The 72,089-nt window shown below is 43.9% G+C and overlaps 2 long non-coding RNA genes, 1 other non-coding gene and 2 pseudogenes across 4 annotated transcripts in view; 2 read left to right on the top strand and 3 right to left on the bottom strand.

The window, feature by feature from the left end:
- Positions 1 to 10,358: 10,358 nt before the first annotated feature.
- LOC141582040 (uncharacterized) lies at positions 10,359 to 24,854 on the top strand. Its single transcript, XR_012514891.1, has 3 exons — positions 10,359 to 10,675; positions 20,790 to 20,969; positions 24,701 to 24,854. It is a non-coding gene; the product is annotated as an uncharacterized LOC141582040 (long non-coding RNA).
- Positions 24,855 to 45,538: 20,684 nt separating this feature from the next.
- LOC141581980 (uncharacterized) overlaps positions 45,539 to 72,089 on the bottom strand; it is a 1,111,619-nt gene continuing 1,085,068 nt past the window's right edge. Inside the window, exons 19-20 of one of the 2 annotated variants that reach the window (XR_012514811.1) lie at positions 48,946 to 49,216; positions 45,539 to 45,857 (exon numbers count right to left, since the gene is read on the bottom strand). This is a non-coding gene — a long non-coding RNA (uncharacterized LOC141581980). The remainder of the gene's footprint in view (positions 45,858 to 48,945; positions 49,217 to 72,089) is intronic. The other variant, XR_012514812.1, reaches the window with a different exon arrangement.
- Positions 54,341 to 57,401, top strand: LOC141582041 (Krueppel-like factor 4 pseudogene; annotated as a pseudogene).
- LOC141582062 (telomeric repeat-binding factor 1 pseudogene) lies at positions 60,431 to 65,473 on the bottom strand (annotated as a pseudogene).
- Positions 67,121 to 67,227, bottom strand: LOC141582089 (U6 spliceosomal RNA). The gene has a single exon (XR_012514920.1). It is a non-coding gene; the product is annotated as a U6 spliceosomal RNA (small nuclear RNA).

The raw sequence follows: 72,089 nt of genomic DNA on the forward strand, positions 1-72,089 counted from the left end.
GCTGGAGTGCAGTGGTGCAATCTCGGCTCACTGCAATCTCCACCTCCTGGGTTCAAGCGATTCTGTTGCCTCTGCCTCCTGAGTAGCTGGAATTACAGGCACCCACCACCACACCCAGCTAATTTTTGTATTTTCAGTACAGACGGGGTTTTGCCATATTGGCCAGGCTGGTCTTGAACTGACCTAGTGATCCACCCACCTCAGCCTCCCAAAGTGCTGGGATTCCAGGCTTGAGCCACCACGCCTTGTACCTAATTCCTATTCACTGGTCATGGATGGGAGCTATGGAACCTTTCCCCAGAATACATGCTGGCCCCATCAGAACTTCAGGGTTCGGTCTCCTAAGAGATGTTCCTCTGTGCTACACACCCAAATAATCCATCTCAGTCCACTGTCAGACAACTTCCTGGAATGACAGTGGCTGTAGTCTAGCTGGAAAAACACTGAAGTAGGAGTCAGCAGACCCCAGGACTCTCTTGACTCAGCCACTAACAACTTAATGTGGCCTTGGGGAAAAAAAAGCTGGAACAACCATGCCTGTAATCCCAGCACCTTGGGAGGTCGATGTGGGAGGATTGCTTGAGCCCAGGAGTTTGAGAGCAGCCTGGGCAACATAGCAAGACCCCATTTCTACAAGAAATTTCAACAAATTTTCCAGGTGTGGCAGTGTCTCCCTGTAGTCCCAGCTACTCGGGAGGCTAAAGTGGGAGGATCACTTGAGTCCCGGAGGTCAAGACTGCAGTGAGCCAAGGTCATGCCACTGCACTCAAGCTTGGGCTTCAAAGTGAGACACCGTCTCAGAAAAAAAAAGCTGGAGCTTTTGTTTCGCATTTGTAAAAGGTAAATGATATCTCCTTTATGGAGTTACTGCGAGGATGGAAATGCAATTATTTCTTTTCCCTCCCCTTTTAGAAATACAATGAGACGGCATAGTGGACAGGTGAGGTGGCTCATGCCTGTAATCCCAGCACTTTGTGAGGCTGAGGCGGGTGGATCACCTGAGGTCAGGCGTTCAAGACCAGCCTGGCCAACATAGTGAAACCTTGACTCCACTAAAACTACAAAAATTAGCCCAGCGTGGTGGCATGTGCCTACAATCTCAGCTACTCGGGAAGCTGAGGCAGGAGAATTGCTTCAACCCGGGAGGTGGAGGTTGTAGTGAGCCAAGATCATCCCACTGCACTCCAGCCTGGGAGACAGAGCAAGACTCCATCTCAAAAAGCAAACAAAAACCAAAACCCGGTGTGGTGGCTCATCCCTGTAATCTCAGCACTTTGGGAGGCCGAGTTGAATGGATCACCTGAGGTCAGGACTTCAAGACCAGCCTGACCAACATGCAGAAACCCCACCTCTACTAAAAAGACAAAATTAGGCAAGCATGGTGGCATGTGCCTGTAATTGCAGCTACTTGGGAGGCTGAGGCAGAAGAATTGCTTCAACCTGGGAAGCAGAGGTTGCAGTGAGCTGAGATTGCACTCCAGCATGGACAACGAGAAGGAAACTCTGTCTCAAAAAAACATAATAATTAGATAGGCATAGGCTCTGCGCGTCGGTGGGATTTGAACCCCTGCGCCTCTGGTGGGGGAGACACTTGGAGAGAAAAGCTGAGTCCCAGGCTTTGGGACCTCGGGAGACCGAAACCTGTCCCGCGGGTTATTGGGTCAGGTCGGGGAAGCAGCGCGCCGCGGAGGCCTCCCACCAGGGTCCTGGAAACAAAAGCCAAGTGTTTGCTCTGTGGCTGAAGGACAATGGCCCCGCGGATCTGTCACCACGGGGGGGCGGGGGGGGCGCTCCTCCTCAGTGCGTTTCCTGGTTCTCTGGCCAAGCCCTCTGAACTCCGAAGTAGACCCTCGTTAGGGGGAGCTAGGGGACAGCACGAGGTCCCTGTGGGGTGTCTGCCAGCCCTGGGCGCCATGTCCTGTGGGGTGTCTGCCAGCCCTGGGCGCCATGTCCTGTGGGGTGTCTGCCAGCCCTGGGTGCCATGTCCCGTGGGGTGTCTGCCAGCCCTGGGCGCCATGTCCTGAGCAGCTGTGCTGTCAGTTACTTAAACATGTGTGTGGCACTTTCTGGCAGCCAGGCCCTCAGCAGCATGCAGATAACCTAAACGGTTCCGTAAAGGGCCTGTGAGGGAGGGGCAGCCGCGCGGAGTCGCCTGCTGGAGGCCGCACAGCCAGGAGGTGCCGCCGGGGTGGGGTTGGGTGTGGCTGCTGCGTGCCAGGGGTGGCGGCCAGGCCAAGGGCACCTCCATTCCGGAAGCTGCGGCCCGTCACAGTGCAGTCCACAGGTTCCAGACGGGGCTGTGGGGGCAGTGTGAGGGCGGGAAGGCTCCCGGGGGTCAAAGGAATAGAAGGTGCCTCTTCCGGGGACCCCAGGGTGAGCTTTCCAGGCAGAGGGAAGCCTGGGGCCGGTTGTCATGGGGATGTCTGAGTCTCTAGCTGGAGTTACTGGGGCAGGAAGGACGGAAACGGAGGCCAACCGGTGTGAGCCTCCGCCTGCTGAGAGCCACGGGGAGAGGCTGCAGTCCTGTGACCCTGACCTTCCACCGCGGGGCAATTGCAGGAGCCTCCTCCCTGGTCTCTGCCGTCACTCACAGCGGCGCCAGCCGCCCCTGCGCCTCAGCAGAAGCTGGGCTCTTACAAGGCATCCCGCTCTGCCCCAGCGCTCGCCTCTCCAGGCACCGTCCCGGCTCTGGGCCCCTGCACTGCCCGTTCTGTTCTGCATTCCCTCCGCCTTTTCTGCCCTGTGAGGCAGACCTCTGCTGTCTTCACTGCTTTATTTCCCCAGACTCAGCCAGCATCGAAGGCGTGCCGTGTCCTAGGACCCTTGCAGCTGGCATGCAGGGAGGAGTGTGAGGCTCCCTGTCCCTCCTCAGACTCTCAGAATTCAGAAAAGCCACGCTTTTTTGTCCTTACCCTGCTGGGCCAAAGATGCCCTGCCTTCGTTATTCTCTGGGGTAGACACCCTGCGCTTTTGTTGTGCACCTGCCGTGTGGAACAGGGAGCTGCCCCGGGCCCTGCCCTCTGTAGCTGACTCCGGCTTCCCTGGCCACCCTCAGCTCAGCAGGGCCCCGGGAGCCCCAGTGCTGTGTGACACCTTCCGCAAGTGTGGAATTGACAAGAATGTGCTTTTCGTCCCTGAGTCACCATGTGGCTGGCATGTGCCCTGGCACGAGGGTTAGTGGCGGGCAGGGGCGAGCATGAAGGCACCTCCGCTGTGCCCCTGCTTTTGCCTTTTCCTGACTTCTCTGGCCAGCTCTTAGGTTGAAATAAGTCCTGCCTGTTTTAACAGATGTTTATTAAACATCTGCGCTGGCCAGGCTCTGAGCAGCCTCCAGGGTCTCTGTCCTGAATACAATAGGCCCCTCCTGGTGCTGGCGGGTGGAGGCGGGGAGATTAAGTCCAGTGTCCCACACGTGACTGCGTAATTCCACATGGGGCAATAGGGAGAAAGAGCAGACCTTCCCTCTTATTTTTATTTATTTATTTATTTTCTTTTAATAAATTGAGACAGAGTCTCGCCCTGTTGCCAGACTGGAGTGTAGTGGCACGATCTCGGCTCACTGCAACTTCCATTTTCCGGTTTCAAGCAATTTTTCTGCCTCAGCCTCCCAAGTAGCTGGATTACAGGCACACGCCACCACGCACGGCTAAACAGACCTTTCCTTTTGTGAGAGGGATGCCGGTGGGGACAGCCGGGAGGGGAGATGAAACTGAGCGGAAGTGAGAGTCACTTTGGTGCCCAGCACGTTGTCTCACACCTGTAATCTCAGCACTTTGGGAGGCTGAGGCTGGGGGGTCGCTCTAGCCTGGGAGTTTGTGACGGGCCTGGTCAGCATCAGACCGCAGTCTCTACTTTTAAAAGTAAAAATAAGATATTCTGGGCAGAGAGAGGTCCCTGTGCAAACTGTGCAAAGGCCCAGAGGTGAGTGTTTGCCCGTTTTTGTTTTTTTGTTTGTTTGTTTTTTGTTTTTTTGAGACGGAGTTTTGCTCTTGATACCCAGGCTGGAGTGCAATGGCAGGGTCTCCGCTCACTGTAACCTCCGCCTCCTGGGTTCAGGCAATTCTTCTGCCTCAGCCTGCTGAGTAGCTGGGATTGCAGGCACACACCACCATGCCCAGCTAATTTTTTTTTTAATTTTTAGTAGAGACGGGGTTTCACCATGTTGACCAGGATGGTCTCGATCTCTTGACCTCGTGATCCACCCGCCTCGGCCTCCCAAAGTGCTGGGATTACAGGCTTGAGCCACCGCGCCCGTCCTTGCCCGGTTTTTCAAGGAGCAGAGGGAGGGTGTGAGGGGGAGAGGGCCTGAGGAGTTCGTGCTCATCTGAGGGTGATGGGAAAGGAGTGTCTCTTGGGCCTCCCACGTGCTGTGAGAAAAGCTCTTCCTTGTTGGTGGGAGCAGGCCTCGAGGCCAAGGCGGGTGTGGGGGCCCCATGGCCCAGCTGGTTTGAGAACCTCACAGCTCCCAGGCCCTTCTCCCCCTCCAGCCTCCCTGTCCTTCGCTGTCCTGTCGCTGGTGAACACCCCATATAGCCGAGGATTTTACTGTTGGGAGGACTCCATCCGGTACCCCTATCGTCCAGACACCATCACCCTTGGGCTCATGGCTGGGGTCACCATCACAGCCACCGTCATTCTTGTAAGGCAGGAGGGGTTCAGAGGGACAGGGAGGGGGGCAGAATGGGGTACAGCCTAACCCTGGGTTCCTGATGGGGGTGGACTGGAGGTCTGTGAGGGGCTGGGGGACACAGCCTTGCCCCGAGTGGTAATTGTGGGTAATAGGAACCCGCTTTTGTGTTTTGAGATGGAGTTTTGCTCTTGTTGCCCAGGCTGGAGTGCAATGGCAGGATCTCTCTTCACTGTAACCTCCGCCTCCTGGGTTCAAGTGATTCTCTTGCCTCAGTCTCCCCAGTAGCTGGGACTACAGGCGTGCTAATTTTTGTATTTTTAGTAGAGACAGGTTTCACCATGTTGGTCAGGCTGGTCTTGAACGCCCGACCTCAGGTGATCCTCCCGCCTCAGCCTCCCACAGTGCTGGCCTGGCAGGCGTGAGCCACCGAGCCCAGCTAGGACACCTTTAGAGTCCCCAGCTCTGTAGCAGCCTTGGGGAGGCCCATGGGGAGGACTGAGGCCCACTAAGGGCCCATGGGCTCACCAGGACCCCCTCTGGTCACCGCAGCTGCCCCACACGCAGGTCTCAGCAGGAGAAGCCTACCTGGTGCCCACAGACCGGCTCTATTCCTGCTCTGACTTCAATAATTACGTGGCTGCCGTGTACAAGGTGCTGGGGACCTTCCTCTTCGGGGCGGCTGTGAGCCAGTCTCTGACGGACCTGGCCAAGTACACGATCGGCCACCTGCACCCCAACTTCCTGGCCATCTGTGACCCCGAGTGGAGCTGGGTCAACTGCTCCATCTACGTGCAGCTGCAGAGCGTGTGCAGGAGAAACGCGGCTGGCGTCACGGAGGCCAGGTGAGTGTGGACGAGCAGCCTTCACTCTGGGGGCAGTGGGAGCTGAAGAAGCCGCAGAAGCCAGATGATTAGGAGCCAGCAGGCGGGGGGTCAGGCAGGAGTGGGGCCTCAGGGCTCCAGGTGCCCCGCAGACAGCAGGAGGCTGCGGGGAACGTGCTGTCTCTGTTGAGTCTCAGCCCTGCCCTCTTCTGCGCTGTCGTCGTCTTCTTTTTTTTTTTTTTTAAAGATGGGTTTTCACCATGGTGGCCAGGCTGGTCTTGAATTCCTGACCACAGGTGTTCCACCCACCTTGGCCTCCCAAAGTGCTAGGATTACAGGCGTGAGCCACCATGCCCCGCCTTGCACTGTCTTCTTACCATTTCTACTGATAGGTCCTTAAACGTTTCAACTCATCGTTGTCCTTTTTAAAAAAAATCAAAATATTGACTGACAAGCCTAGGGTAATGTCAGACCAAAATCAATCAATCAATCAATCAATCAATCAAAATAAAATTTGTATAAGTCACTATTTCTTCCATTTTAACGTGTACAGTTCATTTTTAGTACATTCACAATGCTGTACAGCCATCTCCTCTACCTAATTCCAGAATCTTTTCATCTCATCAGAAGGAAACCCCACAACATAGGGAACATGGCAAAACCCCGTCTCTATGACAAATCAAAAAATTAGGCCGAGCTAGGTGGCTCATGCCTATAATCCCCGCACTTTGGGAGGCTGAGGCGGGCAGATTATCTGAGGTTGGGAGTTCGAGACCAGCCTGGCCAACATGGAGAAATCCTGTCTCTACTAAAAATACAAAATTAGCCAGGCATGGTGGCACACGCTTGTAATCCCAGCGAATACCACACCATGAGCAAGAGAACCCTGCAGTGCTCTAGTTGCCATCATGGGAGTGTTGCCAGGACGCTATGGGCAAGAGGGTCTTGCAGTGCCCCAGCGGCCAGCAGGGGGCGTGACCCCACTCCACCGAGAGTAAGAGTGCCCAGCAGCACAGGCACCACACTGTGAGCAAGAGGATGTAGCACTGCCCTGTTTGCCAGCAGCGGACATATTGCCACTACACTGAGCAAGAGGGCCCTGCAGTGCTCCAGCTGCCAGCAGGTGATGCCGGTCACCACACTGTAAGAGGGCCCTGCAGTGGACCTAGCCAGAAGGGGGCGTGGGCACAGCATCGTGAGCAAGAGGGCCCTGCAGTGAAGGCCCCCAGTAGGGGCCCCCACACCCACCTTTCAGATTCTTGAGGCTCTTCCACCGGTGTGCATCCTGTCACACCACCAGCATGCATTGAGTCACAGCGGTCTGCAGAGTTGCGTTCTCCTCCTTACAGAACTGGGGGGCATTGTGAGGGTGGAACTGCGTCCTCCTCAGCACACACCTTGGGGCGGGGTTCTTACTGCAAGAGGGGCTCGCGGTGGCCCCAGCTGCCATCAGGGGGGTGCAGACACAGGACCATGAGCAAGAGGGCCCCCACCGCCTGGCCACCAGCAGGGGGCGCCCGAGCGTGCCTTTTCAGTGGGCATCAGGGCGCCGGCGTGCATCGCGTCAGGGCAATCTGCGGAGCTGCGTTCTCCACGGCACAGACTTAGCGGGCACAGCCTCGGTTTGGGACAACTCTGGGCCGTGTCCAGGGTGAGTAAAATCCTTCCTGTTTGCATTCCTGACTGCTGAGGGTCAGAGACTAGTACGAAGGGCTCTGTGTGGGAAACTGGACACGAAAAGCCCCTCTGAACCCTGCGCACCTGGGTTCTCCTGCCCAAGGCCAGGCAGCTGCAGTGTGAGGTGCACCCAGCAGCCTCAGAAGACAAATGGAGCGTTCCTGAGGCAGAGATGGCCTCTGAAATACGGATACAATAAGCCCAGTGCTCAGGTAGGAAACACCTAATGCTAATGCAAGGCCTCAGTCCAAACATGTTACTATAAAATCCGCACTAGTCATGTGGCCCTGCCAGTACCGCAGTTTCAATACTGAACACGGACATATCAGTGCAAACGTAGAAACCAACGTATGGTTAGGGTTTAGGGTGAGGATTAGGGCTAGCGGATAGGGTTAGCGTTCGGGGTTACCAGTTAGGGGTTAGGATACAGGGGTTAGAAAAATTTTAGGCCAAATACATTTAAACAGTTTGAGCACCGGAATGATTCACGAATCATGCCTGAAGCAGGAGAATGGAAAAAAGGGCTTGGGGCTTCGAGCTTTTAGTGGAGGCAGCTGAGTGAGGTTTCTCGTTGTCTCCAGCTGGGCGACCGCCGGTTGTGGGGATGGTTCCCTCAGCGTCCCTAATCATACAGCCAGCTGGCAGCTGGGCTTTTTGTTATTGACTGGTTGGTTGGTTAATGTTTTAAGGTCAGTTTAAATGACTCCAAGTTTGGTTTCCATTTGCTTAGGCAAGACCTCAGGCTAACGGCTTCTTCCTTCTTTGCTTTAATGTATCAGAACCATAATTCATTTTCATTTTACTTTACTGACATTAACAAAAGTAAGTTTTTTGTTGTTGTTATTGAGAAAGTCGGTTTTATTGGCAACCTACTTCTGATGGTGCATAAAATAATGTTTGTTAATCATTAGCATCTTAGATTAGATGAAATGTGTTAACTCTATTAAGCTTTGTTATTAAACCATAACAGGAGTTCAGTTGCTTTTCTTTTCCTCCTAGGCTTTAACCATTTAAAACACAGTGATGCATCTCCTAACGATGTGGATACTTTCTGAGAAATGCGTCCTTAGTGATTTCATCTTTGTGCAAACACCATCGAGTGTCCTTCTAAAACCTGGATGGTGTAAGTGATATGGTATAGCTTCTTGCTTTCAGGCTACATACCATACCTGTATAGCTCATCTCTGTACTGAATGCCATAGTCAAATGTCACACCATGGTGCTTGTGGATTGTGATCCCTAAATATCTGAGTCAGGTCTCAGTCAAGTAGAAAGCTTATTTCGCCAAGGTTATGGACAAACCCATGACACAGCCTCAGGAGGTCCTGACGACATGGGCCCAAGGTGGTCAGGGTAGAGCTTGCTTTTATATATTTTAGAGAGACAGGAGACACCAATCAATATGTGCAAGATGTAAAGTCATTCGGTTCAGTGAGGTGGAACAACTGGAAGTAGGAAGGCGGGGTAGGGGGTGGTTCTAGGTCAGAAGTAGATAAAACAAAAGTTGCATTCTTTTGAATTTTTTGATCAGCCTTCTACTGAATACAATTTAGTCTGGTTCAGTGAATTTGCATTTTTACACATACAGTAGGGCAGAGGAATGGTGTGATCTTGGGGCAGCACACCCACCTCCTCCCTGGTTTAAGCGATTGTCTTGCCGTATCCTCCCCAGTAGCTGGGATAACAGGCATGCACCACCAAGCCTGGGTAATTTTTGCATTTTTAGTAGAGATGGGGTTTCTCCGTGTTTGTCAGGCAGTCTCGAGCTCCCGACCTCAGGTCATCCACCTGCTTTGGCCCCTCACAGTGTTGGGATTATAGGCATGAGCCATCGTGCCTGGTCAGGAAGCTTATTTTGATTCTGATATTGTCAACTGTATTTCAGGTATAACTTATTTTCCTTGGAGCGTTAAATACTGCGTTGGTATTGTATTACAGAAATAAAACACAGATCCCTTTTTATCACATTCATTGCTAGTGATATTGACAACTAAATTTAGACGCATTCCAGAGTCTGGGCTTCCAGTAATTCTTAGCGATCCTCTAAAGGTAAATTACTTTTTCTCAGGAGACACGGTGACATCTAATGTCGCATTGATTGTCCTGCCACTTTTGTTTCTCTAGTTCCATCAATTTCTTCAAAGCATCTTTGGGGGAATAACTTTGACTATCCCTTTAAACTTTTCAGTGTTAGAAAGCATCGTCATGAAACATTGAATAATTGTGGTCACAAATTCCCTTTACAGTCTTTCTTTGAATATTTTTTCCAGTGGCAAATATTTGCTTTTGTTGTATTATAGCTAAAAGGAATGCTGGGAAACAAAACAAAGACAAGCATTCATTATAAGAAGTGATTCAGTCACAATCAATTGCTATTTTAATTTTTTTTAAAAAAGTTATACCTTTGAAAATGTCCCGCTGTAAATTGAAATAGTCTCCAAAATCTGAATTCTCTCCTTGGTTCTAAGGTGACCAGATTTCCTATAGAGTGAACCACACCACAAGAGAAAGGATATGATAAATATGTTTACATGGATGTGTTATTTTAACGTAAATCTTGTAAAATAGGCATTTCATTGAAATTATATATGTTTGCATAAATTACTTTGCAGCATCATGAATGCCCTTGTTTTGAAAAGTAGCAGTAGTTAGTGTCAATTTCTACTTATTATTAGTACAAATGAGATATTTTTAAAAATTACAATTTTTAAATAAAGATTTTATTTTAAATTAGTTTTAGAATCACACTGAAATTGGGAGGAAAATGCAGATTTCCTGTGTAGTATTTTTAGTGGAGATGGGGTTTCACCATGTTGGCCAGGCTCATCTCAGATTATTTACCCGTCTAAACCTTCGAAAGTTGTGGGATGACAGGCATGAGCCACCATGTCCAGCCTACTATCCGTATATTTGCTTTGGTTAGGTATCTGTTCAGGTATTTACCCAGTTTTAAAATCACGTATGTGTTTTGTAAATATCTGCTCACATCTCTCTTGTCTTTTTGTTCTCTGAATACAGTTTTGCACAGTAGAATACTTAGTTTTATAAAGTCTGTGTTATCAATATTTTCATGAATTGGCATTTAATGTTTTGTGTTACAAGTCAATACCAAACTCAACGTCATATAGATTTTCTTTTAGATTTTTTATAGTTTTGCATTTAAAATTACAGTCTCTGGACTATTTTGAGTAGGTTTTTGTTTTTCTTAATTTGTGTATATATTCATTTGATTCTACATGGCTTCCAAAGTCTTCCATCGCCGTCTTTGGGAAGAAATGATTACAGTGGGCTTCATTTTGGTTTGAATTTCTACAATTACTACATCGAGTAAAGTCAATATTGAATTTTATAGGTATTTTAGGACAGCCAGGCGGGGTTGCACGTCCACCTAGGAACTGAGCAAGAGTGTCTGTGCTGAGCTCTGGCGTCACCAGAGGGTGCACGAACCCACCCCTGACCAACTTCTGTCTGAGATGCCAGAAGCCGCAAGGAGCTTTATCTTCCTCAGGGCAGCATGAAGGTCGTGTCAACTTGGTGTTGTTCATTGGTGAGTAACAAACTTCCCATCCAAAGCCCTGAGTGCAGAGGAGAGAGGGTACTTTAGAGAGTACTCAGCAGAGGAAGGATTTCAGTTAGAAAAAGGAAACCCTCACATCCACTGTTTTGACTACATTCTGATCTTTCCAGTGTCCAAGACACAGCGGCTGCTAATAAGTATTCTCATAGTGGTCTGTAATACAGTCATCACACCATGCCCTAACACCAATATAATATTCACACCATGTCCTAACACTAATATCCACATCATGCCATAACACTAATATATCCACGCAGTAGCTAATACTAGTAAATACAATAGTGTCTACTAAGTGGACTCTGTTGACATGGAGATTTTTATAAGGATTTCACAGCTTTGGTTGAACTATAGCCTCTATAATGGACTTTGATGAAGTCTTTGCTTTCCTGGCATGGTATTGATATGGTTGTTCTAAAAAGTAGTTTACTTTCCAGTAATGTCATACTTGTAAGAATCTTCCAATAGCAGTACAAAGTATAACCTGTTTCTTCTCTTAGATTTTGCAGCTGTTGTTGCTGTACCAGATTTACAATGTCCCAGAAAATACTTCAGTGTATTTTACCCAAAGTACACTCTCCCAGGTAACCACCACATAACCCCTAGATCAGGAAATCCTCACGGTTCCTACATGATAATTCAGTCTACAAACTCATTTCACTTTTACCTTCTGCACAAGCTGGGAGTATGATGTATTTTTTCATTGTTCTGATCCAGTTTTCTTTTCCTGGCACTGTTCCCCAGACTTTCCTGCATATTTGTCACCTTGACACATTTAAAGAGCATACAGGTTTTTGTTTGAACACCTGTCTTCAGTTCTTTGCGGTATATGCCGTGGAACAGAATCATTGAGTCAGATGGCAAATCTATTTGTAAGTGTTTGAAGAAACACTAAATGATTTTACACATAGGCTGGACCGTTTAATACTGTCAGAAGCAGTGTTTAAGGGTTCAAGTTTCTTCACATCTTTGTCAACTCTTTTTTTTTTTTAGTATAACTATTCTAGTGTGAAATTATTTGAATGTTTTTGAGACAGAGTCTTTCTCTGTCGCCCAGGCTGGAGTACAGTAGCACGACCATGGCTCAGTGCAAACTTCACCTCTCGGGTTAAAGTGATCATCCTACTTCAGCCAGCTGAGGAGCTGGGATTACAGGCACATGCCACTATGCCCGGCTAATTTTTGTATTTTCCGTAGAGACAGGTGTTCTTCATGTTGGTCAGGTTGGTCTCGAACTGCTGACGTGCTCTGCTCGCCTCAGCCTCCCAAATTGCTGGGATAACAGGCAGGAGCCACTGCACCCTGCCACTCTCAGGCATTTTCGTTTTCTTTCCTTTTTCCTTTTTCAGACGGGCTCTTGCTGTGTCAGCCAGGCTAGAGTGCAGTGGCTCGATAACGGCTTACTGCAGCCTCCACTTCCTGGGTTCAAGCAGTTCTCCTGCCTCAGCCTCCCAAGTAGCTGGATTTTAAGTGCATGCTAGCAAGCCCTGGTAATTTTCATATTTTTAGTAGAGACGGGGTTTTGCCATATTGGCCAAGCTGGTCTTGAACTCCAAATGTTAAATGATTTGTCCGTCTCAGCCTACCAAAGTGCTGGGATTACAGGTGTGTGTCACCATGAACTGGCTAATTTTGGTATTTTCAGTAGAGAGGTGGTTTTGCTATGTCGTCCTTGCTGGTCTTGAACTCCTGGAGTCACATGATGCACCTGCATCAGCTTCCCCTTGTGCTGGGATTACAGGCATAAACCACCATGGCCATGCTTTCTTTTTTGAGACAGGATCTTATGCTGGCACCCAAGCTGGAGTGCAGGGCTGTGATCCTGGCTTACTGTGACCTCCACATTGTGGGCTCAAGCAGTCCTCTCATTTTGGCCTCCCAAATAGCTGGGACTGAAGTTATGTGCCACCATGAACTGGCTAATTTTTGTATTTCCAGTAGAGAGGTGGTTTTGCTTTGTCATCCTTGCTGGTCTTGAACTCCTGGAGTCACACGATGCACCTGCCTCAGCTTCCCCTTGTGCTGGGATTACAGGCATCAACTGATGTGCCCAGCTAGTTTTTTTTCTTTTTGAGGAATTACCGAACTATGTTAAACACAGGATGCACCGTTTTTGTTCCCTGTACAGTATTTAAAGATTGTGGTTTCTCTCTCACCTTGCCAATGCTTGTTAATTAACATTTGTTGGATTATATCCTTTCTAGTGTGTGTGAGGGAGTATGTCATAGTTTCAGTTTAGATGGCCATAATCATGATAGTGATCATCTTTTTATGTGCTTGTTTTCCATTTACATGTATTTTTGGCAAAGCGTGTGTATGTCATTGTGTATGACATTGAGTATGTCATACAGTTAAGATGGCCGTAACGATAATGATATTATCCATCTCTTATGTGCCTGTTTTACATTTCAGTGTTTTATTGGCGGAGTGTGGGTTCAGCTGTTTCTCCATTTAGCAATTTGGTTGTTTTTGTTGTTGATTTATACAAATTACACATCGTGGCTAACAGACTGTTAGACATGTAATGCACAAATATTTTCTTCCTTTCTGTGGGTTGTGTTCCCCCTATCTTTTTTTTTTTGTTTGTTTTCATGAGATGGACAGACTCTAGCTCTGTTTCCCTGGCTGGAGTGCAGTAGTGTGATCTTGGCTTACGGCAACCTCTACCTTCTGGTTTCAGATGATTGTCCTGCCTCAGCCTGCCAAGTAGCTGACATTACATACTCCCAGTACCATACCCAGCCAATTTTCTGTATTTATTTATTGATTTTTGAGATGGTGTATTGCTGTTGCTGTGTCACCCAGGCAGGAGTGCATTAGTGCAATATCAGCTCACTGCAACTTCCACCTCCCGGGTTCATGCGATTCTTCTCCCTGAGCCTTCTGACTAGCTGGGATTACAGGCCTGTGCCACCACGCCCAGCAAATTTTTGTATTTTTTATAGAGATAGTGTTTCTCCACAATGGTCAGGCTGGTCTCAAACTCTCAACCTCAGTTGATTTGCTTGCCTCAGCTCCCCATAGTGCTGGGATTACAGGCGTGAGCCACTGCACCTGCCACTCCTAGGTATTTTGGTTTTCTTTCTTTTTTATTTTGAGATAGGTCTTGCTCTGTCGGCCGGGCTGGAGTGCAGTGGCCTGACAACTGCTCATTGGAACCTCTGCCTCCTGGGTTCAAGCAATTCTTGTGCCTCAGCCTCCCAAGTAGCTGAGATTACAGGGACCTGTTGCCATGCCTGACTAATTTTCATGTTTTTAGTAGAGATGGGGTTTCACCATGTTGGGCAAGCTGGTCTCGAACTCCTGACCTCAAGCGATCTTTCTGCTTCGGCCTCCCAAAATGCTGGGATTACAGGCATGAGCTGCCATGCCCGGCCTTTCTTTTTTGAGACAGGGTCTTGTGCCGTCTCGCAGGCTGGAGTGCAGTGGTGTGATCTCGGCTTGCTGCAACCTCCACATTCTGGGTTCAAGCAATTCTCCTGTGTCAGCCTCCCAAGTAGCTGTGACTACAGGTGTGTGCCACCATGCCTGGCTAATTTTTGTATTTTTAGTTGAGATGGGGTTTTGCTAAGTCGTCCTGGGTGACCTTGAACTGCTGGACTCAACGTGATTTACCTGTCTCGGCCTCCCAATGTGCTGTGGTTGCAGACATCAGCTATTGTGCCCAGACTATTTTTCACTTGTGAGTAAATACGAAACTATGTTAAAAATAGGCTGCACCATTTTATATTCACATATGGTATTTAAGGATGGTGATTTCTCTCTGACCTTGCTAACACTTGTTATTTTCTATTTATTTGGATTATAGCCTTTTGAGTGTGTGTTAAAGGAGTTTATCATTGTGATTTCCATGTAGATTGCCATAATGAGAGTTATATTGATCATCCTGTTATGTGCTTGTTTTCCATTTGCATGTCGTATTGTTGAAGTGTGTGTTCAGCTGTTTTTAGATTTTGTAATTTGGTTGCTTTTGTTGTTGAGTCAGACAAATTATACACTGTGGTTAACAGACTTGTTAGATATATAATGCACTGTGTGCTGTCTTTTCACTTTCTTTTTTTAATTTGAGATGGAGTCTTGCACTTTTACCCAGGCTAAAGTGCAGTGGTGCGATCTCAGCTCACTGCAACCTCCCACTCTTGGGTTCACATGACTCTTGTGTCTCACCTTTCGAGTAGCTGAGATTACAGGCTCCTGTTAACACGCCCAGCTAAGTTTTTGTATTTTTTTTTTCTTTTGGAGACGGAGTCTCGCTCTGACACCCAGGCCTGGAGTGTAGTAGCACAATCGGCTTACTGCAACTTCCACCTCCCAAGTTCAAGTGATTCCTCAGGTGAGCACCACCACGCCCAGTTAATTTTTGTATTTTCAGTAGAGACGAGGTTTCTCTATGTTGGTAAGGCTGGTCTCAAACTCCCAACCGGAGGTACGTGCTCGTCTCAGTCTGCCAAAGTGCTGGATTATAGGCGTGAGCCACTACACTCCTCCAGTCCTCCAGTCCCAGGCATTATGGTTTTCTTTTCTTTTCTTTTCTTTCTTTCTTTCTTTTTTTTTTTTTTTTTTTTGGTGCGATCTTGCCTCTATTGGCCAGGCTGGAGTGCAGTGGCCTGATATCAGCTCACTGGAACCTCAGTCTCTTGGGTTCAAGCAATTCTCCTGCCTCAGCCTCTGAAGTAGCTGGGATTACAGGTGCATACCACCACACACGGATAATTTTCATATTTTTAGTAGAGACTGGGTTTTGCCATGCTGGCCAAGGTGGTTTTTAACTTCTGACTTCAAGAGATCCTTCTGCCTCCACCCCTCAAAGTGCTGGGATTACAGGTGTGAGTCACCATGTTTGGCCTTTCCATTTTGAGATGAGGTCTTGTGCTGTCTCCTAGGCTGCAGTGCAGTGATGCAATCTCAGCTTACTGCAGCCTCCACATTCTGGGCTCACACAATCCTCCTGTCTCAGCCTCCCATGTAGCTGGGACTACAGGTGTGTGCCACCATGCCTGGCTAATTTTTGTATTTCTAGTAGAGGTTGGGTTTTGCTGTGTCATCCTGGCTAGCTTTTAACTCCCGGACTCATGTGATCCACCTGTCTCTGTCTCCCAGTGTGCTGTGATTATAGGCATTAGCTATCATGCCCGGCGTATTTTTAACTTTTTGAGGAAACAGCAAACTGTGTTAAAAATAGGCTGCAGTAGAGAAATGCAAATCAACACTACATTGAGATACCATCTCACGCCAGTTAGAATGGCCATCGTTAAAAAAATCTAGAGATGACAGATGCTGGAGAGGATGTGGAGAAATAGGAACACTTTTACACTGTTGGTGGGAGTGCAAATTAGTTCAACCATTGTGGAAGACAGTGTGGCGATTCCTCAAGGACCTAGAAATAGAAATTCCATTTGACCTAGCAATCCCATTACTGAGTATATATCCAAAGGATTATAAATGGTTCTATTATAAGGACACGTGCACACGAATGTTCATTGCAGCACGGTTTACAATAGCAAAGACTTGGAACCAACCCAAATGCCCAACGATGATAGACTGGACAGGGAAAATGTGGCACATATACATAGAAAACGATGAGTTCGTGTCCTTTGTACGGACACGGATGAACCTGGAAAGCATCAATCTCGGCAAACTGACAGAAGAACAGAAAATCAAACACTGCATGTTCTCACTCATAGGCGGGTGTTAAACAGTGAGAACACATGGACAAAGGGAGGTGAGCATCACACACTGGGGTCTGTGGAGGGCATGTAGTGGGAGTTGGGGAGGGATATCATGGGGACAAATGCCCGATATAGGTGATAGGGAGAAAGGCAGCAAACCACATTGCCAAGTATGTACCTATGCGACAATCTTGAATATTCTTCAAATGTACCCCAAAACCTAAATCGCAGTAACATACATATTTAAACAAAAAAGGCTGCACTATTTTATATTCCCCATACGGTATTTAAGGATGGTCATTTCTCTCAGACCTTGCTGATACTTGTTATTTTACATTTCTTTAGATTATAGCCTTTCTAGTGTGTGTCAAAGGTATATGCCATTGTGGTTTCGGTGTAGATGGTCGTAATGGTAATGATACTGATCATCTTGTTATGTGCCTGATGTCTGTTTGCATGTCTTATTAATGCAGTGTGTGTTTAACCGTGTCTCTATTTTCCTTTGCAGATGAAGTCTTGCACTGTTGTCCAGGTTCGAGTGTAGTGGGGTGATCTCAGTTCACTGTAACCTTCATTACCTGGGTTCAAACAAGTCCCCTGCCTCAGCCCCCTAAAGTAGTTGAGAGTACAGTCTCCTACTACCATGCCTAGCTAATTTTTTGTATTTTTCCTTTTTGAGACAGAGTGTAGCTCTGTTGCCAAAGGTGGAGAGCATTAGCACAGTCTGTGCTCATTGCAACCTGTACTTAACGTGGTTAGGCTCAGGGTTAGGGTTAGGGGTTAGGGATTAGGGGTTGGGGTTAGGGGCATGTGGTGCATTGTCCCAGCGCCGGCTTACGTGGTGTGGCATCCAGGCCCTGGCGTGCATCACGCGGCATCCTGCCGGTCTGCGGGGTTGCAGTCTTCTCAGTATACATCTGTGGGGAACCGTGAGTGTGGAGCTGCATGCTCCATGGCACAGGCCTAGCGGGCATAGCCTCGCTACAACTCTGGGCCACGTCTACAGTGAGTAAATTCCTTCCTGTTTGCAGCCCTTCATTGCTTAGGGTCAGAGACTGGTAAGATCTCGGTATGGAAAACTGGACACCGAAAGCTCCTCTGAATCCTTCGCACCTAGATTCTCCCCACCCAAGGCCAGGCGGCTGCAGTGCAAGTTTTAATAATCAACACTGACATATCAGTGCAAACGTAGAAACTAACGTATCGTTAGGGTTTATGGTGAGGATTAGGGCTAAGGGTTAGGGTTAAAAGTTAGAATTTAGGGGTTAGAAGAATTTTAGGCAAATTTGAAGGAAGGAATGATGAATCGTGCCTGAAGCACCAGAGTGAAAAATAGGGCTTGGGTCTTCCAGCTCTCAGCGGTGGCAGCTGAGTGAGGTTTCTCGTTGGCTCCAGCTGGGCAACCGCCGGTTGTGGGGATGGTTCCCTCAGTGTCAATAGTCATACAGCCAGCTGGCAGCTGGGTATTTTGTCATTGACTGGTTGGTTTGTTAACGTTTTTAAGTCAGTTTGCATGCCTCAAAGTTCGGTTTCGTTTGCTTAGGGAAGACCTCAGGCTAACGGCTTTCTCCTTTTTTTGCTTTAACATGTCAAAACCATGATTCATATTCATTTTACTTTCCTGGCATTAATAGAAGTAAGTTTACATTTTTGTTGTCATTCAGAAAGTTGGTTTAGTTGGCAGCCTATTTGTGATGTTGCATAAAATAATGTGTGTTAATTATTAGCATCTTAGATTAGATGAAATACATTAACTCTATTAAGCTTTGTTATTAAACCATAACAGTTCAGTTGCTTTTTTTTTTTCTCCTAGGCTTTAACCATTTAAAATACACTCAAGCATCTCCTAACAATGTGGATACTTTCTAAGAAATGTGTCTTTAGTGATTTCATCTTTGTGCACACACCATCAAGTGTCCTTGTAAAACCTGGATGGTGTAAGTGATATGGTATAGCTTCTTGCTTTCAGGCTACATACCATACCTGTATAGCTCATCTCTGTACTGAATGCTGTAGTCAAATGTCACACCATGGTGCTTGTGGATTGTGATCCCTAAATAACTGAGTCAGGTCTCAGTCAAGTAGAAAGTTTTTTTGCCAAGGTTATGGACATACCCATGACACAGCCTCAGGAGGTCCTGACAACATGGGTCCAAGGTGGTCAGGGTAGAGCTTGCTTTTATATATTTTAGAGAGACAGGAGACACCAATCAATATGTGCAAGATGTAAAGTCATTCGGTTCAGTGAGGTGGAACAACTGGAAGTAGGAAGGCGGGGTGGGGGGTGGTTCTAGGTCAGAAGTAGATAAAACAAAAGTTGCATTCTTTTGAATTTTTTGATCAGCCTTCTACTGAATACAATTTAGTCTGGTTCAGTGAATTTGCATTTTTACACATACAGTAGGGCAGAGGAATGGTGTGATCTTGGCCTAGCGTACCCCCCTCCTCCCTGGTTTAAGCGATTGTCTTGCCGTATCCTCCCCAGTAGCTGGGATTACAGGCATGCACCACCAAGCCTGGGTAATTTTTGCATTTTTAGTAGAGATGGGGTTTCTCCGTGTTTGTCAGGCGGGTCTCGAGCTCCCTACCTCAGATTATCCACCTGCTTTGGTCCCTCAAAGTGTTGGGATTATAGGCATGAGCCATCGTGCCTGGTCAGGAGGCTTATTTTGATTCTGATATTGTCAACTGTATTTCAGGTATAACTTATTTTCCTTGGAGCATTAAATACTGCATTGATATTGTATTACAGAAATAAAACACAGATCCCTTTTTATCACATTCATTGCTAGTGATATTGACAACTAAATTTAGATGTATTCCAGAGTCTGGGCTTCCAGTAATTCTTAGCGATCCTCTAAAGGTAAATTACTGTTTCTCATGAGACACAGTGACATCTAAAGTCGCATTGATTGTCCTGTCACTTTTGTTTCTCTAGTTTCATCGATTACTTCAAAGCATCTTTGGGGGGATAACTTTGACTAACCCTTTAAGCTTTTCAGTATTAGAAAGCATCGTCATGAAAAATTGAATAATTGTGGTCACAAATTCCCTTTACAGTCTTTCTTTGAATATTTTTTTCCAGTGGCAAATATTTGCTTTTGTTGTATTGTAGCTAAAAGGAATGCTGGGAAACAAAACAAAGACAAGCATTCATTATAATAAGTGATTCAGTCACAATCAATTGCTATTTTAATTTTTTTTTAAGTTATACTTTTGAAAACATTCTGCTGTAAATTGAAATAGTGTCCAGAATCTGAATTCTTTCCTTGGTTCTAAGGTGACCAGATTTCCTAGAGAGTGAACCACACCACCAGAAAAAAGATATGATAAATATGTTTACATGGATGTGTTATTTTAACGTAAATCTTGTAAAATAGGCATTTCATTGAAATTATATATGTTTGCATAAATTATTTTGTAGCATCATGAATGCCCTTGTTTTGAAAAGTAGGAGTAGTTAGTGTCAATTACTACTTATTATTAGTGCAAATAAGTAAGGAGATATTTTTAAAAATTACAATTTTTAAATAAAGGCTTTATTTTAAATTAGTTTTAGAATCACACCGAAATTGGGAGGAAAATGCAGATTTCCTGTGTAGACCCGAACTAGTTTCCCCTCGTATAAGCATATCAACATGTATGAGATATGTTGTTAACAATATATATATATATTTTTGAGATGGAGTCTTTCTTGCTCTGTAACCCAGGTTGGAGTGCAATGGCACGATACTGGCTCATTGCACCCTCTACCTCCCATGTTTAAGCGATTCTCCTGCTTCAGCCTCCCAAGCAGCTGGGATTACAGGTGCCCACCAGCACGCATGGCTAATTTTTTGTATTTTTAGTAGAGACGGGTTTCTCCATGTTGGCCAGGCTGGTCTGGAACTCTGACCTCAGAATATTTACCCGTCTAAGCCTTTGAAAGATGTGGGATGACAGGCATGAGCCACCATGTCCAGCCTACTATCAGTATATTTGCTTCGGTTAGGTATCTGTTCAGATATTTACCCAGTTTTAAAATCACGTGTGTGTTTTGTAATTATCTTCTCACATCTCTCTTTTCTTTTTGTTCTCTGCATACAGTTTTGCACAGTAGAATACTTAGTTTTATGAACTCCGTTATCAATATTTTCATGAATTGGCATTTAATGTTTTGTGTTACAAGTCAACACCAAACTCAACGTCATATAGATTTCCTTTTAGATTTTTTATAGTTTTGCATTTAAAATTACAGTCTCTGGACTATTTTGAGTATGTTTTTGTTTTTCTTAATTTGTGTATATATTCATTTGATTCTACATGGCTTCCAAAGTCTTCCATCACCGTCTTTGGGAAGGAATGGCTGCAGTGGGTTTCATTTTGGTTTGAGTTTCTAAAATTATTACATTGAGTAAACTCAATATTGAATTTTATAGGTATTTCAGGACAGCCAGGCGGGGGTGCACGTCTGCTGAGAAACTGAGCAAGAGTATCTGTGCTGAGCTCTGGTGCCACCAGAGGGCGCACGAACCCACCCCTGACCAACTTCCCTCTGAGGTGCCCGAAGACTTCCTCGGGGCAGCACGACGGTGGTGTCAACTAAGTCTTGTTCATTGGTGAGTAAAAAGCTTCCTTTCCATGGCCCTGAGTGCAGACAAGAGAGTCTTTAGAGTACTCAGCAAAGGAAGAAATTCATCTAGAAAAATGAAATCCCCAAATCCCATCATTACGACTACATCCTGATATCATTGTCAATATCCAGACACAGTGGCTGCTAAGATATGTTCTCACAGTGGCCTCTAACATAATAATCACACCGTGCCCTAACATTACTATGATATCCAGACCATACCCTAACACCAACATAATATCCACACCAATATAATATTCTAACGCTAATCTGATATCCACACTGTTGCTTCTAATGCTAATGTAATACTATCCATATGGTTCCCTGATGTTAATGTAATATCTGCACTGTTCTCCAACACCAATATAATATGTACACCATGCCCTAACATTAATATCCACACTGTGCAGTAAAACTAATGTGTCCACACAGCAGCCTCTAATACTAATAAGTATAATAATATCTACTAAGTGGAGTTGGTTGACATTGAGGCTTTTATAAGGGTTCACAGCTTTGGATGAAGAGTAGCCTCTATAGTGGATTTTGGTGATGTCTCTGCTTTTCTGGCATAGTATTGACATGGTTGTTTTAAAAAGTAATTTACTTTTTAATAATGTCATACTTCTAGGAAACTTCCAGTAGCAGTGCAAAATATAACCTGTTTCTTTTCTTAGAGTCCCCACCAGTTATTGCTGTACCAGATTTGCAACATCCCACAAAATACTCCGGTATATTTTATCCAAAGTGTGGAAACTCTCCTAGGTTACCACCGCATAACCCCTAGATCAAGAAATCAGCATGGTTCCTACATGATAATTCAGTTCACGAACTCATTTAACTTTTACCTCTTGTCCCGCTTGGGAGTATAATATGTTTTTTCATTCTGATCCAGTTTTCCTGACACTGTTTCCAAGACTTTCCTGCATATTTATGATCTTGACATATTTAAAGAGCATACAAGTTTTTGTTTGAACACCTGTTTTCAGGTCTTTGGGGCATATAGCTAGGAATGGAATCACTGAGTCATACGGTAAATCTACTTGCAACCGTTTGAAGAAACTTCAAATTAGTTCCCAGGGCTCATCCCTCACTTCTATCACATTCACGGAAAAGGCTTCCCTGATTACCTTATCCGCCGCCACCACCACCGCACCACTGCTCATGCTAGTGTGCATTACACCCACATCTGATTTTGCTTTCCTTTCCTTTCATTTTCTTTCTTCTTTCCTTTCCTTTCCTTTCTCCTTTCCTTTCCTTTCCTTTCTCCGGTGTTTTATTTTATAATAACACCTTATTTTATAAAATCACTAATCTCATCGGGCCAGGGCCCCACCCTATGACTTCATTTAACTTTACTTACTTCCTTAGAGACCCTATCTCTAAATACAGACACACTGCGGGGTTAGGACTTGGACATATGAATTTGTGGGAGATACCAACATTCTATCTGTAGCACATGAAAACTTTTCAGAAATGTTAAATCTTGGGATTTACCATGAAACTACTGTGTCAGAAACCCTAGGATTTGGTCTCAAATATCTCTTTCAATCAGGCTTTTCGGTGTGTCTGAGTTTGAGACCCAATAAGTGTCAATACAGGAAGTGGATGGAGGGAGATGAATGAAGTAGATTGTCAGCAGAACGTGGAGTACTTTGAGGCTCAAGAATGCAAAGGCTGCTCTTAGTCAGTGGGACACCTAGAAGGAGAGGAGCTAAATCATTTCTTTTGCCATCTGTTTGTGGAAGGAAGGGGAGGAAAGAAAGGAGGAGAGAAGGAAAAAAGGACGGAATTAAGAGAAAGGGAAGAAAGGAGAAAGAGAGGGAGGGAATAAGAAAGGGACAGAAGAAGGCCTTTTGGAAAACAGTTTCCCATTTCCGGTGTTTACATTCTAAATACAGTAATGGAGAAATGGATAAATACGATATATATTATGAAAATCTATAGCTCATTCCAGGGTCAAGCCAGCAAAGGAGAAAGGGGAATCAGGGTAACTTGTAGATCTGTGCAACCTCCCACTGACAAAAATGTGGACGCTCAGATAGGAAGCTGATGTGAGGCACACATTCAGTTTTATTTATTTGTGCTGATGTTAACAGGAGGACATCTAAGTGACTGTGTTTACTAAGATAGAGAGATAGTTAAGAGAGCAGTCAGTTCTGAAACTACCTTCAGAAGGTGATTACTGAATCTTGTGGATTCTCTGCAAGTTTGAGGAAGGGCACACAGTGAGAGAGGATAAATAAGGTCACAGAGAAAGCGACTGTTTCATGGAAAGCAAAGACCCAGAATGAGGGTGAAGATGAGGGCAGGGTAAATCGCAAGGACATTTAAAATTTTTTGCCAGTTAGCACCTCAAAAGGCATCCCGGTCTGAGCTCTGCAGAAGGGACATGTTTGCAACTCATTGTGAGTCCTCTGGGTGAATCACTGACTGTGCCTATGAACAGGACCAACTGGCCAAGACTGTGAATTGTGATGACCACCACTATTGTTAGGCTGAACCCTTGTTAAACAGGATAGTGGTTTTCAGTACCAGCTAAAAGAATTTTAAAATGTTGACCATTTATATTATTTAAGTAATGTGCTACCATTTATAGTCATTTATATGACATTAATATACCATTTATATCACATATGCCATTAAGTAAAATAAAGTCAACATTTATATTACTGAAGCAATGTGCTACAGAAACCCTAAAGGGGTTTCTGTAACATTAAATTGATGGCTCTCTAGTGCAGTCCAGAATCACCTGTAGGGCTTGTTGGGCCACAGATTGCTGGTTTCCACTCAGAGTTTCTTATTCAGTAGGTCTGGGTGGGGTCTGAGAATTTGCATTTATAATAAGTTCTCAGACACAACTGATGCTGCTCGTTCGGGAACCACAATATGAGAACTATGGTTAAGCCTCACGCCACAGCATTCCTATAGCAAGAGCCACCTTTGCTAATTCAGGGTAACTTGTTGGCTGCAAACTGTAACCATAGGCAACTTCTTTAGCAATATAAACCTCTAGATAAAAGAAACACTCGACAATCATAATAGAAACATATATGGTCAATGAAATATCTTTTTTCCAAATGGGAACATGTGTCTAACAGCCTCAAAAGAATATTTTCACCTAGACTGCACTAAAGTAACAAGATAAATCTGAAACTAAAACTTAAAACGGCCTTTATGAACAGAAACACTTTGACACCTCAGGTAAAGGGCTACATATTTCCCTCTCTATTTTCATATCTTAGCTTTAAGATGAAATGACATTGTCATTTTACTTATAATAGGAGAACCTACGAATAGGAGAACTTAAATAACATTGTCATTTGACTTAAAATAGGACAACCTAGAAACTTGATTCCCACTTATTAGTGCAAACCAAAGGGGTTATTTCCAAATATTTTCAGTTTAGTTTTTGTTCATGTGTAATATAAATGATTTAAAAGCCAGGTTTCGGGGAAAGCTGCCATAAATGTGTTTAATAATTGCTGCCTCAGCATCCATTTTCAGACCTGACCTAAGTTGTCTGAAGCCCAGTCTCACTGTATCCCCTCCGATCTGGGTAACCCTCCCCCTCCCTGAGTGATCGTGATGTGGCCCATTTGTTCTTCATCCCGCTGAGTCAGAACCCACCCATCACACAGCTGCTGGTCATGATAAAACCTAATGGTCGACACCAGAGCCCTGTAAATAAGCCCAGCTCCACGTGTTCTCTTAAATCAGCAAAGCCACACCCTCACGGGAAAGCCCGAGAAGAAAGCTTCAGGCCCTCCCTCTGCTCTCTGGTTCCTCACGGCCTTCAGACTGCCCCTCGGGCTCCAGACGCTCCCCGACCTTCTCCAGGATGTGTAAGTTAGAGATTTCTTCTGTTCCTGTGTTTTGGTGTTGCCTCCTCCTTGTGCTTTACCTGACTGACGCCCCAGAGCCTGCCTTTCCTCCTGGCCGGGGCTCTCCTGAAGATGGGCCGGCTTCTGGCCTCCTTTAAAGAGAGACCTCAACCAAATTAGAGAGAAACCTAAATAAATAAATCACAACAGAAAGCTTGGTTTTTTACTTAAAATCCATATTTATAACATAAAATGTGTTTATGCTAGATTTAGAACACACTAGGCCTGTTCTAGCTCTAAATTGCACTGCTATCTTGTAGTATGCAGTTATTCCTCATTTTATTTTCCACTTGAAGTCATTGTATTTCCTCAGTTTATAAACACCTTGAATTCTTTAGCTGAAAAGACAGGGTAACTTGAATGGGCATCCCCCTTAGGAACCATAACCCCCAATGCAGAACAAATGTGCAAAACTGTGAGCACCATGTCCTATGTTATTAAAGATAGAATATAATGCTGAAAGGCAAGAAAGTCTTTATAAAGAAGTTTAAAGGAGTAGAAGAATGGACAGATGAACTGGAAATGGAAAGATCAGTTTTCCTTTCCTTTAGGAGTAAGCCCCTTTGGAAACTAGCTGGTAAATGTCACAGTCCCTTTAGATGGCAAGGATAGTGAATACTAAGAAAACACTAGGGTACAAGTGTTCATCACGCAAAGCACACCTGTAATATTTCATCTAGTCTCTCAGTGACCCTAGAAGAAACAAGAGACGTTTTCAGATGAGGAGATTGGGCTTCAGGGTGAAATTAGGAGACTGGTAAGACTCACAGAGAGAGTCAGTGGTGGAACAGAGTTCAGATCCACATTCTTCCAACTGCAAGCACAGGGCATTTTCCACTAATCAGTGCACTAACCCAAGAAATCTAATTTTTCCAAACATTTAAAATGATGCTATGGCCATCTGAGTAAAACCACTTTTGGCCTATACTTCTGATTCCTCATTACCAGCCTACCATTGTTTATCTGATATGGGCAGCAGAATTAAGATGTAATGAAGTCTAACAGAACCCCTCATTATCTGTGTAGATACAGTAGTAACAGAGATGGTGATATCGTTTGAATGTTTGGGTCCTTCAAGTCTCAGGTTGAAATGTGATCCCCAGTGTTGGAGGTAGGGCCTGCTGGGAGGGAGGTGTTGGCTCATCGAGCAGATCCTTCATGAATGGCTTGGTGCCCTCCTCACAGTAATGGCTGAATTCCTGCTCTCTTCACTCACTGAGATCTGGTTGTTAAAGTGTAATACTGCCCCCGTCTCTCTCTTGCTTCCTCTCTCACTATGTTAGGTGCCAGCTCCCCTTTGCCTTCTGCCATGGTTGTAAGCTCCCTGAGGTCTCACAAGAAGCAGATGCTGGTGCCATGCTTCTTGGACAGTCTGCACAACCATGAGTCTAATCACCCTCATTTCCCTATAAATTACCCAGCCTCAGGTATCCCTTTATTACAGCAATGCAAATTGGACTAATACAGATGAAGAGATAAAGTATTAATTTAGAAGATGTTTATATACATATATATATAAATATATATATACATATACATATGCATATATATGTATATATGTATATATGTTTAACATTCTCACTGAGACTGGGAGGTGTTAGAGACACATAATTGAAAACGAAATCTTCCCCCCAACCAAGAAAACTTCTCCACGAAGGTAGAAGAGAAAGAAATACTATTATTACACTTTAATTTCTGGGGTACATGTGCAGAACGTGCATTTTTGTTACATAGGTATCCACACGTCTTGGTGCTTTGCTGCATCTGATCCTCCCATCAACTACACTAGGTATTTCTCGTGTTATCCCTTCCCAATCCCCCGACCCCTGCCTGTTCCTCCCCACCCCTCCCCCACCACCCACAAGCCCCAGTGTGGGATGTTCCCCTCCCTGTGTCCATGTGGTCTCATTGTTCACCATCCACTTATATTTTAGAAAAAAATATTATGTTTTAAGTTCTGCAATACATGTGCAGATCATGTAGGCTTGTTCAATAGGTATACACATGCCATGGTGGTTGTTACTTCATCCATTGCCCCGTCATCTACATTAGGTATTTCTCCTAATGCTATCCCTCCCCAATTCGCCCACACCCTGCTATTCCTCCCCTAGCCCCTCAGCCCCTGGGCCCCAGTGTGTGATGTTCCCCTACCTGTGTCTGTGTGTTCTCATTATTCAGCACCCACTTATGAGTGAGAACATGCAATGTTGGGTTTTCTGTTCTTGTGTCAGTTTGCTGAGAATGATGGTTTTCAGCTTCATCCATGTTCCAGTAAAGGACATGAAGTTATTTTTTATGGCTGCACAGTATTCCATGGTGTATATGTGACATATTTTCCTTGTCCAGTCTATCTATGATGGGCATTTGGGTTAGTTCAAAGTCTTTGCTATGGTCTTTGCCACAATAAACATACGTGTACACGTGTCTTTATAATTGAAAGTGTTATAATCCTTTGGGTACATATCTAATAATGGGATTCCTGGGTCCAACAATATTTCTATTTCTAGATCCTGAAGGAATCACCACACTGTCTTCCACAATGGTTGAACAATTTACACTCTCAACAGCAGTGTAAAAGCATTCCTGTTTCTCCACATTGTCTCCAGCATCTGTTGTCTCCAGATTTTTTAATGATTGCCATTCTAATTGGCATGAGATGGTACCTCAAAGTGGTTTTGATATGCATTTCTCTAGTTTTCAGTGATGAGCTTTTTTTTCATGGTTGTTTGCTGCATGAATGTCTTCTTTTGAAAAGTGTCTCTTCATCTCTGTCACAAAATTTTTTGCCCATTCTTTCGGTTGCCAGTTCACTCTAATGCTAATTTCTTTTGCTGTGCAGAAGTTCTTAAGTTTAGATCTCATTTGTCTGTTTTGGCTTCTGTTGCCATTGCTTTTGCTGTTTTAGTCATGAAGTCCTTGCCTATGCTTATGTCCAGAATGGTACTGCCTAGGTTTTTTACGGTGTTAGGTCTTATGTTTAAATCTTGAATCCATCCGGAGTTGATTTTTATATAAGGTGCAAGGTGAGAATATTAAATAAATCAATATATGTAAACCTCTTAGAACCTTGCCTAGTGCATAACAAATACTTCATAGAAAGATTCTTTGTTATTTTATTTTATTTTCCACAAGTTATTGGGGTGCAGGTGGTACTTGGTTACATGAGTAAATTCTTTAGTAATGTGTGAGATCCTAGTGCACCCATCGCCTGAGCAGTATACACGGCATTGTATTTGTTGCTTTTGTCCCTTGTGCCTCCCCACCTCCACCAAGTCATCGAAGTCCACTGTGTCATTCTTAAGCCTTTGTGTACTCATAGCTTAGTTCCTGCATATCAGTGAGAACATACAATATTTGGTTTTCCATTTTCGAGTCTCTTCACTTAGAATAAGTCACCAATCTCATCTAGGTTATGGCAAATGCTGCTAATTTATTCCTTTTTTGGCTGAGTAGTATTCCATCATGTATATGTATGCCAGTTTCTTTATCCACTCATTTATTGATGGGTATTTGGGTTGGTCCCATGATTTTGCAGTTGTGAATTGTGTTGCTATAAACATGCATGTGCAAGTATCTTTTCTCAAATAATGACTTTTTTTCTGAGTAGATATCCAGTAGTGGTATTGCTTGATCAAATGGTAATTCTACTTTTAGTTCTTTAAGGAACTCCGCCCTGTTTTCCGTAGTGGCCGTACTAGTTTATATTTCTTCTAGTAGTGTAGAAGTGTTCCCTAATTGCCACAACCATGCCAACATCTACTGTTGTTGTTGTTGTTGTTGTTGTTGTTTTTACATTCTTTGATTATGGCCATTCTTGCAGGAGTAAGGTGGTATTGCATTGTTGTTTTGATTTACATTTCCCACATCATTAGTGATGTTGAGCATTTATTAAATTGTTTGCTAGCCATTTGTATGTCTTCTTTAGAGAATTTATTCATGTCTTAGTCCACTTTTGGATGGGGTTGATTGATTTTTTCTTACTGATTTGTTTGAGTTTGTTGTAGATTCTGGATATGAGTCCTTTGTCAGAAGTATATATTGTGAACATTTTCTCTCACTCTGTGAGTTAACTGTTTATTCTGCTGACTGTTATTTTTGCCATGCAAAAGCTCTTTAGTTATCTCTCAGCTATTTATTTTTGTTTATATTGCAATTGCTTTTGGGTTTTTAGTCATAAAATCTTTGCCTAAGCCAATGCCTAAAAGGGTTCTTCCAGTGTTATCTTCTGGAATTTTTATAGTTTCAGGTTTTAGGTTTAAGTCTTTAATCTGTCCTGATTTGATTTTTGTATAAGGTGAGAGATGAGGATTCAGCTTTATTCTCCTACATGTGGCTGGCCAGTTATCTCAGCACCATTTGTTGAAAAGGGTGTCCTTTCTCCACTTGATGTTTTTGCTTGCTTTACTGAAGATCAGTTGGCTGTAAGTATTTGGGTTTATTTCTGGATTTTCTATTCTGTTCCCATTGATCTATGTGCCTGTTTTTATACCAGTACCATGCTGTGTTGGTGACCATGGCCTTATAGTTTGAAATCAGGAAGTGTGAGGCCTCCAGATTTGTTCCTTTTACTTAGTCGTGCTTTGGCTATGTTGGCTCTTGTTTGTTTCCATATGAATTTTAGAACTGCTTTTCTTGAACTCCCGACCTCAGGTGATCCACCCGCCTGGGCCTCCAAAGTGCTTGGATTACAGGCATGAGCCACCACGCCCGGCCTTAGAACTATTTTTCTAACTCTGTGAAGAATGATGGTAAAATTTTGATGGGAATTGCATCGTGTTTATACATTGCATGTATTTGTACATTGCAGTATGCTCATTTTTACAATATTGATTCTACCCATCCAGGGCCATGTGATGTGTTTTCATTTCTTTGTGTCATCTATGTTTTCTTTCATCAGTGTTATGTAGTTTTCCTACTAGAGGTCTGTCCACCCTTTTGTTAGATATATTCCTAAGTATTTTTTTTTCTTTTTTTTTTTCTTTTTTGGCGGCAATGGTGAAAGGGTTTGAGTTCTTGATTTGGTTCTCCATTTTGTCACTGTTGGTGTATAGAAGAGCTGATTTGTGTACATTAATCTCGTATTGGGAAATCTGCTAAATTATTTTATCAGTTCTATGAGCTTTCTGGGGGAGTCCTTTGGGTTTTCAAGGTAGATGATCATATTGTTAGCAAACAGAGACATTTTGACTTCCTCTTTACCTGTTTGGATGCCCTTTATTTCTTTCACTTGTCTGATTGCCCTGGCTAGGATTTCCAGTACTATGTGGAAGAGGAATGGTGAGAGTGGCCGTCCGTGTCTTGTTTCCATTCTCAGGAGGAATGCTTTCAACTTTTCCCCATTCAGTATTATGTTGGCTGTGGGTATGGCATAGATGGCCTTTATTAAATTAAGGTATGTCCCTTGTGTACCGATTTTGCTGAAGGTTTTAATCAGAAAATGATGGTGGATTTTGTTAAATGCTTTTTCTGCATCTATTGAGATGATCATGTAATATTTGTCTTTAATTCTGTTAATGTGGTACAGCACATTTATTGACTTGCTTATGTTACCCCATCCCTGCATCCCTGGTATGAGTCACTTGATCATGGTAGATTATCTGTTTGATATGTTGTTTGATTTGCTTAGCAAGTATTTTATTAAGAATTTTAGCATGTATCTTTATCAAGGACATTGCTCTGTAGTTTTCTTTTTCGTTGTGGCCTTTCCTGGCTTTGGTAATAGGGTGATGCTGGCTTCATAGAATGGATAAAGGAGGGTTCCTTCTTTCTCTGTCTTGTGGAATAGTGTCAAAAGGATTGCTGCCAATTCTTCTTTGAATATCTGGTAGGATTCTGTGGTGATTCCATCTGCTTCTGAACTTTTTATTGTTGGTAATTTTTAAATTACCATTTCAGTCTTGCTACTTGTTATTAGTTTGTTTGGGGCATCTAATTCTTTCTGATTGAAGCTAAGAGGGCTGTATTTTTCCAGGAATTCATCCATCTCTTCTAGCTTTTCTAGTTTATTTCTGTCAAGGTGTTTGTAATAGCCTTGAGTGATCTTTAGTATTTCAGTGGTGTGAGTTGTGATATCTTCTGTTGTGCTTCTCAGTGAGGTTATTGGGATGTTTCTCTCTTCTCTTGGGTAATTCTGCTAATGGTCTACCAGCTTTATTTATCTTTTCAAAGAACCAGCTTTTTGTTTCATTTATCTTTTGTATTTTTGTTTGTTTGTTTCTATTACATTTAGTCTGGTGTTGGCTATTTCCTTTCTTCTGGGTTTGGGTTTGGGTTTGGTTTATGTTTTTCCTCTCATTCCTTGAGGCACGACCTTAGATTGTCTGTTTGTGCTCTTTCAGACTTTTTGACGTAGGTGTTAAGGGCTATGAAGTTTTCTCTTAGCACCTCCTTAGTTGTAGCTCAGAGGTTTTGATAGGTTGTGTAATTTAAATATGTCATTGAGATTGACAAATTTTTACATTTCTATCTCAATTTGCTTTTGGACCCAGTGCTCTTTCAGGAGCAGGTTATTTAATTTCCCTGTATTTGTGTGGTGTTGAAGGTTCCTCTTGGAATTTATTTCCAGTTTTATTCCACTGTTGGTATGATAGAGTGCTTGATATAATTTCAGTTGTCTGAAACTTCCTGAGGGTCGTTTTATGGCCTATCATATGGTCTATACTGGAGAAAGTTCCATGTATTGTTGAACAGAGAGTGTATTCTGTGGTTGTTGGATGAAGCGTTCTGTATATATCTGTTAAGTCTATTTATTCCAAGGTATAGTTTAAATCCATTGTATCTTTCTTGACTTTCTGTCTTGATGACCTGTCTAGTGCTGTCAGTGGAGTATTGAAGTCCCCCACTATTATGGTGTTGCTGTCTACCTCATTTCTTAGGTCCGTTCATAATTGTTTTATAAATTTGGGAACTCCAGTGTTAGCTGCATATGTGTTTAGGATCGTGGTATTTTCCTGTTGGACAAGGCCTTTTACCATTATGTACTATCTCTCTTTTTCTGTTTTAACTGCTGTTGCTTTAAAGTTTGTTTTGTCTGATCTAAGAACAATTATCCCTGCTCAGTTTGGTGTCCTTTTGTATGAAATGACTTTTTCCAGCCTTTTACTTTAAGTTTCTGTGAGTCCTTATGTGTTAGGCAAGACTCCTGAAGGCAGCACATGGTTGGTTGGTGAGTTCTTACCCATTTTGCAGTTCCGTATCTTTTAAGTGGAGCATTTGGGCCATTTACATTCGATGTTAGTATTGAAATGTGAGGTATCATTGCAGTCATCATGCTCTTTGTTGCCTGCATAGTCTGTGTTGTTTTGTTTTTTGCTTTTTACCTTGTATTTTTGTTTTATTGGTTTTGTGTGATTTATGCGTTAAAGAGATTCTGTTTGCGTGTGATTCCAGGATTTTGTTTCACGATTTAGAGCTCCTTTTATAGCGGTTCTTGTAGTGGTGGTTTGGTAATGGTCAATTCTGTCAGTGTGTGTTTGTCTGAAAATGACTGTATGTTTCCTTCTTAAATAATGCTTAGTTTCACTGGATGCAAAATTCTTGGCTGCTAACTGTTTTGTTTGAGGAGGCTGAAGATAGGGCACCAATCCCTTCTAGCTTGTAGGGTTTATGCAGGTAAATCTGCTTTTAATCGGGTGACTTTGGTTTTACAGGTTACCTGGTGCTTCTGTCTCACAGCTCTTAAGAGTCTTTCTTTCCTCTTAACTTTGGATAATTTGATGGCAATATGCCTAGGCAAAGACCTTTTTGTGATGAATTTCCCAGGTCTTCTTCATGCTTCTTGTATTTGCATGCCTAGGTCTCTATCTGGGCCAGGGAAGTTTTCCTCAGTTATTTCCCTAAATATGTTTTCCAAACTTTTAGAATTTTCTTCTTCCTCAGGAATACCAATTATTCTTAGGTTTAGTCATTTAACATAATCCCATAATTTGTGGAGGCTTTGTTCACAATTTCTTATTCTTTTTTCTTTGTCTTTGTTGGGTTGGGTTAATTCAAAGTCCTTATCTTTGAGCTCTGAATTTCTCTCTTCCACTTGTTCAATTCTATGGCTGAGACTTTCCAGAGCATTTTACGTTTCTAAAAGTATGAACAAAGTTTCCTGAATTTTGGATTTTTTTTTTTTTCTTGAAGCTGTCTGTTTCCTTTAATATTTCTCCATTCACTTCTAGTATCATTTTTTGGATTTTTTTTCCCACCCCCACAGGGCTTTGCCTTTCTCCCTGACCCTCCCTGAGTAGCTTAACTAACCTCCTGAATTCTTTTTCAGGGGAATCAGGGATGTCTTCTTGGGTTGAATCCATTGCTGGTGAACTAGTGTGATTTTTGTGGGGTGTTGACACGCCTTGTTTTGCCATATTACCAGGGTTGGTTTTCTGGTTCTTTCTCATTGGGCTAGGCTGTGTTAGAGGCAAGGTCTAGGGCTGAAGGCTGTTCTGATATTTTTTGTCCCATGGGGTGTTCCCGTGGTGTAGTGTTCTCCCCGTTCTCCTGTGGATGTGGCTTCCTGTGAGCTGACTGCAGTGATTGTTGTCTCTTCTGGATCCAGCCACCCAGTGAGTCTACCTGGTTCTGGGCTGGTACTGGGGATCGTTTGCACAGAGTCCTGTGATGTGAACCATCTATGGATCTCTCAGTTGTGGATACCAGTGCCTGTTCCGGAGGAGGTGGTGTAGGGTGCAGCGAACCCATGAGGGTTCTTAACTTTGTTGATTTAGAGGTCTATGTTTGTGCTGATTGGCCTCCTGCCAGGAGGTGGCACATCCCAGAAAGCATCAGCTGCAGTAGTGTGGAGAGAAACCATTGGTGGGTGGGGCCTTAGAACTCCCAAGATTATATGCCCTTTGTCTTTCCCTACCAGGGTCGGTAGGGAAGGACCGTCATGTAGGGCAGGGCCAGGTGTGTGTGAGCTCAGACTCTCCTTGGGCAGGTCTTGCTGTGGTTGCTGTGGTGGGTGGGGATGAGACTCCCAGGTCACTGGCGTTGTGTACCTAGGATTATGGCTGCCTCTGCTGGATCTTGCAGGTTGTCAGGGAAGTGGGGGAAAGCTGGCAGTCACAGGCCTCAACCAGCTCCCAGGAAACCTGAAGGGCCAGTCTCACTCCCACGATGCCCCCTGCAGCATCCCTGAGTCTGTTTCCAGGTGAACGACGAATCAGGCTCGGAAACTTGCCAGAGGGTTTCCTTCTTTCAGCTTCAGCTTCTCCACTGGGGACGTTTTCCACTTCCACAGCTGGGTCTCTCATAGTATTTGGGGTGTCTCTGTGGTCCTGAGGAAAGAGTCTGTTTCCTTCAGAGGGTCTGTCAGTCATCTCAGTATTGCTGGTTTGTTCTTGGAGTCAATCTGGAGCAAAAATTCACAGTGGAAGCCTCCACATGCTGCTCTGACTGGAGCTGCCACCTACTCCTGCCTCTCGTCTGCCTTGATCCATAAGTAGATTCCTAATTATGGAATTTGTGATTATTTTAAGTTATTTAAGGCAATTGTGTTCAGATCTTATTTTGCCACTAAAACTGCCTTGGAAATACGTTCTCTACCACTCATGCTAACAGTGGTTATAGTGACACAATGGCATAACAGTTTCTCCAAAAATAATTCAGAATTCTCGGACAGTTTTTATTTGTGTCATTCTTTGGTTTATTTGGAGATTCCATTTTCCCGTGAATTACATTTGACCTTGTACAGAAATGTAACCAAATAATTGAAAAGTAATTTTCTATTCATTATACCAGTTATTTAATCTCTTAAATGATTATATAAAATAAATTTCTTCAGAGCATAAGAAATAGTGCATATAAAAATGCCTTTAAGAACTTGAAAAAAAAATGTTTGCAAGAGGAGTTTTGGTTGTCTGCTTTAGCTTGGTTTGTTTTTACTAAGCTCATTGGTAATTTCTGTCCAACACCCAGCATGACGGAGTCTAGTTGGGTTGGACAGGGTTTGTGTACTGAGTCTGAAGGTTAAAATCAAAAATACATGTTGAATTCCATCTCAGAGGAGGTTATATGTACCACAAAGTTGTATGTTTTTCATGGCGTATAATATGCTTGTCCCAAGTGTGGGTATTCTTTCTACCAAAAGCACTACATTAAAAAGGATCATTTCTATATCCCATGCCAAACATGCCTCCCTGTGAATTTTAGATGACTCATTTCCCACAAGGGAGGTGGCTATGGAGGCCAGCTTTGTTATTTTTAGTTTCATGGGATTTTCTTCCAGGAACTGGAATGTAAAGAGTATGGCCATGATGCGAACTTAAATGACGATAAGTCCCAGGCTTGCTTTGAGGAGTTACCACTGATATGCATATGCACACACCCACGTGCAACAAAAACTTCAGAGGCCGAATGACAGCACCAGCAGCTTTATGTATGACCCTGATTGGAGGCACTGCACAGGTGTGAGAACTGGGGATATTGTTTGGATGTTTTGTCTTTTCTGACTCTCATGATGACACGTGATTCACCCAGTGTTGGAGGTGGGGTCTAGCGGGAGGTGTTTGTGTTATGGGAGCAGATCTCTCATGAATGGCTTGATGCCCTCCCCAGGGAAATGAGTGATTTATTGCTCTATTAGTTTAGCTGGTTAAGAGTCTGGGACCTCCCTCTTCTCTTGCAATGTGAAACACCGGCTTCCCCCTTTGCCTTCCACCACGAGTAAAAGCTCCCAGAGGTCTGACCACTAGTTGAGCAGGTGGTGGTGCCGTGCTTGTATTGCCCGCAGAACTGTGAGCCAAAGAAACCTCTTTTCTGAATAAGTTACCCAGTCTCAGATATTCCTTTACAGCAATGCAAAATGGACTAACACAACTGGGAAGTCCTGTCCTTGGGAAGAGCTGTCCCTAATCTTTTCGACAACAGAGACTGGTTTCCGTCTTGGGCAGCTTTATCCCAAAACCAGTTGGGATGGTTTTTGGATGAAACTGTTCCACCTCAGATCATCAGGCAATAGTTAGATTCTCATAAGGAGTGCACAAGCTAGATCCCTCACATGTGCAGTTGACGACAGAGTTTACGCTCCCGTCAGAATCTAATGCTGGCTGATGTAACAGGAGGCAGGTCTCAGGTGGTAATGCTCACTTGCCTGCCACTGACCTCCTGCTGTACAGCCCAGTTCCTAGCAGGCCACAGACCAGTCTCAGTCCACAGCCTGGGGAGTTAGGAACCCCTGCTCAGGAAGGTAAGAGCCAAAGACAATTGTAGTGCCAGCAAAGAATTCTACCAGGTGCATCAGGAGATGGCTTAACACCTTTGGAATCCAGGGTCCTCTGGTAGAAGGACATTCTACCGAACCTGCAGGCCAACGTTTCTGTGCATGTAAGGGGCTTATTTTAGGTAGCCCAGGGGTTGTGGTCCTCCACTTATGAACCCCAAATATGTCTGGGGTAACACATGGAAGGAGAGGGAAGATTGTTGGGCATGGAGAATTGCCTCTGAGATGCTACAGGAGAGGCAAGAGAGTCACCCCTGTGTAACATAAGAATTACGATAAAGAATTGAATTTTGATCTTTTTCATGGACCGGTAATTTACACGACACATACTAAGAATGTAAAATATTTGAGTAAATTAATTAGTAAATACTGTATTAACATGTAAGAGATGAGGAGACTACTAACATTAATGATAATTTCAGGCGTTAAAAAGCAAGTATGTACGTATTTTATTCTGAGGGTCTAAAAATACATTATGTCCAGCTAATAATGTAAAAAATTGTCCAGTTCTACCTAATTTTGATGGAGGACAATAATGACTTTTTTTTTTTTTTTTTTTTCCAAAATTGAGGCATTAAATGTGTTCCAGGAATACGGACTTTGTCTTAATATTTTACCAATGAAATAATCGTTTGGGCTACCTAATGAAAGACTATGATGCCTCTTTTTTTTTAGATGTTTACATAATAGAAGGGAATCTAGCTTTAAGACAGGTCAAAATTGTCCATGAATATTTTATAAGACTCCTAGAATGAGTGGAAGATTTTAACCTCTAAGGTCCTTTTGTAATTCTAAAATTCTATGATATTGAAGTGGGATTTAAAAATTGAGTGAAAAGCTGTTCTTGTACAGGGAGAGTTCAATGCTCTCCAGAGGCACATCCAGGCACAGCGCATATGATTTGGGTGGATTAAAGTTCTGTTGAATCAACCTGAAGGAAGCAACACTAGTAAGGGTTGAAGTTTTCTCAAAAGAATTCAATCGATATTGATTTAGTTCAAGCACCGTAAAGTTTAAGTTGTAAAAACTGAGTCAATTTCTATTAATTTGATGTCATAACTTTTACTGAGCATTCTAAATTTTCTATCTTTTTAAAAGAAAACCTGGGCTCTTTCCATGTCAGAAAATAGTTTAAGCAAAAAGATTAAGCTCTGAGTGTTTATATGAAAATATTCATGCACTTGTTGTCTAGCCGGCACTCAGGAAATGTTAGCTGTATTGTACTGAGAAACAAACATGTATTTGACAAGAGTTTGCTTTCCTTCAATCACTGCAGGAGTATTTGTTTTGTTTATTTCTCTACCCTGGAAACCTGGTGCTTAACAAGTATTAAACGGAAAATCGGCAATTGTGCTGTGGTAAAATAATAATAATAGAGTAAAATGCTATTCTAATCATAGTCTACTTTCCCCACCAAATTTCCCATAATAATCATACATTTCAGTAATAGCTCACTTTACTTTAGCAAATATGTTCATATTCATGACAGCATCTGGTCGCACCTATATAGGTAGACAAGTATTCTCATTCTCATCTTATCAATGGTGGAAAAACAGAGGTTCAGGGAGATTAAATAATCCCATTAGAGACTAGGATACACATCCCTACTTCAAGATTCCCTGTTGAGGACATTTCTAATAAACATAAGGGTTTATGCCAGCTTCAGAGTACAGATCAAGAGAAGAGAAAGGCTGAACGATTTCTTCTCAATTTGATGACGTTTTGCTTGCTTTTGCTTTGACTTTGTGTCTTCTACAAACCTGCAGTGTAATCTCTTATTTCTTCAGTACCTACTTGCAATCATTGTTACATTTTTATGTTATTTGTGGATAAAAATGGTAAGAACTATTTCTTTCACTCCAGTAAGACTATCCAACTTTCTAAATGTAAGATTTTTCCAAAGACACTTGTTCATGATGAATCTAGGGCAGGGGGAGGAGAGTCAAGAAAGCGATTGTTCCTATAGTAGTAAAATGTTCCAACGAATGGAAACACATCGTTGTCTACATGGTTTTTGAAATTTCCTTTAAGAAGCTTGCTTCAGTGGTTAGCTGTGCAGTGAAAAATTCTTCCCCACGTATAAACAAATTTTCTCTGGGTCTGTGTGAAGCCTATTACATCACATATTTCTGGTCTGTATGGAAATGAAGGACATCTGCTTCTTTGCTTCTTGAGTAGTACTTAGAACATTAAAAAATTGCATTCTCCTCACTCGTCTTTCCTCCGACCTCTTCCGAAGAATTGCACTTAAACTTGCATATACTAGTAATTACCTAGGCCACTGAAATTAAAGACATTAGGAAGATTAACCTCTTCTCTTGCTTTTGTAGTAATTGTTTTAAGTACTTTGTTTTTTCTTTAGGAAGAATTTTTTTAGGTCTAAAATAGCAAGTATATGACCATTTATTAACCACTTATTCAACCAGGTGATTTGGAACAAAGAGAACAATGGACACCATTCTTCCTCCAGAATAGTTTATGATCTAATTTGGCAGGGCACAATAAACAAGTGTGGTACAGTGAGAGAGTCATTTCATGGTAACACATATTTGTGTGAGAACGTGGCAGGTCCGGGACTGTTTCTTGATCTTATCTAAGTGAGACCTCTCTCAATTCTGCAAGAATAGTATTGTTATCTAGGGAACACTGTAAGGAAAAGGTGTATCTAGGGAGGGATTTTAACGGAGGCATATGATTTAGAAATTAGAGGATTTTTCCATGAACATCAAAAGGTGTCACCAAAGGCAAAGATGTATGAATGAGCAAGCTGTATTCAGAGTATAGGGAAGTGGGCCACATAAGCTGGAGTCGAAGGTCCAATTTGAGAACAAGATGAACTCAGCTAGCTTATGTTAGATTATAGGGGGCCTTTGAGATTCCTTTGCCCCTGTGGTACTGTCCTATTGCTAAATGCACAATAATTTTCAGATTTTAATGTTCCCTGTAACTCACTTTTTTTTACCTTATTTTTCAGATATTTATCGATCAATAGCATGTCTGAATTATGTGCCAAATCAGTGTTTGGTTTCTATCTTTTCTATAAAAAATGTGTTTTACCTTTGAAAACAAGTCTTTTTTGCTCTGCATTGATCCCTATTTTATTTATTTATTTATTTTATTGTACTTTAAGTTCTGGGATACACATGCAGATCTTGCAGGATTGTTGTAAAGGTGCACACGTGCCATGGTGGTTTGCTGCCCTATCCCCCCATCACCCACATCAGGCATTTCTCCCAATGTTATGCCTACCCAGCCTCCCCACTCCCTGCTGTCCCTCCCCTAACTCTGCACCCCCCAACAGAACCCAGTGTGTGATGTTCCCCTCCTGTGCCCATGTGTGCTTATTGTTCATCACCCACCTGTGAGCGAGAACATGGGATGTTTGGTTTTCTGTTCTTGTGTCAGTTTGCTGAGAATGATGGTTTCCAGATTCATCCATGAACATATGTGTGCATGGGTATTTATAATAGAATGATTTATAATCCTTTGGGCGTATACTCAATAATGGGATTGCTGGGTCAAAATGAATTTCGATTTCTAGATCCTTTAGGAATCACCATACTGTTTTCCACAATGGTTGAACGAATTTACACTCCCACCAACAGTGTAAAAGTGTTCCTATTTCTCCACATCCTCTCCAGGATCTGTTGTCTCCAGATTTTTTAATGATCACCATTCTAACTGGCCTGAAATGGTATCTCAGTGTAGTTTTGATTTGCATTTCTCTAATGACCAGAGATGATGAGCATTTTTTCATGTATTTGTTAGTCTCATCTATGTCTTCTTTTGAAAGGTGTCTGTTTATATCCTTTGTCCACTTTTGAATAGGTTCATTTTTTCTTGTAAACCTGTTTTAGTTCTTTGTAGATTCTGGATAGCAGTCCTTTGTCAGATGGGTAGGTTGCAAAATTCCTTTCCCATTCTGTTGGTTGCCAGTTCACCCTAGTGATTGTTTCTTTTGCTATGCAGAAACTCTTAATTAGATCCCATTTGTCTATTTTGGCTTTTGTTGCCAGTACTTCTGGTGTCTTATTCATGAAGTCCTTGCCTGTGCCTATGTCCTGAATGGCTTTGCTTAGGCTTTCTTCTAGGGTTTTTATGGTGTTAGGTCTTATGTTTAAATCTTTAATCTAACTGGAGTTAATTTTTGTATTAGGTGTAAGGAAGGGGTCCAGTTTCAGTTTTCTGCACATGGCTAGCCAGTTTTCCCAACACCATTCATTAAACATAGAATCCTTTCCCCATTGCTTGTTTTTGTTAAGTTTGTCAAAGATTAGATGGTTGTAGATGTGTGGCATTACTTCTGAGGTCTTGGTTCTGTTCCATTGCTCTATATCTCATTTTTGGTACCAGTACCATGCTGTTTTGATTACTGTAGCTTTGAGAATGGTTTGAAGTCAGGTAGCGTGATGCTTCCAGCTTTGTTTATTTTGCTTATGATTGTCGTTTTATGGGCTCTTTTTTTTGGTTATATATGAAGTTTAAAGTGGTTTTTTTTTTTTTTTTTTTTTTTTTTTTTTTTTCTAGTTCTGTGAAGAAGGTCAGTGGTAGATTGATGGGGATAGCACTGAATCTATAAATTACTTTGGAATGTAGGGCCATTTTAACGATACCGATTTTTCCTGACCATAAGCATGGAATGTTTTTCCATCTGTTTGTGTCCTCCCTTATTTCCTTGAGTAGTGGTTTGTAATCCTCCTTGAAGAGGTCCTTCACAGCCTTTGCTAGTTGTATTCCTAGGCATTTTATTTTCTTTGTGGCAATCGTAAATGGGAATTTACTCATTATTTGGCTCTCTGTCTTTTACTGGTGTATAGGAATGCTTGTGATTTTTGCACATCAATTTTGTATTGTGAGACTTTGCTGAAGTTGCTTAGCAGCTTAAGGAGATTTTGGGCCGAGACAATGGGATCTTCTAAATATACAATCATGTCATCTGCAAATAGAGACAATTTAACTTCTTTTTTTCCTAATCGAATACCCTTTATGTCGTTTTCTTGCCTGATTGCTCTAGCTAGAACTTCCAATACTATGTTGAATAGAAAGGGTGAGATAGAGCACCTTTGTCTAGTGCCAGTTTTCAAAGGGAATGCTTCCAGTTTTTGCTCATTAAGTTAGATGTTGGCTGTGGGTTTGTCATAAATAGCTTTTTTTTATTTTGAAATGTGTTCCATTGATACTAGTTTATTGAGAGATTTTTTTTTTTTTTTTTTTTTTTTTTTTTTTTTTTTTTTTTTTTTTTTTTTTTTTTAGCATAAAGGGCTGTAGAAGTTTGTTGAAGGCCTTCTCTGCATCCTTTGAGATGATGTGTTTTTTTTTCTTTGTTTATGTGATGGATTACATTTATAGATTTACGTATGCTGAACCAGGCTTGCATCCCCGCGGTGAAGCCTACTTGATTGTGATGGATAAGCTTCTTGATGTGCTGTTGGATTCAGTTTGCCAGTATTTTATTGAAGATTTTTGCATCAATGTTCATCATGGATATTGGCCTGAATTTTTTTCTTTTAGTTGTATGTCTGCCAGGTTTTGTCTGAGGATGATGATGGTCTCGTAAAATATGTTAGGGAGTATTCCTTCTTTTTGTATTGTTTCGAAGCGTTTTAGAAGGAGTTATATGAACTCCTCTTTGTACATCTGGTAGAATTCTGCTGTAAATCCATCTGGGCCTGGACTTTCTTGGTTGGTAGGCTATTAATTACTGCCTCAACTTCAGTCCTTATTGTTGGTCTATTAAGGGATTAACTCCTTCTTGATTTAGTCTTGGGAGGGTGTAAGTGTCCAGGAGTTTATCCATTTCTTCCAGATTTACTGGTTTATATGCATAGAGTTGTTTGTAGTAATCTCTGATGGTAGTTTGTATTTCTTTGGAATTGGTGGTGATACCCTTTTTATCATTTTGTATTGCATCCATTTGAGTCTTCTCTCTTTTCTATGTCATTAGTATGGCTATCTTGTCTATTTTGTTGATCTTTTAAAAAAACCAGCTGCTTGATTTACCGATTTCTTGAAGAGTTTTTCTTTGTCTCTATCTCCACTTCTGCTCTGATCTTAGTTACTTCTTGTCTTCTGCTAGGTTTTGAATTTTTTTGATCTTGCTCCTCTAGCTCTTTCCATTTTGATGATAGGGTGACGATTTTAGATCTTTCCTCACTTCCAATGTGGGCATTTATTGCTATAATTTTTCTTGTAGTCACTGCTTTAAATGTGTCTCAGAAATTTTGGTATGTCGTGTCTTCGTTCTCATTGGTTTCGAAGAACATCTTTATTTCCGCCTTCATTTCATTGTTTATCCTGTTGCTGTTCTGGAGCAAATTGTGCCGGTTCCATGTACTTGTGTGGTTTTGAGTGACTTTCTTAATCCTGAGTTCTAATTTGATTTCACAGTGTTCTGAGAGATTGTTAGGATTTTCGTTCTTTTGCATTTGCTGAGGAGCAACTTACTTCCAATTATGTGGTCAGTTTTAGACTAGGTATCATGCAGTGCTGAGAGGAATATATATTCTGTGGATTTGGGGTGGAGATTTCTGTAGATGTCTGTTAGGTCCACTTGGTCCAGATCTGCGTTCAAGTCCCAGATATCCTTGTTGATTTTCTGTCTTGTTGATCTGTCAAATAGTGACAGTGGAATGTTAGTCTCCCACTATTAGTGTTTGAGAGTCTAAGTCTCTTTGTGGGTCGTTAAAAACACCACATGTTCTCACGCATAGGCTGGTGTTGAACAGTGAGAACACATGGACACAGGGAGGGGAGCACTACGCACTGGGGTCTGTCGGGGAGAAACAGGGGAGGGACAGCAGGGGGTGGGTAGTTGGGGAGAGATAGCATGGGGAGAAATGCCAGATACAGGTGAAGGGGAGGAAGGCAGCAAATCACACTGCCATGTTGTACCTATGCAACAATCTTGCATGTTCTTCACATGTACCCCAAAACCTAAAATGCAATTTAAAAAAAGGGAGTATTCCTTTTGTATCTTCCCACCTCCCACCTCCCCACCCCCCATCCCTCCCCCATTTCCCCCCAACGGACCCCAGTGTGTAGTGCTACCCTCCCTGTGTCCATGTGTTCTCATTGTTCATCACCCGCCTGTGAGTGAGAATATATGGTGTTTGATTTTCTGCTCTTGTATCACTTTGCTGAGAATAATGGTTTCCTGGTTCATCCATGTCCCTACAAAGGACGTGAACTCATCGTTTTTGATGGCTGCGTAATATTCCATGGTGTATATGTACCACATTTTCCCTATCCAGTCTAACATCATTGGGCATTTGGGTTGGTTCCAGGTCTTTGCTATTGTAAACAGTGCTGCAATGAACATTCGTGTGCACGTGTCCTTGTAGTAGAATGATTTATAATCCTTTGGATATATACCCAGTAATGGGATTGCTGGGTCAAATGGGATTTCTATTTTTAGGTCCTTGAGGAATCACCACACTGTCTTCCACAGTGGTTGAATTAATTTACATTCCCACCAACAGTGTAAAAGTGTTCCTATTTCTCCACATCCTCTCCAGCATCTGTTGTTTCCAGATTTTTTAATGATCGCCATTCTAACTGGTGTGAGATGGTATCTCAATGTGGTTTTGATTTGCATTTCTCTGATGACCAGTGATGATGAGCATTTTTTCTTATGTTTGTTGGCCTCCTGTATGTCTTCTTTTGTAAAGTATCTGTTCATATCCTTTGCCCATTTTTGAATGGGCTTGTTTGTTTTTTTCTTGTAGATCTGCTTTAGTTCTTTGTAAATTCTGGATATCAGCCCCTTGTCAGAGGGGTAGACTGCAAAAACTTTTTCCCATGCTGTTGGTTGCCGATTCACTCTACTGACTGTTTCTTCTGCCGTGCAGAAGCTGTGGAGTTTGATTAGGTCCCATTTGTCTATTTTGGCTTTTGTTGCCATTGCTTTTGGCGTTTTGGTCATGAAGTCCTTGCCTACACCTATGTCCTGAATGGTTTTGCCTAGATATTCTTCTAGGGTTTTTATGGTGTTAGGTCTGATGTTTAAGTCTTTAATCCATCTGGAGTTAATGTTTGTGTAAGGTGTCAGGAAGGGGTCCTGTTTCTGCTTTCTGCACATGGCTAGCCAGTTTTCCCAACACCATTTATTAAACAGGGAGTCCTTTCCCCATTGCTTGTTTTTGTCAGGTTTGTCGAAGATCAGATGGTTGTGGGTATGTTGTATTTCCTCTGAGGCCTCTGTTCTGTTCCATTGGTCTATATCTCTGTTTTTGTACCAGTACCATGCTGTTTTGATTACTGTAACGTTGTAGTATAGTTTGAAGTCCGGTAGTGTGGTGCCTCCTGCTTTGTTCTTTTTTCTTAGAATTGACTTGGCTATGCGGGCTCTCTTTTGGTTCCATATGAAGTTTAAGGTGTTTTTTTCCAGTTCTGTGAAGAAGGTCATTGGTAGCTTGGTGGGAATAACGTTGAATCTGTAAATTACTTTGGGCAGTATGGCCATTTTCACGATGTTGATTCTTCCTAACCATGAACATGGAATGTTTCTCCATCTTCTTGTATCCTCTCTTATTTCGTTGAGCAATGGCTTGTAGTTCTCCTTGAAGAGGTCCTTTACGTTCCTTGTTAGTTGTATTCCTAGGTATTTTATTCTCTTTGTAGCAATTGTGAATGGCAGTTCGTTCTTGATTTGGCTCTCTTGAAGTCTGTTACTGGTGTATAGGAATGCTTGTGATTTTTGCACGTTGATTTTGTATCCTGAGACTTTGCTGAAGTTGTTTATCAGTTTCAGGAGATTTTGGGCTGAGATGATGGGGTCTTCCAGATATACAATCATGTCATCTGCAAATAGAGACAATTTGATTTCCTCCTTTCCAATTTGGATACCCTTTATTTCTTTTTCTTGCCTGATTGCTCTGGCTAGAACTTCCAGTACTATATTGAATAGGAGTGGTGAGAGAGGGCATCCTTGTCTAGTGCCAGATTTCAAAGGGAATGCTTCCAGTTTTTTCCCATTCAGTATGATACTGGCTGTTGGTTTGTCGTAAATAGCTTTTATTGTTTTGAGATACATTCTGTCAATACCTAGTTTATTGAGGGTTTTTAGCATAAAGGGTTGTTGAATTTTGTCAAAAGCCTTCTCTGCATCAATCGAGATAATCATGTGGTTTTTGTCTTTTGTTCTGTTTATGTGGTGAATTACGTTTATGGACTTGCGTATGTTGAACCAGCCTTGCATCCCCGGGATGAATCCTACTTGATCATGGTGGATGAGCTTTTTTGATATGCTGTTGCAATCGGTTTGCCAGTATTTTATTGAAGATTTTTGCATCTATGTTCATCATGGATATTGGCCTGAAATTTTCTTTTCTTGTTGCGTCTCTGCCAGGATGATTTTTGTCTCGTAAAATGATTTGGGAAGGATTCCCTCTTTTTGGATTGTCTGGAATAGTTTCAGAAGGAATGGTATCAGCTCCTCTTTGTATGTCTGGTAGAATTCAGCTGTGAACCTATCTGGACCTGGGCTTTTTTTGGGTGGTAGTCTCTTTATTGCTGCCTCGACTTCAGACCATGTTATTGGTCTATTCAGGGTTTTGACTTCTTCCAGGTTTAGGCTTGGGAGGATGCAGGTGGCTGAATGATCACAGGCCCATTGCCCATTCCCCTGAGGCTTCTGGCCCAGTTTGTCCTTATTCTCCCCTGCTTTGTTTCTCACCTGTTCTAGCGCTGACTTGTCCTTTACAGGTTCTTCTCTTTTCCAAAACCTGCTGACTTTCTTCCATCTGTTCCCTCAGTTCTCAGCTTCCCAGGTGTGAACTCAGCTCAGGCTCTGAAGGAGAAACACAGGGGCCAGAGTCAGGAGTCAGACCCAGAGAGGTCAGAGGCAGGTTAGAGGTCCAGGCAGTGTTAAAGACCATCTCAGTCCCTCAAGGTCTCAGAGAAAACTAAGCAGGAAGGGACCTCAGAGAGGTACAATTAGCACCTACTTTACTGATGAGAAAACTCAAGTCCAGAAAGACTAAGACTCTCCCAGGTTCCCTCATCACCCAGTGGCAGCAGATATACCACGAAAGCCTTGGCCTCACCCTCCCTGTGCAAAGCAGGTAACTCATCCTCCAGAAACTCGCTGCTGCCTTTCAGAAAACTTTAGATCAAATACAGCAATTTCACCTTGCAAACAGAGTAAAAGGGTCTTTCCTTGGACAATTCTTTATCATGGTTCTGTAGGCCTATTACTTACTCCCAGTCCGTTGTCATTCACTGGCTAGCAGTTTGGGGCAGGGAGCATGTGAGGATTAAACAGTGGTTAACACAACCCTGCTTTCCCAGTCTGGGCGTTCAGCTACTCCATGCTTCCTCAGGGAGTTTCCTCTGCTGTAACTGCTGGAGAGTCCAGGCCCTCATGTGGGTCATTTCTCCATGAAGATCCCTGGTATTTTCTTCCTCTCCTGGAGATAGAGAGGGCAGAGAATGGCTCTGGGACTCCATAGTCTTAGGTTTTCTCCTAAGCCAGCCAGGGCAGCTGAAAGCAATCATGACTGAGCGAGGTTAGGACAGTGAAGATGATCTCAGAGGAGCACGGGCTCACAAGGACAGCCCCTCGTGGAGACAGTCAGGACCGTGACACGGGCACTATCTGACCAATTCTGCTGGGGGCGATGGACCAAGGATTAAGCAGAGGATGCTGCCATGAGGAGAAAGGGGAAGAACCAAAGGAGTAGGGGGAAATAAGATAGACAATAATGGTTTCAAGAAATGCAGAGCAAAGATCCCAGAAGCAAAGTCCCACAGGATGGAGGGTCAGTCTCAGGCTGTGGATCCTACTTAAGTACCTCCTGCTGGATTTTGCCCAGCTCCATTTCCAAACTATTTTGGATTGGTGACTTTTTTCTCCCTTCCATGTTCCTTCTTTTTGAACTAGAATCACTGTAATTGTTATTCTGTGCCTGTCCCGCCATTCCACATTAGGAGCAGATAAGCAGTTTGTTCAGTTTCACAGGTAGACAGAGGTAAGGCAATTATGTCAATAATCTGTACTTAATGGACACCCTCAGAAGCCTCATTGACACCTGGTGTGGATGTTTTAGATAAGATTTTAAACTTTGGATCTGATGTGGCCTATGTGACATTTTTCATGTTGAACTAATGCTTTAATGACATGAAATTTGGAAACTTTAGAGGAGAGGATGAATGTATTTTGCAGATGGGGGAATGTGAGTGTCCAACTGTGGTAGATGGAATTTCTGACATGGTCCCCAAACATGCCATACCCTTGTCTCTGAAGCCTGTTAAGGTGATGAGACACCACTCCTGTGATTATGTTTTTATGTGACAGTTACATGACCTGAAGATGATGAGGTTACCTGCATGAAGTGGATTGAATCACATCACTCCATACATGACAGAGCTTTCTGTGGCTGGTTGGAGAAGATGAAGTCAGAGAAGGAAGGAGCTTGAGAAGGACTCCATGAGTTGTGATTGGTTGAAAGATAGAAAAGACAGGTAAAGAGGAAAGCAGGTGGCATCTGAAGTCAAAGTATCTCCTGGCTGACAGCCAGCACAGAAAAAGGGCCCTCAGTCCCCCACAAACAAGAATAGAAACATTTTCCAATATCTGCAGTGAACTTGGAATAAAAGCTTGAGCTCTAGAGAAAAAGCATAGCTAGCCCATTTCTGGATTTTAGCCTCACATGACCCTGATCAGAAAACCCAGGAAGGAAGGAAAAGAAGGAAAGAAGGGAGGGATAGGGGAACAGATAAACTTACATGAAGATGAGGAGATCCAAGGAAACTTACACCACCGATATGTTCAATTAACAGGAACACGCTAACTAGTTATTAGAGAGACACACTACTATAAATCCATATACTGTTTCCATGGCAGACAATCATTCTTGCTTCTCTGAAACACTTTCTGTCTCCGCCTTGCTGTTGTTAGAGACACTGAGTCTTCCCTTTGGACAAGTTCTGGCACCCACAGGAATGAGATGAGACAGTGAACCCCAGAACACCAGGCCACAATGTTCCCTGCTGCTCCTTGTCCACTCCAGAAGCTGCCCAGCTGCAGGGGAATGTGAGCCTCAGCTCCTGGGTCTGACATCATCCCTTTGCCTTTCTCACTGGGCTTCTCTCCTTGCACTGGCTCCCACTCCCCCAGGAACTGGCAGGTGACCACGTGAAAAGAACACAAACAGGCCACGCCCCTTTCTTTCTCCTCTCAATGCCTGCAGTGGTGGGTTCCATGGGGTAGTGATCTGACATTGACTCATTATGGTGCCCCTAGCCCAGAGCAGGGCCTGGCACCTAATAGCCACCATGTGAATGCTCAGTGAAAGAAGGTGACCACCACAAGTTCATGAGGAACCAAGAATTCTACTGTGGCCCATCAATTTTAAGTCCTACACAATTCTAGAATGGGAAATGTGAAAGGCCTTCAAAAGTGGCCACTCTCTGAAACCATTATACTGGCAGCTGAGCCCTGTTTCCCCATCCTGGACACATCTAGAGGGCACCACCTAAATCCAGACACATCTCCCCACACAGGACAGTTCAGGAGCCTTAGCCTGGGAAATGTGGTGGACAGGGAGGGGGGAATCACGAAAGTTGAAGAGGTGAAAGCAGGTGAAAGGGAACAGCAAGGTGGAAACAGAGAGAGATGGGGATGGAGACTGGGGGATGAGAGGGGAAGAGAGAGGAGAGGGACGCAGATCCAGCCACTGAGGAAAAGGCCTGAAGAGAACACTGTCCTCTCCTGAAGTCAAATAACTTCCACCTGACCACGCACTGCAGCTCGTGGGTGGCACATGCGGGCCATGCTGCAATGTTTAGGGCCTATGGAATCTTCCCTTCTCATCTGAATCGTAATGGAGAGAGGACTCTCTGACCCCATCCAGCTGGCAGTGCCTCGTGATTTTTACCTGTTAGATCTGGCAGCTCTTCATGTCAGCCCACACCGCATGAGGCTGCTCTTGATGAACCGAATGGGGAAGATTCTACATCAGTGCCTCGGAGAGTCCACTGGAAGCCCTGGACAGCAGGAGTCAGTGGTGCCCCAGCATGGAGGCCGAGAGCACACAGCAGTGAAGCTCCAGACACCCTCAGGAGGACAGTAAAGGACAATGTGCTGGTGAGAGCCTGGGTCAGCAGGAACCTCCGCCTGGGTCTGAACATGATTGGCCTTCATACGAGCTATGACATAAAAGAGAGAAAGCAAGGTTAACATTAAGATTTGGGGCTTGGGGAACTTGAAGGATGGAACTGCCATTTGTTGAGACTGGGAAGACTGAGAAAGGAGCAGATTGAAAGGCGGTGAGGAACTAGAATTGGCTGGGTTTTTGTCATATGCAATCAACAGTCCTGACCAGCCTGGGCAACATAGTAAGACCCTGTCTCTGAAAATAAAAAGTTAGCCAAGCATGGTGGTGCACACGTGCAATCTCAGCTACTCGGGAGGCTGAAGCAGGGAGATTCCTGAGTAGCCAGAGAAGTTTTCACAAAATAAGTAATATTTGGGGCAGATCTTAGTGAACAGGAATTCCATTCTTTCCGTTAGGAAATTAAGAGAGTGTGGGTGTGGTTAGCTAATGATGATTGAACTATCTTTGGAATCTCATCCACTGGTCTATCTGGTCTATTTATATATGTATATTCTATCTGCAGTCTCACTGAGCTTTGCTAGTTTATGTTGCAGTAACAAAAGCCCCAAAATCTTAGCAGCTACACATACAAAGGTCTATTTTCATTGACATTTCCTTTTATGGCAGGTTAACTGTGACTCTATTCTATACAAGCTATTTTATTTGTTAGACAGTGAAAGCTGTGATACTTAGAGAATTGTTGAATGTGGTTCATTCATTCATTTAACAACTATTTATTGAATATCTGTTTCATACCAGGCAAGGTCAGGCACTGAGAATACAGTAGTAAATAAGAAACAAGATCTCTAATTTCCACAAGCTTATTTTGAAAATGAGATTAAACACTTACAAAATAATCATAACAATATTACATTCATAAATAATAAATATTTTAAATTAGAAAAATATAAAATTATTAAAACTAAAATGGCCAGGAGTGATGGCTCACACCTGTAATACCAACACTTTGGGATGCCAAGGTGGGAGGATCATTTGAGCCCAGGAGTTTGAAAACAGTCTGGGCACCATAGGAAGACCCTGTATACAAAAAATAAAAACTGAGCCTGGCATGGTGGTGCATGCCAGCAGCTACTAAGAAGGCTGAGGTAGGAGGACTGCTAGAGCCTGAGAGGTCAAAACGGCAATGAGCCATGATCATACCACTGCACCACTGCACTCCAGCATGGGTGACAGAGCGAAACCTTGTCTCAAGAAAGCAAAGAGAAGAAGATATGTTCAAACTATATGCAGGAGAAAAAAGAAGGAAGAAAGAAGAAAAGAGGAAGGGGAAGTGGAAGGGGAAGGGGAAGGGGAAGGGGAAGAAGAAGAAGAAGAAGAAGAAACAATTTCATTGATGTAGTCCTGAAACTATTATGTAGAATACTATTGTCTATATTACATCACGTCAGTCCTTTAATGGCTTAACAATTAGATATGATCCATAAAATTTTCCTGGTAATTAGGTATACTTAAGAACAATTAAGTATAGAGTTACTGCCTTGACAGGAAGATGGTAAAATTTTTTAAAAGACAAATAAATAAATAAAATAATAAAACCTGTAGCTCTGTGAGTCTCAAATAATATCTAATTGAAGTCAGTGAACATCTAGCAATCATTCTGAACACATAATTCTCTTAATACATGTTGCCTAAACTCCCAACAGATCTGACTTACCAACACCTGTATGTAGCCAAAAACTGACAATCATTTATAAATTATCACCTATGACTCCATCTTCTCTACCCACTTAAAAACATTTTACATCTTTATTTATGATTTTTTGTAGCGATGGGATCTCACTATGTTGCTCAGGTTGGTCCAGAAACAGACCCACACTGATTTCATAAATCAGATGATCATACAGCCACCTGATTTATGAAAAAAAGTGCCACACAGTCCAGAAGGACAAGGATGTTCCGGTCAATATATGGTGCTACATTAAACAGTCACATCCATGTATTTTTAGTAGAGATGGCTATTTTTTAGTAGAGTAAAAAGTGAATCATGGCTGGGTGGGGTGGCTCACACCTGTAATCCCAGCACTGTGGGAGGCTGAAGTGGGCAGACTACTTGAGCCCAAGAGTTTGAGACTAACCTGGGAAAATGTTCAATTCCCATCTCTACAAAAAAAAAAAAAAAAAAAAAAAAAAAATTAGCCAGGCATGGTAGCACATGCCTATGGTCTCAGGTACTCAAGAGGCTAAGGTGGGAGGATCCCTTGATCCAGGAGATGAAAGTTGCAGTGAGCTGAGATTATGCCACCACACTCTAGCCTGGGAAATAGAGTGAAAGTCTGTCTGAAAAAAAAAAAAAAAAAAAAAAGCATAAACTAAAATAAAATTGCTATGAGGTTAACACAGAAAAAAATGTGTTCATATTCTTAGGTTAGGCATTGATTAACAGGACACAAAAAGCAGTCACCATAAAGGAAAAGATTGATCAAGTATAATTTCATTAAAATTAAGAAACTCAGGCTGGGTACACTGGCTCATGCCTGTAATCCCTACACTTTGGGAGGCCAAGGCAGGTGTATCACTTGATCCCAGGAATTCCAGACCAGCCTATGTAACATGTTAAAACCCCATCCCTACTAAAAATACAAAAAGAGCTGAGCATAATGGTGCTCCCCTGCAGATCCCAGCTACTTGGGGGCTCAGGCAGGAGGATCACCAGAGCCTTGGGAGGTCGAGATTGCAATGAGCTGTAATTGTGCCATTGCACTCCAGCCTGGACAACAGAGTGAGATCCTGTCTAAAAAAGAAAAAAAAAAAAATAGAGAATCTCCATTCATTTATAAACACCATTAAAAGAGTGAAAAGGCAAGCTACAGTTTGAAAAAAGAGAAATGCAATATGTATATATCCTAGAAAGGACACATAACCAGAATAAAGTGTTACAAATCAACAGAAAAACAAGCATATCCTGAAAACAGGATACAGAGATTTAACAGGCACTTCACAAAAGAGGACATATAAATGGTACTAAAAAATACTCAACCTCAATACCAGGAAAAGGCAAAATGAAACCACACTGATACATTACTGCACCTCTACTCCAATGGCAAAATAACTTTGAACTGACAAGCATCAGCAAGGATGTGGGATAAGCAGAATATTCCCTGATAAGTTTTACAACCACTTTGGGAAAATGTTCAACAATATCTGATACCTCTAAACCCAACAATGTGACTCTTACATATATACCCCAATCTAGCAATGTTCTATTTCTTCATCTGTGGTGAATTTTACTTAGTATAAATTTATTACCTGTACTTTTTTTTTTTTTTTTTTAGGTTCTCCCTCTGCCATCCAGGCCTGCGTGCACTGGCAAGATCACTGCTCACTGTAATCTCAGCCTCCCAGGCTCTGATAGATCCTCCCATCTCAGCCTCCCAGGTAGCTACGGACACACCACCACAGACAGCTAATTTTTGTATTTTCAGTAGAGATGGGGTTTTGCCATGTTGCCCAGGCCGGTCTGGAACTCCTGGGCTCCAGTGGTCTGCCCAGCTTGGCCTTCCAAAGCGCTGGGATTACACGTGTGATCCACTGTCCCCCGACCACCTGCACATTTCAAATTGTCAACTTCTTCCACAGACTTCTGTAACTTTTCAAAGACTTCTTTGACACAAAGTTCTCAGAAATCTTAAAGCTAGCATTTTAGAATAGAAAACCGAGCTGCTGGTTCACAGGTGAAATTTTACCAATAAAATTTAACAACAAAAGAAAGCTACTAACGCGTATCAGCTCAGAACAAAGCTTTGAAACGACCAGCAGATCACTTTAACGTCCTCGAGCACTGGGAGTCATTCCTTCGGGTGAACAACACTGTACCCCAAAGAAATAAATGACAGCACTTCAAGAAAAGACTTCCTGTGGAAAGCAGCTTTACCAGCCAAAAAAAAAAAAAAAAAAAAGGAAAGCGAGGACACCACTCCAAAAGTCTTGCTGCGCTTCCGTGAAAGGACGCCCGGTGAGATCATCTGAGAAGCCCCAAAGACCCGCTCCCGCCAGCGGGATTCCTCCCGGCGCCCCGAGAGGAGGGCTGCGGCGGCCGCGGGGAGAGGAACCCGGCGCAGGGACTCCAGCCCGGCGGCCGCCCCGGCCGGCTCGCCCAGCAAACGCTGCGGAGGCCCCTGCGCGCGTCAACCCAGCTGCGCGCCGGGGTCCCGAACTCCCCGCCCGCGGCCTGGCGCGGCGCCCTCACCTCACAAACGCTGGTGGACTTCCCGGCAAACCTTCACTTCCCACAAGCATGGCGGCCGCCACGCCCCGCGCCTCCGCCCTCCGCAGCCCGCCCGCCTGTCCTGCGTTTCCAGAAGCGCCGCACTCACTGAGCGGCTCCCAGCGGCGGCGCCACCCTGCCCTCCCCTCCCCTCCCCAGCCCTCCCCTCCCCTTCCCTTCCCAGCCCTCCCCTCCCCTCCCCTCCCCAGCCCTCCCCTCCCCTCCCCTCCCCTCCCCTCCCCTCCCCAGCCCTCCCCTCCCTTCCCTTCCCCTCCCCTCCCCAACCCTCCCCTCCCCTCCCCAACCCTCCCCTGCCCTCCCCTCCCCAGCCCTCCCGATCCCTCCCCTCCCCTGCCCTTCCCCGCCCCAGCCCCTCCCCCGCTACCGCCCCCTCCCCGCTCCTCCCCTGCCCTTCCCCTCCCCCGCCACCGGCCCCACCCCGCCCCTCCCATCCCCGCCCCACCACGCCCTTCCCCTCCCCTCCCCTCCGGCACCGCCGCTGTCTCAGCCACCGCCCACCGCCCCCCTGCGGCCGCTTGGTCCTCCGCTCCGGCCCCGCCTCCGAGAGCCCCAGGCGCAGGCGCAGCGGGGCCTTAAAGGGGCCGCCACCTCCACCGCACAGCCGGGTTAGGCCAGAGTGGGCGGCAGCTGGAGCCGAGTCCCAGGAACAGCTGCGCTCCCAGAACGGGAGAGATCCACTCGAAGGTTTTGGGTTCCAACAGAGCAGAAGATGAAGAACAGAGGAATTAAAAGTGAGAATCCCTCCTCAGAGGGTTCCTGGGCCGTGTTCCTTGGCAGTTCGGGGGTATTTGCAGTATTGATCTGAAATGCTGCAGCTCCACGGGACGGGACGTGCTTTCGGATGCGGTCCTTGTCTTCTGCCTTAGACGCGCCCTCGGGGGCAGCCTCGGTTTCCGGTCCCCGTCCATTGGCCACCTTCCCTGTCATTGCTTTGAGGGAAGAGGAAACAATTTTCAACATTGAAACTTGCCAGGGTGTCTAAGAACCTGTCTGTAGATGAGCTGCCTAAAGATCACCGGGGAAGACTTTTTTAATGCAGATTTTCTGTTGCAAGAATTTATAATTCTCTAAATCTACCTTAAGGCCCGGAAAGAATCAAGAAAGCCTAAGGAATCTGCACATATTAAGAGTTTTTCCAAGTTTCCCAGAGAGAAGGAGCGGGCGCGTGGGGAGCAGAGGCCGTGGCAGGCAGCGGAGGCACCAGGAGCCGCCGAGTGACCTCGCCGCCCCTCCGGTCCCCTCCCCACCCACAGGCCCATGACCCGCGCCTGTGGCCTCTGCGCACCCAGACTCCGTGCATCCAGACTCCAGCTCCCCAGACTCCGTGCCCTGCAGCACCCACCAGTTCTCCACCGTGGCAGCCTCACCGAGTGGCACCTCCTGCCCACTGCCCTGGCCACAGCCCCTGCGCCCACGGCAGCAACCCAGGTGACCATGATAGTGGTGGAGGACGCTGGTGAGTGGAAGACAGGGCAGCCCGGCCACCGGGCCTACTTTCTTGCCTTGCTGATTGTCTATTTTTATAAGATTGTCTACTTTTCTAAGAGCTTTGTAAACAAAGAAACTTTTTAAAAAGGATGACTCTAATTTATATTTAATCTAAAGAAGAAGGACGTCAGGCAACTTGGGGGTTTGGGTTTTGGCTTCGTTTCTAAGTCTTCTCTTCGTTGACTTTGGGGCTCAGGTGCCCCAGATGCTTCGGGCTCCTGAGGACCTTCTGGGCCCTCACATTCATGAGGCAGCCACCTGGGGGGTCTGACAGGGCTGTCAGCGAGGCGCTGCTCCCACCTTTCTCCACGTTGGCGTCTGGCCGGGCGGGAAGGGAGAGGACACTGTGTTAAGCAGGTGCTCCAAATAACCCGATTAGCCGCTGGCAGGAGGAGCTCTCCCACATGAAGGACTTCCCCCAATGCTTCCTGGCCACGCCAGGACCTAGTGGTGGCGACCGTGGCCACAGACCTGCCGGAGCCCCTGCAGCTTGCGGCGGTAGCAACCTGGCCCCCTGCCCCGGAGAGAGACCGAGGAGCTCGGCGGCCTCCTGGACCTGGGCCTTGTCCTCTCCGGTCCGCTGTCCATCAGCAGTCAGTGGCCGCCACTGTGCCCTTGTCCGCGTCCGCGTCTTCCTCGTCGTTCCCGTCGAGCAGCGGCCCTGCCAGCGCACCCTCCACCTGCAGCTTCGGCTGTCAGATGCCGGCGGGGCGACCCAGGCGTGGGGACCCCACGGGCGGAGGCCTCCTCTGTGGCAGAAAGTCCGCTCCCCCTCCGACGGCTTCCTTCGACCTGGAGGACATGCACAACATGAGCCCCTCTGGCGGCTCTGCGGCGGACCTGCTGCAGCCGCAGTTGGAGCCGGGGTCCACTCCACCGCTGCAGCTGCAGCTGCCAGCTGTTGGGGTGACTGGCAAGTTCGTGCTGAAGGCGTCACTGAGCGCCCCCGGGCAGCGAGTACACAGCCAGTTGTCATCAGCGGCAGCGAAGACGGCCCTGACAGCAGCCACCTGGTGGTGGTGGTGGCGGCCCCCACAACGGCGGCCCGCAGCGCCCGTACCCCAAGATCAAGCAGGAGGAGTCTCCTCGTGCACCCACTCAGGCGCTGGACCCCTCCCAGCCATGGCCACGGCGGGCTGCACACGACGTCCCCCTGGGGCGGCAGCCCCCAACCCCTGGGACCTGAGGAACTGCTGAGCAGCAGGGACTGTCACCCTGCCCTGCCACTTCCCCGGCTTCCATCCCCACCCAGGGCCCGATTACCCATCCTTCCTGCCTGACCAGACTCAGCCGCAAGTCCGCCGCTCCATGACCAAGAGCTCAAGCTGCCGGGTTCCTGCCTGCCGAGGAGCCCAGGCCAAACAGGGGAAGACGATCGTGTCCCAGAAAAGCACGGCCACCCACACAAAGAGTTCCCATCCCAAGGCACACCTGCGAACCCACACAGCTGAGAAACCTTACCACGGTGACTGCCAGGGCTGTGGATGGAAATTCGTCTGCTCAGATGAACTGACCAGGCACTACGGTAAACACACTGGGCAACGCCCGTTCCGGTGCCAGAAACGCCACCGAGCATTTTCCAGGTCAGACCACCTCGCCTTGCACATGAAGAGGCATTTTAAATCCCAGACAGTGGATATGACCCACACTGCCAAGGGAGAATTCAGGTTTTTGTTTGTTTCTTTACCTTTTCACCTGGTCTTCCCGATGAGGGGCGGAGCCCAGCCAGAAAGCACTACATTCATGGTCAGGTTCCCAGCTGAGTCAACTTGTGAGTGGATAATCAGGAAAAACGAGGAATCCAAAAGACAAAAATCAAAGAATCGATGGCGTCTGTGACTGGATCTTCTAGCATTCCAATTCTAAATCCAACTTGAATATTCCTGGACTTACAAAATGCAAGGGGGTGATTACCCCCTTTCTCTAAGCAAAGTGTAAAAAGGAATCAAGCCCCTTCTTCCGGGCCAAGAGAATTTTGAGCGTTAGCTGTCTCTTGGTCACTGGCAACAAAGAACTCCTGATTCTATCTCAGAGTGTGGCACTTTCCTTACAACTCGCTTGGTTACAACATTAGCAGTGTGAAAACAGACTAACGCCTGCACACGTAGGTCTAAGTTAAATGAAAATTGACGGAAGAAGCAATGTCACGTGAACAGTAAGCCTAAGGGGGTTGAAAGCATTATATTGCTACCGGTTATATTACTACCAGTAAAGAAGAGATTTTCAAATGAAATGTATTACCAGAGATTAAAAAAACAGAGAGAGAGACATTTCACAATAACAAAAGCATCAATCCAACAAAAAGACATGCAATCAGAAATCCGCCCAATAGCTTAACTTCAGAGTTCACAAAGAAATGGATAAAATTACAGAGAGAAATGGAGAATTCTATGAGCATGATTAGATATGTTAAAACTTTAGCAATAAATTTAAAAACTATAGAAAATTCCAACAAAGAACTAGAAAAACAAAAACATTAACCACACAGACTTTATGTATATAAATACATATGAACATCAGTAAAAAATTTTTATTGTCTCAAGTGTGAATTATACATTTACCAAGAGAAACTATAACTCAGGCCATCAAACAATACATTTGAAAATATTGAAACCATACAAGACGTAGTTTCAGACCATATGAAAACGCATTAGAAATTGGTAGCAATAAGGTGATCCTGTGGACTGAATGTTTTGGTCATTCCCTAAGTTCATATATTGAAACCTAATCCCTAATGTGATGGTGTTTGGAGGTGGAGCCTTTAAGAGGTGATTAAGTCATGAGGGCAGATCCCTTATTAATTAGGTTACTGTTCTTATAAAAGGGACTTCATTCAGGTCCTTTGCCCCTTCCACCATGTAAGAACACTGAGAAAAGACACCATTTGTGAATCTGGAAACACCTGAATCACACACTCATTCTGCTATTGTCTTGACCTTGGACTTCCCAGGCTCTGGAATTGTGAGAAATAGATTTCTTTTGTTTATAATCCACACAGACTATAGTATTCTGTTACAACAGCCAAAATGGACTAAGATACATGATTGTAAAAATACCAAGTATTTAGAAATTAAACATCAAAACTCTAAATGACAATTTTGTCAAAGTAGAAATCACAAGAGAAATTAGGAAATCCTCTAAACTGAAGGATATTAAAGTAAAATAAATCAGAATCTATGGTGTGCAGCTGAAATAATAGAGAAAAAATGACATTTTTAAGTACCTCTATTAGAAAAGAAGAAGATGTCAAATTAGTAACTTAGCTTCTGCCATAAGAAATGAAAAGGAACATGCAGAGGAAGGAAATGATAATGAAACTGAAATCAATTACTTAGAAAGATAAATAAAATTAACAAATCCTAAACTTGCTTGTACGGGAAAATAATCAGTAAATTTTATAAAACCCTAACTAGATTGATCAAGACAAAAAGATACAAATTAACAATAACAGGAATAAAAGAACATCAGACCACTGTGACCTTCAGGTCAAGAAAAGGAATATTAATAATTTTATGCCAATAAGCTTGACATCCAAATGAACAATTTCCTTGAGAGAGAAAATTCATGAAAACTGATCTAAGAAGAAATAGAAAATGTGACCAGCCATATATAAATTGTAGAAATTGAATTTGTAATTGAAATCCTTCCCATAGAGAATACAAAAGGTCCAGAAGGCTTTGCTGATGAATTATATGAAACACACAGTTGAAAATAGCATCAATTTTACACACACCTTTTTAGAAATTAAAGGAGGCAACTCTTTTCAACTGGATTTATGAGGCCAACATTACTCAGATTAAAAAAAGAAAATGCAGACAACAAAATTAGAAGAAAAAAGAACCAAGAACAATGATTTCTCTCGAACAAAGACCAAAAATTCAGTGCAAGAAGTTAATAAATTCAAATACACATTTTAAAAAAATATGTCACTCCAGATTGGTTTATGGGGAAGTGTTTGATTCAAATAAACTGCAAATTAAATAACACAACTCAATTAATACAATAAAAAACAGGCCGGGTGCAGAGGCTCACTCCTGTAATCCCAGCATTTTGGGAGGCCAAGGTGGGTGGGTCACTTGAGGTCAGGAGTTCCAGACCAGCCTGGCCAGCATGGCGAAATCCTCTCTCTACTAAAAATACAAAATTAGTCGGGCATGGTGGTGGAAGCCTGCAATCCCATGTACTCAGGAGGTTGAGGCAGGAGATCTTTTGAACCCAGGAGGCAGAGGTTGCAGTGAGCCAACATCACATCATTGCATTCTACCTGGGCAACCAGAGCAAAGCTCTGTCTCAAAATAAAAATTAGCAAAGTAATACCATGTTCAGGCATCAATTTTTTAATAGTGTGTATAATTTCTACACTAAAGTCTACAAGCACTACCGACAGAAAGTAAAGAAGATCAAAATTAACAGAGAAATTGCGTATTCAAGAAGTGGAATATCCAGTGTTATTACTTCTCCAAGACTGAGCTGTTAAATTAAGTGCATTTTCAATTAAGACACCAGTGAGCTTTAAAGGAAATGTTAAAAGAAATTGGCAAGCTGAAGCTACCATTTCTATGAAAATATAAATAAGTTCGAATAGCTGAAATAACTTTAAAAAGAAGGAATTTGGAGGATGCATATTGAGTAATTTCAAGATTTACTATAAACCTCTAGTAATAAAAAGCAGTGCGACATTGTTATAAAATAGGCTTAAATCAATGGAATAGAATAAAAAGCCCATGAACAGACCCACACAGACGCGGCCGATCCCAACCGTGACGTGGGGTAGGGGCGCCCTCTTGTGTTCAGACGCCTTTCCTGCTGCCGGGAGCCCAGGGAGACCCAGGGGAGGTCTCGGCTGAGCAGGTGAGGATGGAGCTAAGGGCCACCGTTCTCAGCCCTGTGGCCACAGGGGGGCGTCGCCGCGCAGCTGTCAGATTCTTCTTTTAAAAAATTATCCATGTTTCTGATTATATATAGTATATAATAAGATAACAAATGCAGGAACCATGGGAAAGTCACGTATAAAACCTTAATAGGAAGTAAAATACAGATTACAACACACTACCATTTGATTTTTATGCAAATGCTTTATTATTCCAATATTTTTACTCACTTGCTAAATAAAGCACACAAGTCAATATGCTCAATAATTCTGTGAGTTTAAATCTTTAAAAAATGCAATGTTAGTGAAAAACCAAAACTGCTTAGCAAGGTATGTATGGCCTTGTTTATTACCTATCATAGACGTCAAGGTGCTCATAGTCAATAGCTATTTAAACTTTACACAATATTATTTTTGGCCCGATATTGATATGTTAAATGAATGTATCAGAGAATCTTATATTTATGGCAACAGGTTATATTATGTTTATGGCATCAGGCTATACAGATCTATTCAAAACCATTTTTGTCAAAGTTTAAACACTGGAACAAAAGTCAAATTGTTTCCAAGTGAGACGCAAAATGACTCTTGCTAATAGTACAGATTTTGTTCCATGGGTAATAATAAAATTTATTTTTATTTTAGATCCAGGGAGCACATGGCAGGCTTGTTAGCTGGGTACACTGCACTGCTGAGGTGTGGGGCACAGATGATCCATTGCCCAGGTAGTGAGCAGAGCACCCGGTAGGCAGTTTTCAGCTCTCACTCCCACCCTCCCTTCCCAGTGTCTATTGTTCACTTGTGTCCTTGGGTATTACTGTGTTCAAGTTTTTTTTTCTTTACATGAAACCATTGAAAGCAAAAGACTGTCATGCTTATAGGTTACTTTGTACATTTATCATTCTATTAATACATGTCTTAAGTAATTAAGTAGCATATTAAGGCCATAAACCAAGTCATTATCTCATACCAAAGGACTATTGTTATTCAATCATCTAGCAAATTCATTTTAATGGGTTACGTTACAGGGTTGAGGTCAGCCTACAGATACAAAATAGGTTAATTAAATTTTTTTATATCAGCTTTTAATTTTTTCATTGGAACATGATTTGTGCGTGGGAATGCTAATGTAGCAGGCTTCAACAAATTTACAGTTTATCAAAATAAAGTTCTTAAAGAATACGATAGCATATACTTTAACTCTTATAGTACAAACCCTCATATTAATTGATGGTCACAGAAAAATACTGTAACAATGTAAAGTTTTAAAATACATCAATGATGCAAGTTTCAAACAAAACGTAGCAACCAAAATACTTAATTGTCCTTTCACCAAGCTTTTACAAACACAATCAGTCTTCACTGTCTGAGCAAATCCATTTTAGTTTCTTCATTGTGCCTTTTAACATGACATTTGTCAGGTTGTTGAATTTATACTGCAACAGTACTTTAGATGTTACCCTCTCGAAATTTCCTCACTCCAGAGCTCAAATTCTTGTCTTCTTCCCAAAGCCACATCTGTCTTTTTCTAGCTCAGTGCTTTTCAGGAGTCACCAGCTGACCCTTTGAAACAGGTATCGTACTTTCACTGGCTCTTCTGCTTTCTTGTTTCTTTTTTGCACTTTGAAGAGTTCCTACTCTTCTTTCTTTCTTATTAAGGTCTTGTTGTTGGGTTCCATGTTTCAACTTAGATAAGCAAAGATTCTTGTGAGACCTTTTTCTTGTATCCAAATTAGCTTCGGTTTCCATTTCAGCATCATTACCATTGGGTTTCTCTTGAGAAGTTATTGTTCTCGCTCTTTTACATTCTATGCTTTTGCGGCTGCCTTCATTAGAAAGGTGGATGATTTTTCACTTAGCACATAATTCACATAACTCTTTATTTACTCCATGGAATGAAATGTATCTTTCTGAGAGATTATCATAAGCAATTTCCTTTTTAAAGACATATAAGAATTTGGATCACCGAATTTTTTTTTTTTTTTTTGAGACGGAGTTTCGCTCTTGTTACCCAGGCTGGAGTGCAATGGCGCGATCTCGGCTCACCGCAACCTCCGCCTCCTGGGTTCAGGCAATTCTCCTGCCTCAGCCTCCTGAGTAGCTGGGATTACAGGCACGTGCCACCATGCCCAGCTAATTTTTTTTTTTTTTTTTTTTTTTTTTTTTGTATTTTTAGTAGAGACGGGGTTTCACCATGTTGACCAGGATGGTCTCGATCTCTTGACCTCGTGATCCACCCGCCTCGGCCTCCCAAAGTGCTAGGATTACAGGCGTGAGCCACCGCGCCCAGCCCACCAAATATTCTTTCAAAGACTTCTGCTTCTTTAAAGTTGCCATTTTCCATACAAACAGCGATAGCCTGAATTTCGATTAAATTCTCTATTTCGTCGTGAAGTTTGTCCTGTTCCTTTTCCACTGAACCCCAGATCATCAGGGCTGTTCCAAGGGTGTCATTCGTTCATCATTTTCAAACTGTGCATCCAGGTTTTTTGCTGCTGCAATTCGTATCAAAAACTGACCTATGTGCGCAGTTCTCAATGGATAAGCGGTTGGACTGGGTGGTCCGTGAAGAACAGCCTCGGTGCTGCCGTGGGCGAGAGTCCTCGGAGCGGCTGAGAAAACAGAGCATGCAGCCGGCAGCCACGGCCTTGGCCTCGGCCACAAAGCCGGGTCCTTCCCCTGGGCGCCCCCAGCCGCGCCTGGCACCGAGCGGCTCCTCTCCGTGTCGCCCCGTTTCTGCCCGGCAGCTCCCCCATCCGCACGGCCGCGGGCCGCGCTCGGATTCTGCGGAGCAGCGGAGGGAGGAGCGGGGGTGGGTCAGGCAGAGACCCGGAGCCGGGCTGGGCATCGGCGGGGTGAAGCGGCCTCTGGCAGCCGGGGACCCCACCCGCGGGAGGAGCGGGAAGCTCTGGAGCCGCCCCTGAGTTTCTGTCTCCTCATCCCCTCTCCAGCCCTCCGGGCCCACCCTCCAGAAACCCGGAAAGAAGAAACGTTTTCTTCTGCTCCTTCTTCCTTTTCAGCGCTCCTGCTTCCTGTGACAGCAGTGACACGTGCGCAACTTCTTCCCGGGAAGGGCGCCCGAGGCGTGATCACGCGCTCATTTCTGGCAGAGGAACTGGGGTATGGGGAGGGCGGAGAACATGGTGAAAAGTCCCTCTCGTGGGCAAGGCCCTCTCCAGTGACCGCCCAGTTTACCCAGGTGTGGCTGTGCGGTGGGGCCAGACCGAGGCCCGCCCAGGCATCACGGTTTATCCAGCACCCCAGGTGTCCATACCTCAGAGCCTCTGCACAGCCACTCCCCTGACTGGAACTCATCTCCAGGGCTCCCTTCCCCGCCCCCCGCCCCACGTTCTCCTCATGCCCACCGGAGCCTGTCTCTGCACTGCCCACTTGGCACCTCCCATCCCCCTCACCCCATCCTGCTTTGTTTTTGTTCGCAACCCTTTTACTAACATTTAAGAATTCTTTACTTATTTGTTTTGAGAGACACGGTTGTGCTGTTACCCAGGCCGGAATGCGGTGGTGCAATCTTGGCTCACCATAGCCTCAAACTCCTGGGCTCAAGTGATCCTCCCACCTCAGCCTCCCAAGTAGCTGGGACTACAGGTGTGTGCCATCACACTCGGCTAGTTTTGTATTTACTTTTGGTACAAACGGAGTCTTGATATGTTTCCCAAACTGTTCTCAAACTTCTGGCCTCAAGTGGTCCTCCTGCTTCAGCCTCCCAAAGTGCTGGGATTACATACATTTGTGCCCAGCTATGATTGTATTTATTTTAATTGCTTATACTCTTTCTGTCCTCTAGCATACATGCTTTATGAGGACAAGGACAGTGATTTTGATTGTTCACAGCTGCCTCGAACAGTGACTGTTACTTTAAATATACTTGTTGAGTGAATAAATGAATGAATGAATGCGCACATAGACTCATACACCATTGCACACAGACAAAAAGATGTTGTCACACATATTGACACACATTCTTACTCAGACACTCTCGACACAATGACACATCCACACACAACTGACATTCTCATGCACATGCTCTTGAATGCTTTGAAAGGCCTGATATATTTTTTTTCTTCTCTCTCTCACTCTTTTTTTTTTTTTTTTTTTTTTTTTTGAAACATGGTCTTGCTGTGTCACTGAGGCTAAATTGCAGTGGTATGATCACAGTTCACTGCAACCTTGAACTCCCAGGCTGAAGCAATCCCCCCACTCAGCTTCCCAAGTAGCCAGAACCACAGGCACCTGCCACCAGGCTCATTAATTTTTTAGTGTGTTGTAGAGATGGGGTCTCGCCATGTTGCCCAGGCTGCTTTCAAATACCTGGCCTAAAGCGGTCCTCCCAGCTCAGCCTCTAAAAGCTCTGGGATTGGATATGAGTCACCTCAGCTAGTCTTGAAGTTTAATTTTCATTCAACATGACGTTGTGAACATTTCTCATGTGTTTATGTAGTATTAGCTTTAATTTTTTTCTCCAAGTTATTTAAAAAATTTCAGAGTCCAAAAGTTGGAAAGAATACAATCGTCACCATAGATCTAATTATTTCCTTTGTGTATGTAATAAATTATATTTCCACAATTTTTGCTGAAACATTAGGCAATCACTTGCCAACAACATGACCTTCATTTCTAAATACTTTGGTGGTCATCTCTTAAAAAATAACCTGTTTCCGACAACAATATTATTATTACACTGAAGAGAGTTACTACAATTCCCTAATATTACAGAATTTCAAAGTGATGTGAAATTGCCTTAACCGTTTCCCGCATGTCTTTCTTGTGGAGGTGAGCAGCGCTTGGGAGCTCCAGCCCTCTCTGAGTTTCTGTTCTCCCTGCAACTTCTCTCTCCAGCCCCTTGAGACCAACATTCAGGGAAACTGAAAAGTAGGAAAATTTTCTTCTACTCTCCATTGCTCAGTTGTATTTTATTTTTTAGGGTCCCATTTACTTAGTTTTCTTTTATTTGGGAAAAACACCTCCACGTCCACATAATATTCCAAGGTGCGGAGCTATATATTGGCATTATGAAATCTGAGCACAGCTCCCCTGGGCCTTGGTCCCCTCAGCAGGGCAGAAGAGGGCTCCTGTGCTGGGATCCACGGGGGACCCAGACGTGGCACCCCCTGAAGAAGGCATCAGGGTAGACCTGAGACCTAGAATGAGCTCACTTCCTTTCCTTGGGGTCAAGAATCAATCCTCTAAGAAGCCCGCTGTGTCAGGAACTGCAAACTGTCATCAGGTGGTCAAGAAAGGTCCACACAGCACGGAGACCCAACCACTCCACCATCCTCACTTCCATGGACAGAGCCCAGGTGAGAGCCACCCCTTCTCCTCCTCCCCTGTCTCCCACAGCCTCAGCACCATCGTCTTCCTCAAGCCCACCACGACTGAGCTTATCACGCCCTCTCCCTGTTTGTGTCAGTCACGCTGGGTCCCCCACATACTCTGCACTTGAATCCACGAGGCTCTGCACACTCCTCTTCTGTCCACATCATCCTCCCTCCCCAACTCCACAAATCTTCCCACTGCACCCCCTGGAATTCTCAGTCCATGATCAGCAAAACCTCCACATTCTCTCTCAGGATGTCCCTGCACCTCGCAGCTCCAGCAGAAACCTGGGTTTCCTGGAGGACACAGAACCTTGTGTCCTCCTTGAAAATTTGAAGTTTAAAACTATGGACTGCTTCACGAACTTGCATGTCACCCTTGTGTAGGGACCATGTCCTTGTGTGTTCCTTGAAAATTCTGGACGTTAGACATTGTCAGATGGATAGATTGCAAAACCTTTCTCTCACTTTGTAGCTTGTCTGTTCACTCCGATAATAGTTTCTTTTGCTGTGCAGGAGCACTTTTATTTAATTAGATCTCATTTGCTAATTTTGGCTTTTGTTGCAATGGCTTTTGACATTTCCTTCATGAAATTGTTGACTTTTCCTATGTCCTGAATGCTATTGCCTAGATTTTCTTCTAGAGTTTTTATAGTTTTGTGTTTTACAATTATGTCTTTAATCCATCGTAGTTAATTTTTGTCTAAGGTGTAAGGAAGGGGTCCAGTTTCAATTTTTTGCATATGGCTAGCTAGTTCTCCCAGCACCATTTATTAAATAAGAAACCTTTTCCCGGTTGCTTGTTTTGGTAAGTTGGTCAAAGATCACATAGTTGTAGATGTGTGGTCTTATTTCTGAGTTCTCTGTTCTGTTCCATTTGTCCATGTGTCTGTTTTTGTGCCAGCACCCTGCTGTTTTGGTTACTGGCCTTGTAGCACAATGTGAAGTCAAGTAGCATGATGCCTCCAGCTTTGTTCTCTTTGCTTAGGATCATCTTGGCTATACAAGCTCTCTTTTTAGTTCCATATGAATTTTAAAGTAGTTTCTTCTAATCCTGTGAGAGATGTCAGTTTCATGAAAACAGCATTGAATCTATAAATTACTTTGGGCAGTGTGGCCATTTTCACGATATTGATTCTTCCTATCCATGAGCATGGAGTGTTTTTCCATCTGTTCGTGTCCTCTCCCATTTCCTCGAGCAGCGATTTGTCATTCTCCTTGAAGAGGTCCTTCAATTCCGTCGTTAGCTGTATTCCCAGGCATCTTATTCTGTCTGTCTGTTTGTTTGTTTTGACATGGCGTTTTGCTCTTGTTCCGCAAGCTGGAGTGCAATGGCACCATCTCAGCTCACTGCAACCTCCCAGGTTCAATCGATTAACCTGCCTCAGCCTCCTGAGTACCCAGGATTACAGGTGCATGCCACCATGCCCAGCTAATTTTTGTATTTTTAGGAGAAACTGGATTTCACCAAGTTAGCCAAGCTGGTCTCAAATGAGATCTCAGGTGATCTGCCGGCTTCAGCATCCCAAAGTGCTGGAATTACCGGCATGAGCCACCACGCCCGGCCCTCTTATTCTGTTTGCAGCAATTGTGAATAGGAGTTTATTTATTATTTGACTCACCGCTTTTGTATTGTTGTTGTATATAAATGCCTGTGACTTTTGCACATTGATTTTTGTATCCTGAGACTTTATTGAAGTTGCTTATCAGCTTAAGAAGCCTTTCTGCTGAGACAATCAGGATTTCTAGACACAAAATCATGTCATTTGCAAAGACAATTTGACTTCCTCTCTTTTTATCTGAATATCCTTCCTTTCTCTGACCTGATTGCTCCTGCCAGAACTTCCAACACTATGTTGAAGGGGAGCAGTGAGAGAGGCCATCCTTGTCTTATGCTGATGTTAAAGGGAAATGCTTCCAGCTTTTGCCCATTCAGTATGATATCGGTTGTGGGTTTGTCATAGGTGGCTACTATTATTTTGTGGTATGTTCCTTCAATACCTAGTTTGTTGAGAGTTTAAAAATATGGACTGCTTCACGAACTTTCATGTCACCCTTGTGTAGGGACCATGCTGATCTTCTGTGTATCATTCCAGTTTTATTCTGCATGCTGCCAACGTGAGAAATGATCACAAGCTCTTAAAAGTGGAGATAACTGAAGAAATGTAGGTGAGAGGGAGTGTTGGATTTCATCTGCATCTGGTGAAATGGGACCATCTCTGTCTTTTATTCTTTAATGAAGTGGTAAAATGCATTCCAGATAAGTTAAAGTATTCTTGTATTCCTGGAATACATAACCTGGGCAGGATTTTTAAATTGTTTATAGCTCATTGGTGGACACCGTCTACTGCTGCTTTTCTCAGTATCTTTATGTCTAATTGCTTAGAAGTGCCTATCCTATGATACTTTTCTCTTATCTATTCTCTAGCTGGCTTTAGGATCAGTGTTATTGGTGCCTAAACAATAATGAGTTTTCTAGCTCTCTCTATGTTTCCTTATTCTCTTGGATATTATGTATAAGTTCAGTAAACTTCATTGAAGATTTGGTCAAACTTATTTTCAAAACAGCCTGGATATGCCTGAAGGGAAAAAAAGTTTTAAAACCATTTTAACTTCTTTACTGATAGTAAGTTCTTCCCGTTGGTATAATCTTGTTCATCATTTCAAAATTATTTAAACCTCTACTATATCATTAGTGGCATATTTATCTGTCATAATGCTATTTTATTCAGAATTACCATTTCCTGTTTTGTCTCCATCCAAAGTAACAGCTGCTTTTGGCAGGCTGGGCCCTCAACGGTGGCAGCTGCCAGGTCAGCCTTGTCACCAAGGTGGTGATGCGATTGCTGTGCCCATGCAGCGTCCATCCCAGCCACCACGGCCACTTTGTGCAGGGACTCCATGAGCAAGCCCTGTGTGGCTGAGTGGCATCACCCGTCAAGCCATCTCACCGACCTGATCGCAGGGAGCCCCATCCCCAAAAGACCCTCTAGTAAGCATCCACACACAACCACTATCTTCACACATTCTCTGTGTAGTAAGAGGTCTATGAGTACCTCTCTCCTCTAAATACCAATTTTTTAACTCTATTTTCCCCAAGTTCATGACTTGCCAGCCAAGCCCAGAGCCACTGCCCATGACTCATTCATTCATGCACTCCTGGGGCATCACTTCACATCCTTCACCTCCCATAGGCTTCTCTGTATTTTGATTCCTGGTTCCTAGCTCAACATCCATTCCCAAAGCTTTTGTGGTGTCAGCTCCCAAGCCGACTGCTCTTGTCGTCAATTATCCTCTTTATATGTACTTATTTCCTGGAAAAATTGCACTGATTTTTTCAATGCAGCATTTGCAAGGATATGCAGTAGGAGCAATTCTTCTTATCGTAGATAGAATTGCTTCAAAACACCAGAAATGTATATTTGAGTGAAGGACAACATGCATGGAGAAAAGAGAACAATCCTCAAGCGGGCAGTGGATTTTCACAAAGTGAACCCTCCGGCAAACAACACCCACATCCAAGCACAGCAATCACAGCCCCAGGGAAACACTTTTGGGTCCTACTCAGCCATAAACCACCCTCCCCCACCCCAGAGGAGCCACTGTTGATTTCTAACACAAATTTGTTCTTCAGGTTCTGGCTGAATGGCATTACACAGTCACCATCACGCCCCTGGGGCTCATCATCTCTGTCTGTGGTCATAGGCTAGTCATTCTCAAGGCTGTCAAATGCTGCACTTTATAAATAGCTTACACTTCCTGTCGCTTCACTGTTGATAGACGATTGTGTTATATCCAGATTTTACAAATCGTGCTGCTGTGAATACTTTCATATATTTTAGCACACACATACATGCATTTCTATTGGTTTATAACCAAGAGTGCAATTGCTGGGTCATAAGGGAGTAGATGCTTGGCTTAGTCTCTCAATGAACAAGTTTCTAGTCATAAACAAACAGTAGAGGAGGGTAAATCTCTTACTTTAGAAATTATTCAGATAATAAATGAGGAAGGAATGAGATACTGAGACTATAAAAACTGTTTTGCAACCCATAAGGAATTAACAGATTTAGCCATTGAACAGCAATGGCAATTAACAACACAATAAAGAAAAAAAAAGCTAATGTTAGGTTCTTCCTCTTGATGGAAGAACGCAGTAGAGTACCAGCAGACAAGAGCAAGTGAAAAGGAAATCAAGCCTGAACTAAGCTACCCTCCATAGCCAGTCACCGACTTCGAGGCAATACAAACCATAGAAATACATATCCAACTACACCTTGAGGAGCAGTCAGCAAAACGCACACTGTGGGAAACTCTACCACAGAATACGTATTTTGAGAAAGAATCTACAGAATAAAGGAGAACCAAAGCATAGTTCTAAAGGCAAAACTAAATTATAATTTGGGATTATAAAAATATAAAATACAACAAGAAAGGATGACCCTAAAAGTCAGGATGTGTTTTCATTTGGGGGAGGAAAGAGTTTATTGCTGAGCTGGGGCAAATGATGGAGCTTTTGGTTTGCCCTGCAAACATCTATCCCTGGTGGCTAATGGGCATTTACTTGTTATTAAAGTACACAAATTTTAGACAGTTTTTTTCCCCTCTGGAGTCCTACATTTTATGACACAAAGCCTACTGAAAAAAATAATTCAGAGAGTATAGTTACTGTTTGGAACAAAGCCTCTTCCTCATCCTGCTCTCTGGACACTGAGCACCCAGAACAACCAGCAGCCCAGGGACCCCCAGCCAGGGTGACCTCACTTCTAAGTGTGCATGCAGTGCACGTCACCAGAGGCCATGCACAGGTCTACTCCTTGACTCCTGGAAAACCCTGCGAGGACAGCGCTGAGGGGAAGCCTTCCCCGCGGTCTGCAGGCTCTTGGCTATCAGTGTAGATAAAATGGGTCCTCACCTCTCCGCAGGTGCCTTTATGGCCAGAGCCTCCTTTCTGCATGGGGTGGAAGCCCAGGCTCTTCTCCTGAACACGGTGACATGGATCACCCCAAAGGTGGAGATGACACCATTCCTCCCCCAGCAACCTCACGCTTCTTTTGCTTTACAGGAAAGTTGACACAGGCTGGTGTCCACTGAAGAAGTCCCAGGTGCCTAGGAAGGAGAGGGCTGTGCATGATCTGCAAAAGGAAGTGCGTGGACCACCAGGTGGTGCTGCTGCGCTGCTCCTGCTCCCAGGAGGTGGACGCCCAGGATGGGCTTTCAGGTGGGGAGGGGGATGTCATTGCTCAGCCTTCAGGTTCCAAGTAGAAACCTCCCTGCCCAACCCATCTTGTTCTCCCTGAATCCTCAGCGCTAATGAGGACTGTCTCCTTCTCACCTCCCTGGACTGGGCTTTCTATCACTGGAAAGTGGATGTCATTTCTAGTTTCAGCATGTCCTGGCTTATTGTGCTGCCAGGAAAATAAAATCAAAATACATGTTGCATAAATAATAAATTACACTATTGCAGTGACAGAACGCAGAGTGGTGGCTGAGTGAGGGAAAGGGGTGAGGGTGGGAGGCAAGGACTAAATAGAAACGGGATGAAAGAAGTTTTTAGGGAAAGGAACTGTTCTCTACAGTGCCACAGTTCAGGGGTGACTGGGCGGTGGGAATTGAGGGGAGAGGAGGGTCTGAGGGGTGACAGGGCAGAGAGAAGGGCTGGGGAAGCAGGGCCTGAGGAAAAGGAGCAGGGGAAGGACACTAAAGCAGAGGAGGAGCCTAGCAGGGGGTTCTTTGCATTCAGTGTTTCTCTACTGGGTAGTGCGGTAGGTTCACCACTATAAATAATTACTGATATTAACCAAACAGCACAACTAAAACTGGTGAATTTTGTTACAAGTAAATGCCCTAATAAGAAAAAAAAAAAAAGAGGGAGGAAGAAGGCAAAAATAAAGATCATCAAAACCATAAAATTCATTTACTTGGGGGCTTGCACTACATATTATTTTAAAGGAAATTTGACAGGCTGAAGGGAAATGATACTAGATGTTGACCCAGATACAGAGAAAGGAAGAATTAAAAACAGAAATGAGGCACATATACGTATCACATACACACTCACTCAATTTCCTGAGGACATATGGCTGCTTGTCTAAAACAGAAAGTATTACACTGTATCATTGAGTTTATAATGCATATTGATATAATACATACAAGAATAATAGCGTAATGGTAGGTTCAATAAAACTACGCTGTTACCAATGTCCTTTATTTCCTTGGACGTAGTTTAATATGACCTGAACTTCACTGTGAAAAGTCAAGGAATAGGGTTTTCACTCTTACAACAATAAAAAATTAGTGGAAAGAAGTGTAGCTAAAAGCCATCAGGATAATTAAAACCATCAACTAAAAAATGTTTACTTGACAAATATGAAAGTAGCAAAGGAGGAAACGAAACAAAAATATTTGAGACAAATTGGAAACAAACAGCAAAATGGCAGACCGAAATCCAACCGTGGTAAGCGAAGAAATGACACGACCTGAGTCACATTAGCAGGACTGGCGAGCACCGTGGGGAGAAGAGACACGGGCAGGAAGTGAGGGACGGTGTTAGTGCCACAATTCAGGAGTGACAGGGTGGCAGGGACTGCAGGAGAGGAGGATGTGAGGGATGAGAGGGGCAGAGGGAAGGACTGGAGAAGCAGGAGGGGAGGAGAGGGAGAGGAAAGAATTCTAAAGCGGTGCAAGAGCCCGGCCGGGGTTCTCTGCATTCGGTATTGAATACATCTTGTGGGAATGCCTAAAAACTAATGGCCTCCCCATGACTAAAAAAAAAAAAAAGTTACAACGATACCAAGTGTCCAAATAAAATATGCACACTGCTTAGATGTGCCTCGTTCACGAAAGCAGGCAGCGCTGGAGCATCGGGGAAGAGCAGTGGGACTGCCCGGAGCACTCGCAATGCTCAGGTGGTGACTACAGGCTCCTGCCATGTACGGGAACGCACCCTGCTTCTTTATATTCAGGAGATGTTCTGGACGCACAGGGG

Source organism: Saimiri boliviensis, chromosome 18 (genome assembly GCF_048565385.1).
Source record: "Saimiri boliviensis isolate mSaiBol1 chromosome 18, mSaiBol1.pri, whole genome shotgun sequence".
Taxonomy (NCBI): Eukaryota; Metazoa; Chordata; class Mammalia; order Primates; family Cebidae; genus Saimiri; species Saimiri boliviensis.